The sequence below is a fragment of the Lissotriton vulgaris genome, chromosome 10 (genome assembly GCF_964263255.1).
Source record: "Lissotriton vulgaris chromosome 10, aLisVul1.2, whole genome shotgun sequence".
In the NCBI taxonomy this organism is placed as follows: domain Eukaryota; kingdom Metazoa; phylum Chordata; class Amphibia; order Caudata; family Salamandridae; genus Lissotriton; species Lissotriton vulgaris.
This window is the reverse complement of record NC_141698.1, coordinates 959,748,755-959,820,843: the sequence shown is the minus strand read 5'-3', so window position 1 is coordinate 959,820,843 and position 72,089 is coordinate 959,748,755.

The window sequence follows — 72,089 nt, the reverse complement described above, 5'->3', positions numbered from 1 at the left end:
TAATATCACTGATGACATCTCAAATATCAGTGAGCAACAATCCCCTAGTGGAAGGAGCCTGTCCTCCAAAATCAACCAAAATGCTTCATGATAAAATTATATAGTAGATCTCAGATCTACAAACCTTTGACCGACAGCATGAATCACTTTCTGTCTCACCAATGTTGTTGCTCTCTCCATAAGGCACTTTTCTTTCTTATCACTGTCACTATGGTGTCCTCCCTCTCCGCCTTCTTTCCACCTATCTCTTTCTCCTCACTAACTTTAGCTCTCTCTCTTTTACCTCTCCTATTTCTGTCTTCTCTAATCTCTCCACTTGTTTTTCTCTTCTTCTTCTCACAATAATATCCCTTACACTTTTTCTCCTTCTCCTCTAAACATCACAATCCAGCATCCTTTCTTCAGCACTCACGATACATCATATCCATCAAGACTTCCCATTCCCTCAATAAACACCTGTTGCAAACCAAGACAACAAAACCATTGCCAGACGATCATGTACAAGCACAAGACCATCCTGCCTAGAACACAAACACAGGGGCATATTACCAAGGGCATTATCGCCGCTTTAGCGGGAATTTTTCCCGCTAAAGCAGCGATAATTGTATCGCCCTATTACCTAGCTGTCGCTAACACCAGTTAGCGACAGCTAGTAGGAGATAGCGGGCATTTAGGTGCCCACTTTGCATGTCAGCGATAATTATCGCTAATGACATGCAAAGTGGGCGTGCCAAGATGTTAGCGACTGGAAACAGTCGCTAACATCTCTATCTCCTATTACCAACTTTTGGAAATAATCGCGCTGAGCGCGATTATCTCCAAAAGCTAACGCCTGCCCAGAGCTGTTCTTAGCCATGTAATCCAATGGTAGGTGGATTACATGGCTAAGAGCATTTGCTCGGTAATGCATGAATATCGCTGACTTTACAGCGATATTCATGCATTTCGGCCGATTTTTATCGCTTAGGAGATAAACCTTGTTAATAGCAAGGCTCCTAAGCGATAAAAATCGGCGGAGCTCGGCGATATTTATGTTGCCGCTAAACCAACATAGCGATAATTATCGCTAGTTGTTGGTAATATGCCCCTCAATATACTAAAATCTTTAACCCAATTCTTCCACCTCCGTCACTGCCCATTTTGTGTGTAGACTACTTATCACCAACTAATTAGCCCAATGTAATCTCAACAAAACAAGGACACTGTGTATCACTCAGGTATTTTTATGCACATGCTCTCAATACAACCCATTTACCCTCCAAAACAATTCCAATATCAAATGTCACGCAACCTGACATCTTAAAACACACAAAGAATCCTTCCCCATTGGACCATGTACTGACTACAAGTCATAGAATAATAGTTGTGTTACAGGTTTGGCAGTCCTCCAGCGGTGCCGCCACCATGATTAACACTGGAGGACCGCCAAAGCTGTGATGCACCCGCCCACTGGATTATGAGTTAAATCATGGTTAGGCGGGAGGGCGGTGCTGAGGCAGTTTCATAGGAGAGCCTAACATGCAGACTGCTGCTCTGACAGCACCTGCAGCACATTCCTGCACGGTGTGGCATGCACCATGTCGGGCATGCCACACGCTGCAGGAACAGGGGTGCAATTGCAGGGGGGGGTACAACATTCTCTATTCTGTGCCCAGTTCTCTAATTTCTATCCTTGCATAACAAAGCATCACATCTGCCCCTACTCAACCTCAATAGATCCCTCATCCAGCTCATGTTCGGGACCTCTAAGCCTCACTTTGCAACATTCCCTTGCAACACCTTCTTTATGTTCTCTCTATGCTCATTTCAACCTATCCCCTCTAATGTCGTAAAACTCTTCCCTTTATTCTCTTTTGATATCTCCCCTTCAATTCTTCTCTCTTCATCACTCTCTTTGGCTCTCCTGCTACCTTTCCTATCAACCACTTAATTTATCCTTTGTTACCCCATTACCATCTTTGTGTGTCCATGCAACTCCTACTTTACAAACTCATAGTTAATTTGACAGGGTCCACCACTCCAACAGTCCAAAAGTGTAAAGAACAACCAAAGCAATGTTGAATGAAGAAACACATGAAACTTAAAATCCCTGGGAATGAGGACCCTAGTTACCAAGAGAGAGACATTGGTTCAGTGATACAGTGAAAAGGGGGCTACTGCATGAGTGAGAGTACCTGGATAGCATGCCCTGAGTAACTCACTACTAAAGAAAGTATCCTTAAATTAAAATCAACACTCTCAACAATGCAATCACTCCCATACATACCACATGCTCACTCACACACTTACAAATCTCCGTGCAATTACAGTGGTATAGCGCACAGCTGGAGGTCTGCAAAAAACCCAAGCAAGTGGTTTAACTTATATATTTGACAAGGAGAAAGCGGCAAAAGGCAAACCTCCTGATCCACATACCACAAAGAGATAAACTTAAAACCCTTCACTGAAGCATGGATTTGTCCATCAGGTTGCAATGGACTTTCCTCTTGAATATAAGTGCAGCAGAAACCCAAAACTCACATTAGCACTACTCCTAACTCAATGGGCATGATTTGTTCACAGGACAAAATAGATACAATTCAACCTTTTTAGATTGAGCAATTGAGACCCCTTGTATATACTTTAGTATATACTTCTATGTGTATGTACTTTGTGGGCTCTGGAGATCAGCCCTAGGACTTGTCTGCTTCGGCTTAGGCACTTTGTTTCTGTTCAACTGGCTCTATTTAACTGTCTTGATAGGAAACGACCAGTAGAGGTCAGTAAAATATCAGAATCGCTTTCTGCTGAGGGACTTTTTTTTTTGACAACTGCCTCTGTTTAACTTTCTTGATACAATACGACCAGCAGAGGTCAGTAAAATACAAGAATGTTTTTACCAATCTCTAGATTCCAGTCCATAGAAATTGTCTTCCACGAGCACCAGTAGGCAATAATATTTTTTCAAATCTTCTATTTTCAGTGATATGACCACCAAAGGCCCTGATTTTATATTAAAAATGGAGCTTTGGACTATACCATTTCCCGGTGAAGGCAATATTTCTCTCCATGTGTTCCCATACTTGGTGTGTAAAAAACGAGTTCAACACCTTCCACTTGATCTATATCACTTTTTATGCAGACTCAATCAGCTCTATTGGGCAATTGGCATCAGAGGCTCAGAATCAAGCCATAATTTGTAGGTCCTTGGCCAAAATCATGAGGAAGTAATACTCTATTTATTACCAAATGGCTTTGTGGGTTAGCGTGTCCTTTCCGATTTTGAATAGACGCAAGGACTTTAATTCTGGCCATGTACCTACAAATGATGGCTTAGTTCTGAGCTACCAATATCACACCGGGACATTAGTTTGATGTATACACAGAATTTGTGCTCTTAGGTCATGGGGATATTGTAATATCACTCATCGTGAATTCATTTTGAACTCTTCAAAGCTCTAAACATATGAGGAAAGAAAAACATGGATATGCTGTTTATCCCCATATCAATAAGATTATAGGGTCAGTCCATATGTCATCATTCTGCATGAGGTCTTTGTAATTAGTGACGTAACCTTAACATCCTGGTGTGATTCATCTATCACTGATTGTAAATATGAATCACCTATTCAGATCATATACTCCAACCACTCGCCTAAAATTGTTCTTGTTGGCGGTCCTGAAGAAGGTGGTTATATTCTTTCTTAAGCCACCAAAACATGCGTTGACCAATTTATGTTATAACCGGCCCACAACATGGTCACCAAGACTAACAAACATCTGTCTCTTGTATGATCATCTAGTGTATGTGATCTCGGGGAGGGTAGGATATGTTGTGTAGTACGAATTTATTTTATTTTATTTTTAGTGTTTTGTAGCACAAACTTGACTCATTTCTGGGTGTCTTTACAATTCAGCACCAAACAGTTTTGATCACATTTTACAAATTTACTTTAATAACATATTCAGTCTTACTAGGCGGCCACTAGGGTTATAGTAATACATGTCATGACATACTTACATATAAAAGGTAATGTACCATGAATATCCTTTCTAAAGGAAAACCTGGATTCTGACTGGATGCACGGTTACCAGCACATATCAGTAACCAACTTGCACATTAGCTATCGCCCTTGACTCTATCGCGCTTATCTTCATTAGCTATCATCCTTGAATCTAGCGTATGTATTTGGGATTCCATGCTGGCCTGACTGAGGTCCGTGGGTGAGACTCGATGAAAACACACTGACTTGTGCAACCGGGAGCCATTACTTTGATATTCGCATTGCAGTCATCCTGCTTATCTCCACCTGTTCACGCATCTGACAAAAGTATATTCAGGGATGTTTAAAGGTCTCAAGAGAGTAACAAAAAGGGCCGTAGTTAGTTACGGGAGAAATTTACTCATGAGAAAGGACTTAGCCTCTTTTTTGAATTGCGAGACCGAGGTGATTCTTCTAATATTTGGTGAAAGCGCATTCCAAATTCTTGGTGCCGCTCCCGAGAATGCTCTAATATACGTTCTTTTCTTGCGGAAAATTACTGGTTTCAGTAGGAAATCTGCGGCCCCCCTTGATAATCTAAGGCCTCCAGAAATCTTGATTTTCTGTGCAAGATAAAGTGGTGTTTTGTAGTGTAAAGCTTTGTGTGTAATACACACCATCTTTAGCTAAATTCTTGCCCTGAATGGTAGCCATTTAAGCACTTTCAGATGTGGAGTGATGGTGTCAAATTTTCTTGTACCCGTTACGAGTCTCGCTGCAGGATTGAGGCAGGCTTTTAGTGGGGCTGTTGAGATCTTAGGGAGCCCAGCTACCATTGTGCAACCATATTCAATCCTCGAGATGAATAAAGCTTGGACAGCCGTTTTGAGGTCAGCAGCATCAATGAAAGGTTTCAATTTTCTGAGATAACAAATGGAATTGGGTGTTTTTTGCCATAATGTTGATGTGTGCTTGTATGTTTAAATCCTTATCCAGCGTGATTCCAAGAGACTTGGTAGAGTCAACTAGAATTGGAGTACCATTTAGAACTGTGGTCATTTTGGTCCATTCCTTGATCATCATGGAGGATTCAGGGGGGAAGATCAGAAGCAATTCTGCTTTCTTTACGTTGAGTTTAAGATGATTGAGAGAAAGCCAAGGGACAGTCTTTTGTGGTGCTTGGTTCATTATTTTGATCTCTTCAAGCGAGGTGATCTTCATATACAGCTGAGTGTCATCTGCGTACATGTGGAAGGAGATGTTCGCCTGCTGCAGTTTTTTTGTGAGTGGCTCAATGTACAGATTGAATAGGGATGGGGATAGAGTTGAGCCTTGAGGGACTCCAATATGACTCGGGAATGGAAGTGATAGTTTGTGGTTCACCAAGAACCTTTGCGATCTGTTCTCTAAGAAAGAGTGAAACCATTTTAGGACTGTCCCTGAAAAACCCATCCTATTCTCCAATCGGTCTTATAATTTGCCATAGTTTACGGTGTCAAATGATGAAGATCGGCTAAGGAGAACAAGTAGACAGGTTTCGTTATGGTCTAGAGCAAGTAAGGTGTCATCAGCTATGTGCATAATTGCTGTTTCCGTGCTGTGGTCTGGTGTGAACCCTCATTGGCAGTCATTTAATAGCTTATATTCCGAGATGTGACGGTTCAGTTGTAGTTGGGCACATTTTTCCAACACCTTAGCCAGTAAGGGAATGTTTGTTACTGGCCTTAAGTTGTAAGGGTCTGAAGGATTCTCAGTAGGATTTTTTAGTAGAGGGATGACCTGGCCTGTTTTTAGGCAGTCGGGAAAAGAACCTTGGGAAAGCGAAGCATTAATTATGTAAGTACAGCTAGGAATGACCAAGTGGTTGACCGTGGGCCAACATTTTGCGGGAAGAGGACCACAGTAGTGGTTGTTCAGTTTTAAGGCAATAAGGTTTTTGCAATGTCTTCCTGATCGTAGAATTTGAAGTCTAACCAATGGGCATTATTTTTGGGCATTGTTTGTGCAGGCTGGGTTGTCTACATCACTTGAGTACTCTTTTGAGTCACCAGATTTTCCGCAATAACCTTGAATTCATTCTCCATCGAACTAGCTTTGGTTGTAAAAAATGCTTAAAATTCTTCACTGCTAAGAGTTTATTGAGCTGTTAGTTGAGAGGTTTTAGCCAATTTGTTTGACTGATTCTTTAATAGATTGAAGAGTTTTCTTGGTCTGTTCTTAGCGTTATCACGTTCATTTCTAAAAAAGTCTTTTTTTGACTGAAGTATGCTTTTATTATAGGCTAATCCAATCTTTCTTAGCTGATTTAGATGAGGAGATGACGGGAGCTGTCTCCATTTCCTTTCTGTGATTCTGAGTGTCCGTCTTTTTTCATTCAGTGAGCCGTTGAACCCTGGGTTTTTATCTTTGACTTGGATTCTTTTGAGTTTTAAAGGGGCTATGTTATTGATTATTTTAGACATCGTACTTTTATAACGATCCATAAGCTTACGCACGTCCACCACCCCAGGAGGAAGTTGAAGTTTGTTTTCGCAACTTGTTGTTAGCAACTCCATGTTCGGGCCTTTCAAATCTCTGACCCATTGTTGGGCTTGACTGCTTGTGTGGCTCTTTTCTTCTTTAAGGATGTTATTTGGAAGGTGATGATGTGGTGATCCGACCAGTCACAGGGTACCATATCTACTGAGTCTACCAATATTCTTTGGAGATGATCCAGTCTAATGTCGCGCCCTTAGTGCGAGTTGGAAGACCACAAGCCTACACTAGAGACTAGTCTGCTAGGAAGTTTTTGAAAGTATTGATCTGATTATCTATGAGGTCATTCCAATGTAAATTGAAGTCCCCTAGAAAAATATTGTTGGAGTGAGCTTCAGAATTTGCTGTAATAATTTCCATTAGTTGGTCTATGAATATTTAATTTTCACCTGGGGGTGGTAGAAAGTGTGTAGTGTAAGGTGTTGGTTATCTGCGAGGCACAGAGCCAGCCCCAGGAATTCACAGGACTTAAGGGGGTCGGAGTGGGCTTTAGAGATTGAAATGCTTGATCTGTGTATACAGGCCATTCCTCCACCTGTTTTGTTAAGCCTGTCTAGTCTCACAATATTATAGCTTGGTGGAACCAATAGGTCTAGGAATGGAGATGATGCATTATCGAGCCATGTTTCTGTTAGAATAGCTACGTCAATATTCTGGTTCAGGATTAGGTCGGCAATGCCCGCTGCATGTTTCATAGCTGATCGCCGATACAGAACGAAGCACATAAGCGGTTTCCGAGGTGTAGTTAGATTTGAGTCTTGCTTGAAAGGTATTAATGTTATTTCTTTCAGGCTGTTAGCTTTTAGCTTTCTAGGATTCACTTGTGTTATTCTATTTCCATTGATTGGGGCTGCTTTTTAATTTGTTGATCATTTCTCTTAGGGGTGGGACTAGATGACAACCTGTATAATAGCATTAGGTATTGTGTTTCGGAGACCGTCAGATAACTGAGCATTCTGCGAGGACAAAGAATCCTATTTGAAAGAGCCATAGGAGTCGTGTTAGTCCTTTTAAGTATGTTGTGTAATGAGTGTACTGATTTTTTAACATGGATGATTTTAGAGAGTTAGCTTTCTGAGAAAAGTAAAATATTTTTCATGTTCTGAGGGCATTTTGCATGTCCCTTGCTAACCTATCGGTCTGGGCTATGAGTGATTCTAGTTCAGTATAGTGATCTAGCCTACTGCAGTTCTGATCGCCGAATTCTGCATCTGAGAAACTCTCGCTTTGCAGAGATTTAGATGTGTAGGCCTGTGGTGAGTGAGTATGTGTGTGATAGAGGATAACATATGTTGGTGGTTCTAAACATAGAGGTCATCAAAAAGTAATTCTCATGTGAATGAATTATTTTCCCCTTTTTTCCCAGATCTAAAAGTACAATTTGAGGGGGTCCCCATTTTATGTGTCCCATACCTAGTGTGTCACACACTTTGGTGCTTACTTTCCCTCCACGTCAAAGAACAGTAAATGTTTCAGCACCCAGGCTAATGGGCTACATAGCTAAATGCATATAAGGTCCCAAGGGCGAGACCTATTGCATTGTACACGCTTGTTAATGGTTCGACGGTGGACTGAAACGGTGCTAAAATATCACAATCTGCTGCTCATGTGAAGCAGAGATTCTAGTGGATTTCCCGTACAAACTGCCCTAAATTCTCAAGCTTCCTAAAACTGCCAAAATGCTTGAACTGACCTTTTGCCGTGGTCTGTGGACCACTGTGAAAGTACTTCCTGCACTTTGCACTGTAGTTGGATGCTAATCTGTCAAATGTAGGTATTTAGGGACTAATGTAGGAAGCCTAATACCGGTCGGTAACAGCCGAAATAACCGCATTTTGTCCGTTACCGTATTTGAGATGTAGGGACCTAATTTAAGGATTCGGTAATTTAATGAATCGGTTATTTAAGGAATCTGTAAATTACCAAATTCTTAAATACCGATTCGGTAAATTACCGAATCCTTAATGTAGGAAGCACTCAAGTGAGTGCTTTTCACTTGTAAGGATTCGTTATTTACCACCAACTACAAGTTGGTGGTAAATACCGAAAACCGTTAAAAAAGCTATTTTGTGCTTTTTTAACAGTTCCATGTGGCAGACATACAAGCCTTAGGGCATGTATGTGTGCCACATGTGCACCCATGCACTATTCAGGGGTGCAACAGGGTGTCAATGTGACACCCTGCCACCCTTGTAGGTATTCCCCCTCTTACCGATTCGGTATATACTGAATCGGTATTTATCGAATTTTACCGATTCGGTAATAATTACAGAATGAATACCTACATACCATTTACCCATTCTAAAATACCGAATCGGTAAAATTCGGTATTTTAGAATCGGTAAATGGTATTTACCTACATCTGGCCCTTAGTCTTTGACTTTGCTCCATCTGACTCCCAATTATTAAAACAGACACCTTGTATACTTTTGGTAAAATAACAAGTATGTCTATCTTTACATGCTAAAATGCATATAGTCATTTCACAAAAGTGAAAATGAAAACTTTGCAAGCAGTGAGAGAGCTGATGATTTTGGGATCCTCCCTAACCTAGGGAGAGGACCAAGCAGATACATTGAAAACAAAAGCACATTTTGCTGAACGATTTGGTAGTGGTCCCATCCTCTTAGGACCACCTAAAGCACAGTTATGGGCAAAAATACAATCCCAACCAAAGTTGCGAACTTTGCGCAACTTCGCACTATGCGAATTGCACGTAGCACAGTGCAGACACATGTAGCGTAGCAGTCATTTTTTGCTTGCTCGCGGTCCTCAACATCAAGTTGGCGACCCCAAGCGAGCAAAATGACATCCCGGTGAGACTTTTTCCTCATTTGCAATCAGCAACATCAAGTTGCTGATCGCGAGCGTGGAAAAATAAACCTCATGTCGAGATTCTCAACGCGGGGAGGTTATGTTTCTCAATGCGAGTGGTCATGTATGATCGCGACAGCTCGCAATGAGAAACTACCAGTCCGCGTTGAGAAAGCTGCCGCTCGCGTAGAAATCTACACGAGCGGCATAAAACGACCGCTTGCACTGTGCACGATGTGGTTTGCACTGATTGCACAGTGCGGCTAAGCATCTGGCACTGTGCAATCAGTGCGAACAGCATTTTGCACAGTGCACTACGCAGTCCGCATAGCTTGCGTAATGGAAAGTACACTTCGCGTGGCTACGTGTAGCGCTACTACTCAAACTACGCCCTGGGTTGGTTTTGCCGGAATTATGTGTTTTTAATGGAATGCATAGTTAAGAAATCTCCACAAACTCCGCTAGGAACAAATGACACCACCATGATGACTATCCCTGGGCAAACTCACAGCCGCAGTCACATGCATTTGGAAATAAAAGAGCCATGTAATTGCTGCATGTCGTACATTAAAACATGTTACATGTTGAAGTCTGGAACCACATAAGTTTACTAAGCACGGTGGCGTGTGTAGCCAAAATCAAAGACTTTTTCTTACCTTGAGGTCGTTTATGAATGGAATATGGTTTACACCTCTGCCTTTGTATGCCAGATTGCATTTACTTTAATGATTAAATGCACATAACATGTGTCTATGGGTGCGGCTAAGGTTAGCTTAGTTTGGAAACTTTAGTTGAATAACCACATTCCTTTATCACTACAATTAATGCAGTTCAATATATTGATTATGAATCCTAATGACAGTGAAAGGTTTCCAGTTTTTTGCATTTTAGATCGCTTTAATCTATGTGCCCCTTTTCATAGGCAAACTTTGCACTTGCACATAATGAAACTCAAATGGCAGGTGGGCAAACTATAAATCTTCAAGCAGCTTTATTGCAATGAAGGTTTTTATAATTGTCTAAATATTTCTATTCACATGATCACTAAAATTTTTGTTATATGCAAATTATTAAACAGTTTTGCTCATTAATCCTCCCATGCTATCCATTTCATTCTCGAATTAAGAGTAACATCTCATTTTTAACACCTTCTGAATGCACTTTTTTCAGGTCCCAGACGTCGCCCAAGAGTGTTCCATAAAGCAAAAAGGCACTATCGGTGTCATCACCTTTGAACTGATTCATTCTCACCTCTTACCCTTTTTCTAAAATTAAACCATGTATCTCAAAGAAATTAGGCAAGTAGCGAATCCAATAAAGCAGAGTTCGTTTTCACATGCAATGATTGTGTTAACACCCCCTACTAGTCAACGAAATACTCGGCCACTTGCTAGGCATTGAGTAGTTAGATGCTCACAGACAAGCCTCACAGCCCAGTAAATGCACACAATTACTCGTTGCTTAGTGGTTGTGTGGAAGGGGTCGCAAAATGTATTCAGCAAATCAGTGAATATGTGTTGTACATTTCTAAAAACAATCGTTTGCAGTTGCAAAGCCTGTGGTATTCCGAATTGTTTTGCGCACCCCTCTCCACCTTATTAGAAACTTGAAGAGAAACTAAACACTTTGCACCTTGTTTTCAAACTCAAATGGATACAAGGGGCCCGATTCACAGAACTAATTTAAGACAAAATCCTAAACTTACTACCATTTTGGTATTCAAAGAAAGCACTTACTCATTTTGGTATTCACAGAAAGCACTTCCTCATTTCGGTATTCACAGAAGTTAGGACTCCTAACTTTAGGACTCCTAAATGCCTTCTGTGAATACCGAAAATCTTAAAGTTAGGATTTTTCTCAGTTTAGGAGTCCTAAAGTTAGGAGTCCCAACTTTAGGACTCCTAAATGCCTTCTGTGAATACTGAACGTCTTAAAGTTAGGATTTTTCTCAGTTTAGAAGTCCTAAAGTTAGGAGTCCTAATTTTACTACTCCTAAACTGAGAAAAATCCTAACTTTAAGTCTTAAAGTTAGGATTTTCTCAGTTTAGGAGTCCTAAAGTTAGGAGTCCTAACTTTACTACTCCTAAACTGAGAAAAATCCTAACTTGAAGACTTTCGGCATTCAAAGAAGGCATTTAGGAGTCCTAAAGTTAGGGCTCCTAACTTCTGTGAATACCGAAATGAGTAAGTGCCTTCTGTGAATACCAAAATGAGTAAGTGCCTTCTGTGAATACCAAAATGGTAGTAAGTTTAGGATTTTGTCTTAAGTTAGTTCTGTGAATCGGGCCCAAACTAATTTGTTATGAATAAGCAATCCGTTGGTAAATCATACCTAAAGGCCAGAGCTGCCGACCTTGGAGCTGGATACAGTGGCGTAGCAAGGGGGCGAGTCCTCCCCAGGTGGCATGAGTTTTGGGGGAGGCGACCTCCTCCAGCTCTTACCTGCCCTTACTGCTCTACATTGGTGCTGACATGAGGCGGCAATTGCCGCCGGATCTCGCCAGCACCCTCCCCGCCGCTTTTTAATAGGACTACCGTGCGGCGGCAAAAGCAGGGTCCGCCACTAGCTAACTACACCACTGGCTGGGGAACCAGGTTTGAGCCTCAGCGTCACCTCAGCATCCTGTGATTCTGGGCAAATCTCTAAATCTTCCCGTGCCTTTAAAAAAAAAATAACTGAACGTATCCTTGGGTAATATAACTGTTGCTCATGTAAAGCGCTCCAATACCTTCGGGTCGAGTTCGCTCTTTATAAAACCACAAAAAAACTAACTAAAAACACTGTGAGGAATGCTCTTCTCTAATATATCATTTAATTTTATATGACACCTGAGGTGTCCATAAGAGAACTTACAAATATACACAGGGATAGATTTGTGCTTTTGAGTGAAGAAAATTAATTGTCACCTATTTGTTGGCTTGTAGACGGGGAGGTCCCGATCACTAGCCATCTTGATATGGTCAGACTGGCAATGAAGGAATACTGCAACTGCAGCAAAGGTCTGGACCAGTTGTATCTTGTAGATTTGAATGTTGTGGCGTGATGGGGCACATGATGTTGATAAACAGACGCTACCATTGACTGATTAGAATGTTTGCCCCCTCATGTATTACTCCTCTCCATTTGCAGTTATGTTTGTGTTATATGTCACAAGATGGCAAAAGGAAGGATAAGTGTTTTAGCGCTTGTCTATATATCTGCGACATGAACCAGGGCTCTGCATTACATGGGTGAAGTGGGTGCACGCATTCATATCATCCAAATTTGAGTATGACTATCTTCAGCTTACTAGACTTGCATTCATAGCAGCATTTTGATTTATAGTGGCATAACATACCTCACATTTTCAAAGGTAAATTGCTGCAGGGTTTGTCTGTGTAAAGTGTCCGTCCAGTCCTCTGCAACCTGTCCCTACACTGAATCTAGTATTTATGGATACTGCATAAACGTGTGGTGCTGTTTGTGCAAAGTGGAATGCATCAGGAGTGTGGGTGTCATGTATGACTGAGCACAGTGGAATCGATTTTGGATTTACATTGTAAGTATGGTGTGCAAAATGGGATTTGGTGGTAGTCTGCAGACAAGCAATGCTTGTTGCTGACATTCATGATGCTTGTGGAAGTCCCCAGACTATATGGGGTTGGGTCCTATATAGACAGTAGCCTCTTTAGGACTCCTGGCGAAGCCTTTGTCCGCCATGAACATCGAAGTGAGTTACTGTTGAACTGTTGTTCCTCACCCCCATGTTAGAGAAACACTAAGTTTGGCAACAAAAAAAATGTAAGGACAGCCCCTCTAGCCTTGGCCATGGGGGACAGCGGATCACTTGATCACTGTGATATATTGCCTATTAAATATCCCTGCAATGATTCAGATACTCCCTTACTGCTCATTCCACATTTGTGTAGAATTGTGTGAGGCATGGTATTAGTACTTTCTCCTACAACGACAAATCGATGGATAGATGATTTATCAGGCACTATTTTGTAAACCACTTGGTACTGAGTATTTAACCCCACACCAAGTTCTGAGTGCGTGGTAAGTCTTATACTCCTTACCTTTACCTTGAGAATCACGTGCTAAGGGGGCGTTTTGGTGCTTGTTTTTCAGGGTCCAGCACATCAGCACTGGGACATCAGAGGCAAACAACCCCATTACTTCATTTGAGGCCTACTAACCTCTGTGTAGCCTATGGCCTCCAAAAGGGTCCTTGCAGTAACAATTTAACAGTTATCATGATCTATGTTTAATCAACTTATCATTTCTCCTTGTTACTGACAAGCAGTGCTTTGTACACTTTGAGCTTCTCTTATATATATTTTTCTTTCTAAAAATTCAATTTACCAGGATCTTAACCCCTTGAATTTAGAATTATGTATGCACTCATCCAGGGTAGATGCCAATGACTACTTTGTTTTTCCCGGATCCACCACAGAGGGTTATTTATGTAAGGAGTGGCTCAGACAGATATTAATAATGCATCAACATTGATGTGGCAATAGACATGGTGTGAGAAAGACTTTTCATGCCCATAAAGGGGTCTCAGTCATTTGAAGTGCCATGGCCAACATACTCAATCTGAGCCAGCGTGGGGCTATGTGATTTGAAGGGGCAAACCACAGAAGACTGAACCCTGCAGAAACCTGGACTAGAAATACCTAGGGGCATATTATCAAGACAGGCGATAAAATTATCGCCATTTTAGCGGCAGAAAACTGCTGCTAAAACAGCAATAATGGGCTTGATAATATGCTCAATGGAATTCCAATTGAAGCCCATGTTAGATGACCTTCACATTTAACATGGGCTTCAATTGGAATTCCATAGAGCATATTATCAAGTCTATTATCGCTGTTTTAGCGGCAGTTTTCTGCGCTAAAACGGCGATAATGTTATCGCCTTTCTTGATAATATGCCCCCTAGTCTCTAGAATCCTGCCCTTTAGAGCTAGGGGCTGAAGGACCCACCCCATGGAACGTTCGCAGCAGCTGAAGAAAAGAGGGCCTTGGTTATTTTTTGCACTTTCAGAGGGCTTGACCAAGGTGCCTAGGGAGGATGCACCCAAGGCATGCAAGAACACCTGATTCACACCGCTGGGAGCTTCGTGCACTCTGAAAACAGGTTCAGCAGGACCTTGTAGTAAACGTATCAAGCCTTGTGAAGTCCTGCATGGCTACAGCTTCCAGACGTGCCCACTGGATCATTTTGAGACCTAAAAAAGTGACTAAGGCTTAAAGAAAAACCCTTTGACTGCAGTGAGGCAGTCTTCAGTTTGACTGGTGATGCATCCTCAGCTGCCAAAAAATCATTTTTGTCCCCTCTGGAGCTTTAAGCACCAAAACCTTTAGTTTTAGCTGGAATTCAACAATAACGTATCTGACTTAGAGGCAACCTTGTCAGTCATACCCATGCACCTAGCCCTACTGGTAGATTTTAACTTCCATTTGAGAAACCAAGAGCCTGATTTAGTTTGGAAGATGGGTTACTCAGCCACAAACGTGACATATATCCTATCTGCCTTGTTACAAGTGCATTATAGCTGAGGTTTCCAGTTAAAACCGACTATAACTGATAAAACATCACTCAAGGGAACATTTCCTTTTCAGTAGAAACTAGAATACACCAACGTTTGCTGCACGTATACTGTTTTAGTGTGCTGTGAAGTCAAATCAGTAACAGTGCAGCAGCTAAGCAATTTTCTCTGATGGATGCTCTTTCTCTCAACCACTTGGGTCATGGTATGCCACTTGATAGGCTCTTTTAACCATCCAAAAAGTATTTGGAGCCTGCTTCTTCTCGTACTTGGGAGCATATATTACTGCAGCTCACCGCTCCCTGCATGCTGCAATATAGTGGCCAGCAGTTATACAGCTGAAAGTGAGCAGAACGCTCTGAAAGGGCACACAAAGGCTCGTCTCACCTTATTTACTGACAGTGATACTAAGCTTTGCTTTATGTTATGTTATGTTATGTTATGTTATATTGAGCTTATAAAGCACGCAGCTACTCAAAGTGTCCCGGCGCTAGCTCCTGAGAGAAAGAATGTCTGTGTATCAAATTAAAACAGCAAAGTCTTGAGTTTCTTTTGAAAAATCCCTAGGTCTTGGGTGGTCCGCAAGGCCTAAGGGAAGCAAGTTCCAAGCCAGACCAGCCCGGCGCACAAAGGAGTTGCCACCAAGTCGCTGGCGCTTGAACTTCGGAATCTGCATCAGCCATTGAGCCGAGGACCGAAGCGTTCGCCCTGGCTCATAAAAGGCAAATCTCCTTTGCAAGTATAACGGACCGGTGTCAAAGAGGGCCCGGTGAGCCATAATCAACATTTTGAATTTCAGGCGAGACTCAACTGGCAGCCAGTGCAGGGCACGCAAGTGTGACCGTACACTATCTCTAGGAGAGAGCCCCATAAGGAGTCTGACTGCAGAGTTCTGCACGACCTGTAATTTTTTGACCAGGGACCCCGAGCAGCCTACCAGGAGAGCGATGGCATAGTCCAAACGAGAAAGAATCAAAGCGCAGACCACAGTTTCTCTGGAGGTACTCGGCAAGTGGGGAAGAAACTTCCTCAAGCTCTTGAGTATGCCGAAGCAAGTCCCGGCCAATTTCTTCACATGGGTCAGAAAGTGCAGATTTTGGTCGAACCAGACGCCAAGGTTTTTTACTGCACCGGTTCTTTCGGAGGACCGTGGAAAACCCGGAGGCCAGAGCCTCTATCTAAAATCTGAAGGAAAGGAGCCGAACAGAAGCACCTCCGACTTCTCTTCATTACATTTCAACTGAGCGTTGGATAGCCAGTGAAAAACAGAGGAAAGGCAGTTTTGGGCCAACCCTGAATCAGCTTCCTTGAGCCAGGTAAACAGCAGCAGGGTGTCATCAGCGTAGGCCATCACCTTAGCCCCCAGTGACTCCGCAAGATACACGAGTAGAGTCACATAGATGTTAAAAAGGAGGGGGCTAAGTGACGAGCCCTGTGGCACCCCTGTTGACACCGGCAGAGGTGCAGAGGCACTCGGGGGGGAGCTAAACTTGCTGCTGCCAGCCCTCAAGGAAGGAGCTAATCCAGTGCCAAGCCTTGCCGGCAATGCCAATTGCAGAGAGGCGGTCGAGTAGCATGGCGTGGGGGACAGTGTTGAATGCCGCCGAAAGATCCAGCATAACCAATGCTGCCCTCCCCCTGGCATCCAGACACTCCCGAATTGCCTCAGCAACCTCTAGCAGGGCCGATTCCGTGCTGTGAGCAGCACGGAAGCCCGACTGGGCCGGATGTAGCCCCTTCGACTCCTCGATGAAATTGGTGAGTTGGAAGGTGACGGCCTTCTCACAAACTTTCGCCAAACTAGGTAAGAGCGAAATGGGGCGATAGTTCTCAGGCACTAAGGGGTCCAAAGACGGCTTCTTGAGCAAAGGAAAAATCAAGGCATGCTTCCAGGCCGTAGGCACGGAGGCTGTACAGATTGACTTATTAATCAGGAAGTTCATCTCAGGATTAACGGTGTCAGCCAGGTCAGAGAGTAGCCTAGCAGCACAGGGATCATTGGGAGAACCAAATTTAAGAGCTTTCAAGATTTTAAGGAAGCTAGCCAAATCCAGAAGGCCAAAGTCCGAAAAGGTGACAAGGGGTCAGCCCTTTATGAAAAACTCAAATGGCAAGGGTGTGCCAACAAATATCACTGTGCTTTTTGACGCCTCTAGCATCGATGTCCTGTACCCAATACTCCTATTCTAAGCTTTTATAAGGTGATTGTTTAAAAAGCATGCCTTTAGGAGCCATTTATCCTTACACAAAAGGACATGGTCCATATCATAAACTTCTTTGGAAATGATGCTGATGTCCAGAAAAGACCTATGGTCTGATTTTAATGCAACCGAGCTGCCTACAGTGCTTTCAATAACACAGCACATCGACAAGTTAATATATGAACTATACACAGTACTGCTCAGAATAATTAAGAGCCAACCACAGGTCTACGTTTCCAAATAAGTACTGCAGAGAACACCATTCAAGGAAAAATACACACATGGACCAGTTCTGAGCTTACATGTTGAAGGAGATCATGTTCATCACACTGCCCCAGATTACCAAATTCTATTTTCATTCCTACTGCCTCAATCGCAAAGAGGCTTAGAACCTATGGTGGTGAAACAAGGCCTGTACAAATCACAGTGAGGTTTTTAATACAATTGTAGAGCTATTCTCATTTGTTTCACCAAAACGGAAATTGCACTAGCATAGTGAATGGTGAAGGGATCACACCCCTCACACTGTTTTAAATAAACAAAGACCCAAAACTGTGATAAAAAAAAATCCTAGTGATTCCTATACTGACACAAGCTGCCATACTCATGACCTAATAATGTAAGAGAAACTTGAGGGAACTGCAAAGGCAAGCGACTCAAGGCATCCTGTAGGTCAATACTTGTCTTTACTACATCAGCGGCTTCTTTGTACAGCAAGTTTGCTGTCACTAAAGAACCTGTAGCTAATAATATGCATATTAATTCCTCGGCGACTTCTCTCCTAGGACACAATGCCTAGAAGCATGTACTGAGGATCTGGGGACTACAGGAGTGACTTGGAGGAACTTCCCTATAAAAATGTCTCCATCTGGCGATCACCAGGATACTGTGAGGGGTACACCCTTGGGAGGCAAGATATCTAGACGTTTCCCACTCAAGGTTGTTTACAGTAGAGAAAAATGCTTTAGCAAGAAATCCCTGTGCAGCTATTCAGACACCCCGAACTCTGATTAGCAACCTTGCCCAATTTGGTGATTTTGAAAATCAAAAAGTGACTGAGGCCCTGTAACGACCGTATTTTCAGGCCAGATAGAATCCGGCTCACCAAGACACCACCAACCCGGCCGAAACGTAACCACCTCCCTCCTCAGGACCTACTTACCTCGGTACCTGGGTACCTACCTGGGGATGGGGAATTAGCAATATACAAGCTCATATCATCAAAAACACCACCAAATCCATAGGGATTACTAGAAACAATCACTAATTGCTACCGAATTCTATATTCTACACCACACTCATACCTTATAGTCTTGCGGCAATTCAGGCCCAGACTATGCTACCCTCCTCCTAATAGTGAAGGGGGCAGTTCTGATCACATACCAATACACACTGACCTCAATTAGTGCTCACGCAAGCCACAATCCTGTGGGTATACACACCGTATCCTCCCGGTGCTCTCTCAAGCCACAATCCTGCGGGTATACACACCGTATCCTCCCGGTGCTCACTCTGCCGCTACAATCAGGTGACGATACACACCGTATCCCCCCGGTGCTCTCAGTAATGCCGCAACACAACGGCGATCACTGTCCTATTGATACCTTCAACTCTCTCTCTCTCTGTTGGGAAGTTTCTCTATATGTATTAATATCTACTGGGAATGTCTCATGCACAATATCATACTTTATGTGATAGATAGACAGTTCAATCCTCTCACACAAGAATGGCCAAATCACGGTATGCAAAGGTTATTCTCTGATTTAGGCGCTCCCTGCTCCCTTGCTCAGTTACCACTTACCCGGACGGGGAACACATCCGTCCACATAACAGCATCTGACAAGAAAAAAGGTTAGTCTCATCGTAAAAACAACATTTGCACAGTGGTTCACTAAGAACTGGGGTCCCTTTATTACACAATAGCAAATTATAACAACAATATAATTCTGCAATATAACATACAGCCTGAAAAGCAAAGGAAAGAATTAAGATATGTGTGTGCGCGCTAATAAGAAAGGGTCAACGTCACCTTATGAGTACGAAGTCTGGACTCAGTTGTCATCTGGGTTGCCTTCTCGTCTGTGCCTTGGCTCATCTTAGGATCACCCCTGCAGTCACGGACACACGTCTGCACCGCTATGCTCTGTCTCCTCTGCTCCCCTCCAAGTCACTGGAACCTCTCTCTTGTTCTCTGTTTCGTCTGTCTCACTCTCGTCATTCTGCACTAATCCTCTCTCCTCTCGATCACGGACTATCTTCACCTTCCGACTTCGATCTTATAAATCAGTTTCTGCCGCTCTAGTATTCATCCGCTCCGCTAACTTCTTCACTCTGCATGCTCTGATCTCAGTATCAAAGCTCACTAAGTGCTCCAATTAAAATAACTTCAATCTTTCTGAGAGATTATCAGCCTTCGGTCTTTTCAGACTTCAAAATGGCGACTGTCTGCTCCAAGTTGATTAACTGCAAAAATGCTAACGACTAGCTGCTATCTACTAACTGACTGAATACATTTTCCTCCTCTATGTACTTTCGCTAATATAGAACCCTGTTCATGCATGGAAATTTCCAGCCAGTAACCTGCCACCCACCAAATTCTTGTACCACCCCGTGCCAAGGACACGTTCTCAGCCGGCCGGCCTGATGTTGCGTCTTCGACACGAAGAAAAATACAGTCATTCGATAAGGGCCAGCTCGAGCTCGTTCTCTCCAAGCGAACAACACCTTATAACTAAAACATCACATTTGACCTAAAAGCATCTCAAGCAGCCAAGGCAGAAAGAAAGATGGAGTCTCTCCCGTTCGAGGCCTACAAGGCCCGAAGTAAGCAGAAAGATGAATAACTCTATCAGGAATATACTAATAACCTTACAAATAATACCAATACTAAGGAATCTATCCCCTAACATAATCTTATAGGCCCTAAAATAGAGAAAAGAATTGGGAATTATGTCAAGCATCTTGTAAATAGGCCAAATCAAAGGCTCTAATCCCTCTGTTAAAATGATAGTAGGCTAAAGTCACCTTCACTCAAAAATAGAACAAAAACCCGGTCAGAACAGGCCCTTATTTAGGCTTTTGCAGGTGTCCCACTGTCTACTAGGGCAACACGAGTAGTGACCTCTGCTGTCCAGGTGGACTACTGCCCACTGTATTTAGGGATATCACATTTCTGGAAAAGATCTCTATGCCTTTAGAGTTGCCACTTTGTTAACTCCTCTAAAGGCATTCATATTTTTCTGAGTGGCCGCTATGTTTTGTGAAGCAGCTCAACAAATGTTTTTCCTTTACAAAATTAAACTCACCAAGCAAGTTTGTTTTTGTGAAACAAAAAAAATGACCCAGATGTCATGGCAGTTCTCTAAGGGCAATTCTTCTTGTTTTTAGCTTTGGGACAGGCACGTTTTTCCTGGCGCTCATGAAGAGAAAACAAGCATTTGCAATGCAATCATTCTCGCCTTTAGGAGCTTATATGTATTTAGCTACGCAGCACATTAACCTGGGAGCTGAAACATCTACTGTTCTTTAACGTGGAGGGAAAGTAAGCACCAGACTGCATGACACGGCAGGTATGGGAACACATGGAGAAATATTGCCTTTCAGCTGGAAATGGTATAGTCCAAATCTCTGTTTTTAATATAAAATCAGGGCCTTTGGTACTCATATCACTGAAAATACAACATTTGAAAAAAATATTATTGTCTACAGGTGCTTGTGGAAGACAATTTCTATGGACTGGAATCTAGAGAATGCTAAAGTGATTCTGGTATTTTACTGACCTCTGCTGGTCGTTTTCTATCAAGAAAATTAAATTGAGGCAATTGCCAGTTAAATAAAAAAAAGAAAGTTCCTCAGCAGAAAGCAATTCTGGTATTTTACTGACCTCCGGTGGTCGTTTTCCATCAGGACAGTTAAATAGAGGAAGTTGAACAGAAAAAAAGTCCCTAAGCGGAAGCAGACAAGTGCTAGTGCTGATCTCCAGAGCCCACAAAGTATATACACATATAAATATATAATAAGTATATACCAAAGTATATACAGGAGGTCTCTAATGCTTGACCTAAAAAGCACATTGATTTTCTGTAGTAAAGAGAGTAAATAGTCTGGTGTACTTACACTGATGAGTCTATCAACCATTGGTGTTAAGTTTCTGGTGACGGAGCCATCAAGGGCAACCCTGGCAGAAACATGACTCTAACTAGAGTGGGAAGATTGTCAGTTTGACGGGCAGGGTGCATCTACCAAACTCGTAACAAGGGTTTAATTTTGAAACTAAACCATGAAAGCAGACAAGGTGACAAATCTACATCAGTGGGGAAGTTTGTTAGGTGCTATGAAATCCAGCTTTCTTTTATTCAGAGGTTTTGAAACCAAAATTGAAGGCTTTAGTGGGAGCTCGATGATGACATAGTCAACTATGAAGGACCCTCACTGACTTTAGCGTCCAACCTTGTCCAGGTGAAGAACTTCGAGAAACAAAAGTCTTCTAAGTCCCAAATGAAAACCTTTACTTTGTGCAATGCTCTTGGCTTCCCTGACCACTCCTCCATCACAGTCAGCCAGAAATAGCACTTTGATCCAGGTGAAACTGTGACTTTCAATTTACACTTCATATTTTCTTTGTTCTTTTTTACCTAAAATTTAAAAATCAAGATCTCAGGTTTCCTATGTCCGATTTTTATCATTTAATTGTCCCTTAACTCATTAGCTTGGTATTAATATTTCTAAATTGCTTGAGACTTTTATTTTGTTGTGTTTTTTATTTTGTTTGGTGCTGCTTGAAATGAATATGTATTTGTTTGAGGAATTACGTGCAGCTTGTGCCACTGGGTTAAGCAGAGATTCGCTTTGAGCTGTGTGGTGACCTATCCAGATACCACGTCTTAAGTTCCTAGTGGTAACCCCTCCAAACTTAATACTTCATTTTTAACTCAGCACTATTGTGTTGTCCGAGTTCTGGTGGCATGGGAGAAATTTAACTAACAATGGCAAATTCCCTCTCAAGACTGTGAGCAATTGGGTATGTTAGATTCTGTTTCATTCCTTATAGCTAGTATTGTCAACTGTTTTCTCTTTTCCATTAAGAATTTTTGGAATGCATCCTATAGCCCTTATTTTCGGCAGCCATATACACTTTTTGATGATTTAGAAGTAAGCAGGGATCCTTTGGTCTGAAGGCTTTTAAGAGCATACATTGTCCTATCGTACTTAAATAAACTATGCAGGATGCTAACCGACTGCGCATTCCGAACTGATGGGAAAGGAGCCCCTCTATTTAAAGCTCTTCACCATTAAGGGGCAGATCACGAAGCTGTAATAAAGGCTCTGTCCCTCGGTCAGACCCATTTCTATGATGCCATAATCAGCTGTTCGGATTCATTTCCCGACTGACCCATTTGAATGTAGTCGGTTGGAAAGGAATCCAATCTGGATTTCTGAATGGCTTACAACAGGCCCGGAATACCCGTCTGCCATTCGGAAAGCCTCCAGTAATCCCAAGGCGGTTATTTCTGCCTGAGGGATTACAATGTTGGATTCTGACAGCCTTTCTGTGCCGGCCTTTCTGACACAGAAAGACTGTCGGAAGTTGACTTTAGGGGCCCCCAGCAGGGCCCCCATGGGTGCACAGCCTCTGTTTAGAGCCTTGCACCCGTGGCAGGCACCTCAAGGTGCCTGCCACGGGGTGCAGGGATGACCTGTACCTCTTCTGTTTACAAGGAGACCATGCATTCCAGTCGGATGCATGCTCCCATTGTAAAGAATAGGCGTGCAACTGAACAGTGTTTGGTTGCATACAAATTACTGGGTTGGGACCGCCGACAGGAGGTCGGTTGGTCCCAGTACCGAATTGATGTAGGGTGGACTTAGGTCAGTCCGACATTGAAATTTGGCTCTAAGTATATCATTTTTAACAAAAGTCTCAGATATTTGTCACTGGGATTTTTCGCCTGAAAGTTTTCTTTTCCTTGCTAGCAGGTACAATACTTTCTACACTCCTGTTAACCGAAGGGTTAGTTTCGTACTCCCTTTACAGCTGTGTAAGTTGCTTCATTACTTCAATGGTTGGCAATGCTATGTTAGATGGTAGGTAATAAATGTAGTTTTCAAGCACACTTTCTCATTCTCCCATTCTAGGAAGTGGTTTACAAGACATGCTCAAGCCAGCTGACTTGTTGCATGCTCAACTTTTAAAATTATCTGCTTAGATAATTAGAACCTTCAGGTTTGAAAGACTGTACAAGGCTTGGAATCTGCATTATGTTGGCCACCATGAGCTTCTTTAAAAATGTAGATATCCCTATGTTGGCTAAAGATCTGTATTTATCCACGAGCAGGCAGAATTTTAATATATCAGCATTTCAAATAGCCTTCTGTTTTGTCTTTTTTACTCGTCAATTTAAGAAAATCTGAATGCCATGGCTTTTTCTGTCTTTGGATTTGAGGTTACTTCAGATCAATCTATTTATTCCTATTGTTTGTCTTACAGTCTAAAGAGGAGATTTGCCTGGGATGCAAAGGCTCTTAATATAGGCATTTACTCTTTGACATCACTTTGTGTTTGGGAGGTTCTGTTTCTGTGTTTAGTAGCTTTAGAGCTGCTTATGCATATTAGAAAAGTCTGTTCCTTTAACAAAATCATTATTTCAGACTTACGAATGGAACATCAGCATTTATATGTTTTACTTTGAACCACTATACAGTACCTATAAGATGGTGACATTCTTTAATTGAATCTGTATTTGAGAGATTACATTTTATTTCGAATGGTCATTTAACGAACTATTTCAGCCTTACAAAAAAAGTTACATTTTAAGCATGTGTTAGAATTGGGGTTGGCAGAGGAAGGTACTTGTGACAAATAGGGACCCTCTCCTCTAGTCAGGATAAGGGGATTACACTCCTAAAATAACCCCTGCTCACCCACTTGGTAGCTTGGCATGAGCAGCAAGGCTTTATTTCAAAGGCGTTGTAAGTTAAGCATTTGTGACCACACACAGTAACCCAGTGACAACACTGAAAATGGACACCACACAAGGTTGTATATAAAAAATTAGTATATTTTATATAGAGTTACCACAAGGCCAATAAAAGACAAAAATAATCCACAGTACTATTAGATTTCAAGAGTTCTGGTTAAAAAGGCTTAGATCAAGGTTCTGTGCGAGTCGGTAGCCCTGTCTGGCTACAGCGTTGTTGAAATAACACAGAGTCTAGCAAATCCAGCGGACCGCGTCTGTACGGGCCCACTCAAATGTCGACAGACTCAGTCACCGTACCTTTTATTTGAGGGGGCCGGCACGGATGTGCGAGCCGGTTCCGGTGATCGTCGCGGTACAGAAAGGAAGCGTTGCAGGACGCGTTGTCCCTCGATGCGGTGCAGGCAGCGACCCGTTGAAAGAGTCGGTAGATCCAAGGCTTGCATTGCAGGGCGAGATGGTGCTTCGATGCAGTGCTTGCTGCTTGCGGTGCGGCGACAGAGAGGGAGTTCGGGAGCTGGCGTCGATCAGTCTGGACAGCGGTGCGAGTTGGGCAGTGCGCCGCGAAGCGTGCGAGGCGGGGCCCAACTCTGGTGCGATCACAGGACTCGGAGTCAGCAGCAGGGACCTCTTCGGTCAGACCAGTGCGAGTCGGTATAGTGAGGTGTTGCACGTCGCTTTGTCCACCATTCTCGGTGCAGTTAATGGCTCGGTGACGGCGTCAGGACGGAGTCGGTGAGCGCAGAGCTTGCATTGTTCGAGGGGGACGTTGCTTGATGAGGTGCCTACAGGACACCGGGCTGGTCATGAGAGTCAGTCACAGCTCCCTGCCTCGGGAGCGACTGAAACAGCGTTTCCAGCAGCAATTCAAAAAGGCTGGTGAAGTCCACTGGTCCTGGGACTTCGGTCATGGGGCAAGCTCTCTTCTAAGCCCTTGGAGATCTTTGCACAAGTTGAAAGAAAAGTCCACAAAGTTCTTTCTCCTCTCTTTGGCAGTCAGGCAACCACTGCAGGCCAATCCCCCAAGCAGCACTTCAGCTTGGGAATAGTCTCTCCTTAGTTTCTTCAGGTTCCTTCTCCTCAGCAGAGGTTTCGTCTTGTAAGTCCAGAAGTGATCTAATTTCTTAGGATCAGAGTCTTAATATTTATACCCAAAAATACTTTGTTCTCTGAGGGGAGAGGGGTCTGTGCCCAGTCCAAACCATTTCTGAAGCACTCTGTTTACCAGACTTCTCCTTTCCTTTCACAGTGCTGGGCAGGAACATAAGAACCCCCACAGGAGGTAGAGCCAGCATTGTGGAAGGCAAGTACAGCCCTGGAGCACTTTGTTGACAGTCCTCCTTCTCTTCTTTCCGTGTGCAGGGCAGAGACATCAGAAGCACCACAGGGGGTGGAGCCAGCACTGTGGGGGGCGGGCACAGTCCCATTCAGGTCCCAGGTGCAACTCCTCCCTCCCATCTAGATGCAGATCTCTCTTTTCACCACTGGGCTGACTCATTCTGTCTCCAGGAATACCCCAGCCCTGTCACTGAAACTCCAGACAAGGAATACACAACCTAGCAGAGGCAGGCTTGCAAGGTTTAGGCAAGCAAATACCTACTTTCTTAAAGTGGTATTTGCGAACACAGAATATTAAAATAAACTTAACTAAAAGATGTGTTTTATTATTCTGTGTCCAGGCATACTAAACTCAAATTTCTACCATGTTCTCTGAGCCTGTTAGGATTATAAACATGTAATAATCTAGCTGCCCATTCTGGCCTATGGAGAACAGGTAGCCTTGCAATAGTGAAAAACGAAAATGGCTGTAATTCACTATTAGGACATGCCACACACATCAGGGCTTGTCCTACCTTATACTTACAATGCACCCTGCCCATGGACCCACCATAGGGGTGACTAATATGAAGTCAAGGGAAGGTTTAGGGACTGTCAATTGGGTGCACTTGCCCAGTCAGCATGACAGTACCAGACTGCACGCAGGCTCTGCAATGGCAGACCTTAGACACATTTTACAAGGCCGCTTCTGTGCGTGGCACAACCAGTGCTGCAAGTCCACTAGCAGTATTTGGATTTACACACCCTGTGCACACTCAGTGCACTAGGGTCTGACAGATAAACCAAATATTCAATCGTGGAACCACCAATCAATACATCAATTTACAGTAGGGAGCACTCGCACTGTGGCACTGGACAGCAGAGGCACCGTGCCCAAAGCATGTAACACCAGCAAAAACACATGAGGCAACAGCACAAATGGAAGGAGGACCCACGCCAATGGTGCCAGGTCTAACAGCATGTAATAAAAATCATCTTGTCATGTTTCTACAATTCTTCTTAAGAATTACAACCTGTCCTTCTTATTAGTACATGCTCAATGTTTGGTTAATCCATTACATGTTTAAAATTTAGGCAATAAGGAAGGATTACATCTGATGACATAAACTGAGCATATTTGATATTTGCAGTGTTAGCATCAGCTCTTGTAGCAGGGACACGCAAAGTGTAAGCATGGAGAGTGCCAATTAATTTTGGGAAGATACATTTTCAGCTTGTGCAACAGTAACAGTGATTTTCACAAAGCAGTAGAAAGTTGGCAGTGGACCTCTGGGTCCTCTGAACGTATTAGCACATAGTTCCTTTAACAAGAACAGTATTTAACACATAAGGAGCCAGCCTGGTTTGGTTCATGCCAAATCAGCTCATTGCTGTGGCTGCCTTGGCTTGGTGCACCATGAAAGATCAAGGAAGCTGGACCACCCAGTTGTAATATTACATTTGAAAACATGATGCTTTCTTTCAGAATTTCTCCTCATGCTATGTCAGCCTCAGAATGCTTTAGAAAGTCAGAAACAAGAAAAGTGGAATTTGAATATTTACATAGAATCTAAATCTTAATCACTAGAGCAGGAGGAGTCTGGATACGTTTTTCATGTATGCACAAGTGACTGGAGGTGTTTTTTTCATATTGTATTTTTAGGCTGTGCACAATAATTTTAAAAAGTTTGCAGCTGCTGTTTATATTAAAAATACTTATTAAACAATTGGAAATAAATTACGTTTTGTGTTTTGCTTTCTTGAAAGTTCAAACTGGCATTATCTACTCAGCATGTTTATCTTGAACCATTTGCCCTATGATGTATAAGTCTTACAGCTGATATAATTTCTGTTGTATACATTGCCCCTTTCCTATTACTTTGAATACATTTCAATCCCCTAACACAACTTAGCATCATTGAAGCCTGCACCACAGAGATTCAGATGTGGTGCTGTACGCATAGTGTTATCATAAACTCTCTATATCCATTGCTAGAACGGGCAGCAGCACCAGGGCCTTAGGAGGACAAAGGACGCCAGGCCTGGGGCCCGAGCATGAGACGACCCCTTGTCTTCGTCGTCTTTTGTATAACTATTGCTACTTATTTAGTGCAACCTTCATTAAAACCTTATTCTCGCTCTATCTGCTACAGCTCGCGCCTTAACAATGGCGCTGCATGAATCCTGATCGGCATATGCCTGAATTAAATGCCCAGCCTTTCCATTTGAAGTTTATTATAGCATCAATTCCAGAATGCAGCCCTTTACAAAGTTTAGAGCTCGTTTTTTGTGCACCTCATTTTAATTCAGACCAAACCGCGATTTCTCACCTTTTCTTGTGAAAGGTCGTGGCTTTCATGCCCTTCTGTTCTCCCATTGAAAGAGGCGAACCGTGATTTTACAAATTCTGTTTTTCAGATGTTCACAGCCTTCTCTGTAACCTCATTTTGTACTTTCGCGTCGAAGCTTCGTTAAAAAGACCGGGCCAAACGCGGAGCACAAGTGCAGAGAGTCGCGCTGACAGACAGATGGCTGGTTTCATGATGTCAGGAAGTGTCAAATATTATGGTTGGCTGCAGAATGATGGCGACTCTCCAAACAGATTGAGGAGCAGACAGAAAGAGCAAGAGCGCCATTTGTTGTATTTAGAGACACTGGGAACAGAAGGAAGCAGCGCGCGGCATACTTTTGCACATCTTTTTCCCACCCCTTGTGAAAACAATGTATGGTCTGTTATTTTTTTCGTTAGCTCCTGCATTATGCATAGCCATTTGCACGTGGGAGAGGCAGACAGAGATGGCTTTCATTGTCATTTACTGGTATACCTTGATTCATTGCAAAATCTTCTCCTTTAAGTTTCTCACGCATGAATTTACAAGGACAACAGTGCTAAAATGTGATTATCAAGATGCAGTGCCCTCCGATCGCCCTCGCCTAGGTAGCTTCTGGCCACAAATCCAACAATGGTAAAGAAAAGAAAATTACCTGTCGGGAAAGCAGAGGTAACAAAGGACCCGCATTGCGGAGGGTGGAGGGCAGTGGCCCGAACTCCAGGGGCTTTTTCAGAACAGTACCCTGGTCTGAGAGCCTCTGAGTGTGGGTGGAGCCCCCAACCACCCCCCCCCCCCCATGTACTTTCATGGGGGGCTCCTGCAGTTTCCTTACGCTACCGAGGGAAAACTAGTCACAGCTGCCATCCCTGGTTTGCTCGTTGTTAACCAAGACGCCGGAAGATTGCACCCGGAAGTCAACATGGCACGAAAGAGAGGGCTTATGTCTAGAATTTCCAAACCATGCCCTTTGGTAGCCAACACAATGCTGAAAGGATGGGTCAAGGCCAGAGGTCAATTCTGCAATGAAGTCAAGGGTCAAAGGTTTTGCGATATCACTTCCGCTGCCGCTTGTATATTGGTGAATTGATATCTCTGATAATAGCCACTCCCGACGGCCGATTCCACAGGCCTCCTACTTCGAAATAATGAAAAAAAATGTTCTAGATCTAAGTAGAGAGAGCAGGATGCGCGCAGGTTGTTTTTTCCACCTATTCAATGGATAATTTGAATTATTATAGTGCCATGCAGTGTACACCGTATGCAGGTCTCATTTAACAATTCGCTTGCCTCAAGGTAACATGACATCCATTAATCAACGTTCCATTATCTCTTATAGGATAACATATCGTATACTTAACTCACAGAACAGCAGTTCGACCTTACACGGTCATATATATTCTATTATCTTCACCCCAGGTCCTTTTACCGTCTTCCACAGATATGAACTCACCCTTTTCATTTGCACTAGACTAGGCCATTACCGTGGCCTAATGTATTACATACACTTATCCACAACGATAAATTATCAATGCATGTTTCCTTGAAGGGGTTCTTCTGGGAAGAATGCTAAAAGCAATGCTTGCTCGGCTCCTAGAAAATACAGTTTCACAGTCTAGACTTTGCCAAGTATCGAGAGATTTTTGTTTTCTGTCGTTCTTCACAATTTTTTTTTTAATTAGTACAATACTTAAGAAGATTAAGTGTGACAAGTAGAAGAGCTATATGTTGACCTGATCAGTGCATAACCAGTGCCCAACCAGTCAACAGGCAGAAATAGCTTCTGTATTTGCAAGTCCCTTGAATTTACTGCAGTAACAGACATATGGCCTATCATCCTACCACTCGCCCCACCTATATCGGACACCATCAACCAATCCATGGCAGCGGGACAGTAATATGACCATACCTTTAAATTGACATAAAACCCCAAAATAATAACTTGGTTGTATATACAACTTAATGCACAGCAGTTTCTAATTGTTGTAAACACAGGTTTAGGCACGAAAGCACACAGTACTCTGTGGAGCTGGGCAATCCACACCATTTTTAATTTGTACCACAAGTTAGTTTGTCTTTTTTGGCAACTGTTTGGAGACATGATTGCTAAGGGTCCTTCAGACTTGAGATTGGTGCTCATTTTAGTCAGATATGACAGCACAGATTTAAAATTGATATTCCCACCATGAACCTCAGCTTGACACCCGCAGCAGCCCCCTCCCCGCCCTCCTCTGCAAAAACCCTGGCTGCTGGCAACGTATTTTGTGGGGAGCCTAGTTACATCAGGGAGTTGCTTATAGCTTCTGATCACTCGTACTTGGTCTGCTAGCACTAGACCTCAAAGTTGCAGGGCTTTAATGTGTCTTCTAAATCCAGACCTCTGACCGAACATCACTTACCTGCTAACTTGCTTGTAGAATTATTTGACTCGAAGTTTCACAGAAATTAAATAACAGGATGTGGGTAGGTGTTAGAAATGGAGGTCTCTAGTTGGCAGAGGTAGGTGCCTTAGCCCAAGTATGGACCATTCTTCCTAGTCCGGGTGAAGGAAATGCACTTCTAAAATAACCCCTGCTCACTCCCTTGCTAGCTTAGTACGAGCAGACAGGCTTATCTCAGAAGCAGCGTGTAAAGCATTTGTGAACAAATACAGTAATACAGTGAACACACTACAAATGGACATCACATCAGCTTAGAAAAATAAGTAATCTTTATTGAAACCAAACAAGACCAAAACGACAAAAATCCACAATACAGTAATAAAAATAGGACTTTCAAAAGGTAGAAACAGTTCTTGTTCATTTTCAAATTGCAGATGCAACACTTTTCACACAAAGTACCTTGGATGCATCAAAAGCAAAAACAGCTGCAGGTAAGGTGATGAGTCGGTTCTTTATGCACAGGGAAGGTGATGCGTCAGTTCCTTACTCCAGGGGAGGGGATGAATTGCTTCCTTACGGCCACGCAAGGGAGGTGATGCATCTATTTCTTACTATGCGGGAAGGTGATGCATAGATTTCTCACTGTGAGGGGAGGTGATGCGTCGGTTTCTTACTGTGGCCTCAGTGTCCTTGTAGACTTGGCATCCCAGAGCAATGCATGAGGATTAGGGATGCATCGGTTCTCGATGCGGCAGCGGCTCTCTATTGATTTTTTCAGCTGCGGTCCATTAATGTGTTGGTTCTTGCAGATGCACAGCAGGGCCTGCATCGGGATTAGTGCAGTGATCTCGTCCTTTGTAGAACGGTGCACTAAATGCAGCATGCAGAGATTTCTAGTGCTGCGAGTAGGCGCGGCTTTGGTTTATTTAGCGATGCATCGGAAAAAGGTATGGATCTATAGCGTTTCTCTTCGTTGTGTTACTTTTCCAGCTTCCAACTGCGGGAACAACCTCCAGAGGCCCTGACTAGCCACAGGCACCTCTTGGCAGGTCAGAACTCTCAGCAAGGGAGTTCATGGGAGCTGGGGGTGAAGTCTTTGTATCCCTCAGACTTCAAAAACAGGAGGCAAGCTCTACTTCAAGCCCTTGGAGATCTTCCTCAAGCAGGGGACTCGGCACACAGCAAAGGCCTTGTCTTTTCCTTGGCAGAAACAGCCACTGCAGGCCAACCCCAGACAGCACACAGCAACGGGACAGTACTTCTCCTCAGCTTCTCCAGCTCTTCTCCTTGGCAAAGGTTCCTCTTGAATTCCAGAAAGGATCTAAAGTTCAGGGGTATTAGTCCCACTCTTTATAGCACAAAATCCTGTTTTTCTCTGGAGGCAGAGAGTGTCTTTGCCCAGCCAGAACCAGTTCTGTCCTCTATGGTGCAACTTCATGGCAGGAGGTGGAGACAGCATTGCCAGACAAGGCCCATTCATGTGTGAAAGAAATCGCCTCCCCCTACTCTGAATGCAGCCCAGGTCTATTCAGCCCAGCCCTGGAAAGGCAGGACACACCCAACCCCTCGAGTGGCTGTCTGAACAGAATGCACATCCCCAGCCCCTGTCACTTCAAAGTCAGACAGTGAATACACAAACCTAGCAGAGGCACAGTGGATGGCTAAGCAAGAACATACCTACTTTCTAAAAATGTTATTTTCAAACACAGAATGTAAAAATCATCCTCACTAAACAATGCATCTTTAAATTCTGAATTCAGGCATACTTATCTCCATTTTCCTATCTTGTTCCCATGGGCAGTTATGCTTATAAGATATAATAAACCAGATCCCCATTTTATCCTATGGGACAGATAGCCCTACAATAGTGAAAAACAAAATTGGCAGTATTTCACTATCAGAACATGATAAACACATCAGTGAATGTCCTACCTTTCACATACACTGCACCCTGCCCACAGGGGTACATTGGGCCTACCTTAGGGGTGACTCATATGTAAGAAAAAAGGAAGGTTAGGGACCAGCAAGTTGGTGCACTTGCCAAGTCGACATGGGAGTCACAACTGCGCACAGACAGTGCGGTGGCAGCTCTGAGATACATATACATTTGCTTATGTGGGTAGCACAATCAGTGCTGCAGGCCCACTAGCAACATTTGATTTACAGGCCCTGGGTACACACAGTGCACTGTCGTAGGGACTGATTAGTAAATCAAATATGCCAATCATGGTATCTCCAATCCATAACAACAATTTACAGGGAGGGCTTGCTCTTTGGCACTGAACAGCAGTGACAAACTGCCAAAGCATCAAGACCAGCTAAAACAACGTCTAAACACAGAAAAATAACAGGAGGCAAAGGCAAAAATACAGAGGAAACTCACACCAATAATGCCAGGTCTAACAGTGGAATGACTTCCTTTTTGTACATTGAAGGGGGAAAAGGGAGTCAACCATCTTGGAGGGATTGGAACCTAGTACACACAATTTTGGCTTTGGAGTTAGGGAGGCTAATGCTCCTTACGTAAATTCTGGGGCTAGTAAGAAGGATACAGAGGTAATGTCTAGAAGCTGGCCCAACGCCACACCACAAGCCTTGTTGAAGTTTCGAACTTGACAGCTGTCAGTAGTTGAGCTATTTGTTGTGCTGTTGAACTGCTCACAAGAGGTGGAAGCAGGCTTCTGAGAGAATGAATCCTACGATGCATAAACAAGACAGGTATGAACTCTACCTGATAGGACACCATACTGTGCACTTACTTTTTATTTTCTTTGTTGCTAACTGACTCTGTCAAATTCAAATTCAAATTAAGCTTTATTCGGTTTTTAAGTTTAAAACCATAAAAGCAGCAGAGAAAAAAAAATAAAATACATGCATATATAAAAGGCACAATAATTAATTGCAGGTTTAAAAAAGGGAAAATAAATTAGACCATTTAAAACAAACTAGAATCAGTCTTGTGCAGAATAAAAGCGCATGGTACACAGGAACCCCCTTTCAACGGATTTTATAGTTCAATACTCTGGGGCCAGGATAAAAGTCAAACAAGTCACAGATACAAATAGGGCCATCTCCAGTTTTGGGCTGAGAGGATCTTAGGTAGGGGACAATGTTCCTGTGTTTGAATTTAATTAAAATCAGATCTCCTGGACAGTTTTTGGGCAACATACCCAACCATCCTACCCTCCTGACGCTTACAATTCCGCCATCTAGGTCAGGTGGCAGCGGTCTATTGTTATTGAGCCAGAAGATGGCTTTGTTCAGCAGGTCCTGGTTTGTTTCAAATTTACCCTGTCTAAGCTCTGGCACCCCAGAGAGAACAGTAACATAGGGGGCGGCTTCAGGGGGTAGGTTGATTCGATGCCTTCTTTCATGAGGAATCCTAGGTGCTATTAAAGAGTTAGAAGTAATGTTACATCTTTTTGGGATGGGTTTGCTGGTAGAGGGATCAATTGGTGGTGCTTTTCTGTGTTCTGTAGACTTAGGTTTCTCATGGTTGGTGGAGAGCGTATAACATAAAGGAGAAGCAGTGTTTACATTTGTTGGATTAATCCTTTGTACTATTTTTTCCACGCTGGACAACCTTTCTCCCAGGTCCTGAATTTTTGTGACCAGGGGTGATAGGGCCGCGTTCAGCAATCGTTCACTGTGGGCCAGTAGGGTGGATTGGAAGGGGGAAACAGAATCATTAGATGTGGCCCCCACCTTCTGTGGCGTTGAAACAGTTGAAATAGCCGGGGGTGATGAGGGGCTACAGGACATTTGATCAACATTAGCTGGAATCTCCTCAATGTTCATTTTGGTGATTAGGGCCTGGGGCAGCGTGTTAGCTTGAGTGGGAATCATTACAGGCAATAAAGGTAGTTCCTGGGGAGTGTGGTTTATAAGGTCAGTATTTCTGCCAGATGTGGGTGGAGTTGGTATGTTAGGGGCGTAGTTTGTGCCACACAAGGCATTCAGGTCCTCCCAGAAAGACATATTTTTAGGACTGCAAGAGCTCCAAAGTAGACACTGGACGGGCCAGGGACAAATGACAATTGGAAGCAAAAGGGTTAGTTGTTTTCTGTACCTGCTTCTATGATGGGGCCAAGTGGGGTGGCCCGTCCCGTCCTCCTCGGGTCCTCTGAGGGCCACAGAGGGCCCGCCCTTTGCCCGGGCTTAGCCCGGCGCCCGCCCGCGTCCCGCGGGGCCGGAGGTGAGTGCTGACTTACATAGGCTCCGGTAGCAAGGGGGTGTGGCCGCCGCCTCCCGAGTCCTCCCGCTGGCTGCAGGTGCGTCCTTGCACTTCTGTGTGCTCACGCTGCGCCTCCCGCGAAGCGGGAGACGAGAGGTCTGCTTTGTTTTCCCCCGGTAGCAAGGGGGTGTGGCCGCCGCCTCCCGAGTCCTCCCGCTGGCTGCAGGTGCGTCCTTGCACTTCTGTGTGCTCACGCTGCGCCTCCCGCGAAGCGGGAGACGCGAGGTCTGCTTTGTTTTCCCCCGGTAGCAAGGGGGTGTGGCCGCCGCCTCCCGAGTCCTCCCGCTGGCTGCAGGTGCGTCCTTGCACTTCTGTGTGCTCACGCTGCGACTCTGTCAATTGCAGGGGTTCAGATCCCACTCTATGATTCCTTATTTTCTGCGGCAAAACTTAGGTACTTGTGGGTTTAAGTCCTCTGTTGGAGGCCAAGCTTTTCCTGCTTGTATATAAAGAAAACACACAGATTTCAAGACAGCGCCCCTTTCTCTACAGGTTTCCTCAATACTGTTTTCTAATCGTCTCGATTTATGTTTTGTTCTGTATTAATTTAGGTATTTTCAAACCTGTATTTATTTTACATATAAAAATGGGCATTGTGATACAAAATTTCCCATTTTAGGTGGGCAAACATTGATCATCCATTAAGATACAGTATCTCGTTTGAACATAAAACCTTTTCAGTTCACCTGGGTTCTGAGCTTCATCATTTTTAGAGCATTGGCAATATTATGTAGACTTTGATGAAAGGTGCCCTGTAATCATTGCTTTGTAATCTTTTTACCGTCTGTTTTATCCAGCTGCCAGTTTCAGCTTTAGACTATCTTCCTAACTGTAAGATTACCAGTTACACTGTTTGAGTGACACAACAAATTTGCACCGATTTTTTGGGCATATGCCCTATTTGGAGGATTGTTTTTAATGTAACAATATTTAACATATTATGAGCGAATAATAAAAGTATTGGGTAATAAGCAAACTTAGCAGGACATTCATGATTTATCACCATGGCGATAACAGTTGCATTGCACTTAAAGTCACCTAAACCCTCTTTGAGGTAAACTTTGGGTGTTTTCTCACATCTACCCAGGGACACAATGTTGTTTAGGGGATACAAATTTCTAGTGCAGACTTCGTATCTTGAGAACTAGCTTCCACGGTCCCTCATCTTTTTCCTTCTAGGACAGTTCAATGGCACCTGTTACTGCATATTCCACAAAACATCACTGACAGCAAGCCAAGCATTGGTAATGCTTAACTTAATGGTACTCCACTTACTGAACTCAGTGGCGTAACGAAACTTGAGTGGGCCCCCCTGCAAAGCACAATGAGGGCCCCCCCAGCAGCCCGGCCCACCACCTACCACTTTGCCCCACCGAAAAAAATAAACAGTCACCTAAAGCTGTATTTTCAGCACTTATTTGTGCATACTTCGAACAGCAAATATAAATAGAATGCACTTTAATTGTTTTTTAGGATTGCATGAACGATGAGATCCATGACTGATAATTAAAGGGAACAAAGACAGAAAAGTCACATTATAAATGAATACATACTTTTTTATTTATAACCCTATTTAGTGCCAAGATGAGGTCGTTCCAGGCTCTTTAAACACATGGCTGCATTTTTCTTTTTGCAACCCTACTTTATGTTCCTTTTCATGAAATGGATTCTCACACTACAGCAGTAAATGTAAATTTCAAATACAAGGAATAGGCAGAGTGGGGGCCCAGGGTGTACTGGAACCAGAAAAAAACGAAGCCTTGGTAAACAGTTTACAAAGGTATGTTGACTGTGCACCTCAGATAGAGCTGACTGTTGTGGTGCAGTGTAGCACCCAACAACACTTTTCAATAATGTACATCATACGCCGACATTTAATAGCGCTCACTGGGTAGAGCTTATATAGCACATAGATCAGAAATACCATATAGATGGATGGCATGCAGCTTCCAAGAGCATTGTAAGTAGTTTAAACAAACACAATTGTCAAACAGAACGCTCTGGACAGACCTTGCATTCACCCCACATAGCGCATATATACTTTACAGCTGGCTGCAATGTGGCCCCGAAGAGCACTTTTCAATAGCACGGAACACACACAAGCTTCCAATACAACACATTAAATAGAACATTTTGCTTACATCTAACTAAGCACAGACATGGCATTCGGGCCGTGGGCCATATTTTCCATAGAATGCATTATAAAAACATAAATAACGTACCATAACACGTAATTGCTGCCCCTATAGTTGGGTAGCTCTATCTATAACTTGGTCATCAGAATGTGCTAAAACAAAGACGATGATGCTGGACTGGTGTACAGTTGAGAGGGCCAACCCATCTTCACTATTGAGAGGCTCTGAAGCGCATCATTCAATTTATGAGGCAGGCCGCCTGGCCTCAGTACTGATATGAGCAACTGGTGCACCCATGCTGCAGCTGCATGCTACAACTACTGCACTGATGGTCCGAACTCTACGCTACTCTACTCTATGCCACTGCACTTTTGGGAAGAGGTGCATCAGTGCATCAGTGAGTGAGGTGCCCCAGTACTGGGCTAGAAGTACCAGGTGCAGATGAGAAATGATTGGGCACATGTGCAACTCTGAGTGTATCTCTGTACTGGAATTGCGGAAGGGGGCTGTCCTACAGGCTAGGGAGTGGCCAACTAGACGCTGAGCACAGGAGTCATCCCCAGAGTGCAAGTGTCACAGCACACTCTAAACATATTCCAGAGTACTCTGCAAAGCTGAGACTCCCCCACCATTCCCTGGGTGCCTGCCCTCTGCTGGCCCCCAGCTTGCGTCAGGGGTCAGGCACACTAGGGCTCCTCCACAAAACAAGACCCAAGGGAATTCTGGCAATGAGCTCAAACTAACAAAGACGTCCGTGCAAGTCTTCCTCAGTCGGAGGCTGTGCACATATTTCACAGCATCAATTCACAGGCCTCAAAGCACACTGAGTAAACAACTGGCAGGATCCATTTACAGCCGCAGAGAAGGCTATGCACACAACCGACTGCATCCATTTACAGGCCTCACAGAAGGCTGAGCAAACAACTGGCAGGCTCCATCTACAGTCTCAGAGGAGGCTTTGCACACATCCGACTGCATCCATTTACAAGCCTCAAAGCAAGCTGCATAAACAGCTGGCAGGATCCATTTACAGTCTTAGAGGAGGCTGTGCACATATCTGGCAGAATACATTTACAAGCCTCAAATGAGGCTGCTTAAACACCTGGCAGGATCCATTTACTCCCTTAGAGGAATCTGTGCACACATCTGGCAGCATTCATGTAAAGGCATGAAAGGAAGCTGGGTACTTAGCTGGTAGGGCCCATTAGGAACTACAAGGAGGGTGTGCACACAGCCGTCAGCATCAATTTCCTGGTCTCAGAAGAGGCTGCCTTCAGCTAGCAGGATCAATTTACATGCTTCTGATGAAACTGTGCACAGCTAGCTGGCAGGATCAACTGTGACCTCTGAACAGCCAGTGTACACAGCTGGCAGGATCCATTTACATGCCTCAGAGTAGATTGTGCACAGCTGGTTGGAAGGACCCACTATGACCTCTGAACAGCTGGTGTACACAGCTGGCAGGATCAATTTGCAGCCCTCAGAGGACACTTTGTACAGCTGGCAAGGCCTTTTAAGACCTTAGAGGAGGCTGTGAACACATCTAGCAGGGACCACTCCAGGTCTCAGAGGAGGCTGAAAGCAGAGCTGGCAGAATCCATGTTCATGCATCAGTGGATGATATGCACAGCTGGCTGGACCTCTTTACAGGCTACAGAGGAGGCGCCATGTTGGCACCTGTATAAGTGACCATAAAAAAACACACTGTCTGCTGTAGGTATTTACCATGGGGTGTGGTTAAGATTTTGAAACAGATCAAAAAGGGGTCCATTCACAAACTGCATTTTGTAGTACATAAAGTAGTACTATGTAGTACTTCTCATGTACTATAAAATGCAATTCACAAACCTACAAGGAGAGCCCTTCATACCTCCTATCTTTTCTCTGTCGAGATTTCTGTAAAAATGTTGAAGGTCGTTGCACACATAAACCTACGTTTTAGCTGCAAATGTCAGAGGGACAATGGAAATCTGCTTGGAAATGAGCAATAGTTACTATTAAATAGGAGGTGTTCAATGCACAATGTTTTGACTTTGTTCCTCACAGTGCTGGATTGTGGCCTGAGTTGACAATATATCAGTGGCCTTCAACAATAGGTCCTCATACCAGTAAAAACAGTTTTTAGTGTTTAAAAGTGCTGTTTTTTTCCAAATGTTTTAGTCCAAAAATATGCACTTTGGCCAAATGCATGACATTCATGACTTCTCAAGTAGACTAGCAGCCTGGAACAGAAAATACACAATTGATAGAAGCCATATAACGAAAGAGAGGAGTTAGAGGCAAAGGAACTGAGAGTGGTGAAGGGAACCCCTGGGTGCAGAGGGAGTGAAGTGTGGAATCACCTGGATGTTACAAAGCTGTGGGATCCCAGGGTAGTCAAAAGATACTGTGGGGCCCGGGTAAAAAAACAAAACTAGATATAGGGCCCTCGTTCCTTCATTTATGCCAGGTGGCATAGGAATCAGATTCAAAGTATTGAAAAAAAAGGTACTCGACAGAAATAGAACAGGTATTGCTGGTAATTATACATGATCTGATACCATCTGTTGCCAATTTGATGTAAGCTGTCTGATCATTAATAATAAAAGAAATGTCAGGCTTGCTTTATTAATCTATAAATCAAGAGAGTGTGGCACTGCAATAATGCAGGACCTGGACATAATGGGGCAGTGAAATGCATGGCCCCCAAGAATATGGAAGTGTGGGGTCACTGTGGGAGGTAGACCGTGAATGCTGTGATAGCTGCATGATGGGGCAGAAGAGTGTGAAATCATAGAAGCATGGGGGTGATGTGGAGTCTGGGCTCACTGAAGGGGGCAGTACATTTAAGGAGACTAGTGGGATCGATGGTACAGTTGAGCACTGGGTGCCTTTGGGGCAAAATCCCTGTGGCCAGTGGTGAATAGAACGCTAGATCGCCATGCATAGGGCTGCGAAGCATATAGAATTCAATGTGGCACTATACTCATGGATAACTTGTCTTCAGTCCTAAGCATGCATATACTCCATTAGTGGATTCTGGGAATTGCAGTCATGAGGACAGTGCATTTTTAAGGGAAAGCTCATGCTGGAAAAGAGGTATTCTCGTGACATTGGGTCACATAACAGAACCTGGAAGATGAGCAGTGGCATTTAGGATCCCTGGGGTATAGGAGCGATCAGTGGAGTGGAGGCCACTGGAGTCAGGGGGAGGAACTGGTGAGTAGCACATGAAAGAAGTCAAGGGTTTGTGGGGGGAGGAGGTGATATCTCACTTGATGGTAGAGGAATGGCTGCTGGCACCCAGAGAAAGTGGAAGATTTACCCACAGGCTGTGCCTCTGGAAAGGAAGCGCTAGATGCTGTGTTCCCCTTGTGAATGACATCTCAGCACTACAGCCATTTCAAATGCACCAGACTGTCAGGAAATGCCACAATTTCACATGGGACAGGCAGAGAGACTGTTGAGAATCCTAAAAAAAGCAAGGCGGCCAGAAGTAACCGAAGATGCCAGTTAAGCACACACCCTGCTCACAAGCGATTTCCTGAAGCTAACAAGGGATTGCCTTTGGAGCCTGACCCATGCCTCCCCTGGCAGCAGGCACCTGACTCTCATCTGGTTGCATACAAATACACACACATTCCATTGAAGACATGGAGGTTGAAATTGATGCAGTGTGAGACAACTTTTTAAACTTGAGAATGTGTAGGCGACAGACTGGCTCACCTCAGGCCTGGCCTGCAGCTATAGTGGCAGGCACGAACGGGCAGCAGAAGACCAGGCAAGATTAGCATTGGCAATAATTAAATTAAGGCTGTAGCAGTCCGTCCTGGGCTGCACGGTCCCTCTCAGCCGCCTCACCTCACATGCACTTTAAATTGCACAAAGTGGCATGAGAATGTCCAGCCCAACCATGGTATGCTCCACCCTAGGGGTAAAGACCGCGCAGATGTGGCCGCGCACTATTTAATTGATGATGAGGAGGCCGCGCTTGCAAGTACGGCGAGCATAACGGAAGTTACGTAACTCCCAGTGTGGTATTGGGTTCTCCAGGCCTACATACTCCGCAGAATACCCTCTACACCATAAAAGATGTTGGCACGGAACTAGAAAATTCAAAAGACAAGTTTATTGAGACCCCATGGGGTGGTGGTACATTCCTACAGCACCCTTCGGTAATGCAAGAAGTATCACACCGAACATCGGTGCAAATCCTTCTTTTATACAGTTTTACAGTAATAAAAACATAGGCGGTACACAGTTACAGAGTTTTAGGTACATATATGGTCATTTTTGGAACACAGCCAACTCATGGGAGGAGCTAGAACACCACTGGTCAAATTGGCGAAACATTCCTAAGTGATGACTGGTCAACCTAAACTGCGCATGTGTGAGCTTGACCAATACTAAAAATAGCCTGTTGCTGGGCAAACTCGAGTGGTCAGTGGTACAGAGGAAGGACAAAAGGGCATGCTGACCACGAGGCAGCGCATTCAGCTAAAATGGCCGCCGATACATACAAAATGGCGTCCGACTACTATAGTCAAGATAAGGGAAAAGTACGTGTAGCAAAGCTTAACGCTAACCCGATCACTGTCAAATTACGACAGACGACCCTTTTAGCGTTTAGCTGAAGCTACCTCATAGTGGACATAATCAGGGTACTCATCTTCAATATCGATAGGCATGATTTGTGCTACTTCTTTATGAATCATTTGTTCATGTTTAGCAAATGATCGTTTGGATGGAATACAAGCAGAAAGGCACATGGAGCATAATACAGGGCCACACTGGATACAGAGGCATAAAAAGAATAATATCCCAATTATTACACATAGAATCGTCAGCAACTTCCAACCCCAGGTACTAAGTATTGACCAAAACCACCCGAAAATGTCCATGTACCATTATCAGGATGTATCTCCGCAGCAATTTTATGTAATTTGGATATTGCATCATACACAGAAGGTGAATTATCTGGCACGTATACACAACAACTACTTCCGATAATACGGCATGCTCCTCCACGATCAGCTAATACTACGTCTAATACCATTCTGTTTTGGAGCGTTACAATTCTGGTAATCTGAAGTTCCTCTGTTAAGTTTCCTAAAGCAAAAGCTGTCTCATTAGCAACAGCCTCTACAACACGAGTTAACCGTCATATTTTTCGACTGTTTAAAGCAGCTCCAACAAATGAAAAGAGGCCCAAATTAAAATCAACACATTGTTGTAACGCAGTGTCAGTCTGATCAATATCTTCAAGAACTAATGCTCTCGTCACTCTATTCAATATGAAGTCATGGTACAGAATGTAGTTATTATCATACATAGGTGGGGCAATAAACACAGGGGGTAATACAAAAGATACATATAGCATGTTCCTAACCATCCTATAGGGAGACGGTGATAGCCTTTATTTCCACATATAAAATACGTATTTCGGGATGCCACAAATGAAATGCCATTTGGAGTGTCAAAGGTAAGAGTGGTGTGCCCCCTTTCTTTTGATGTCCAAGCAACATCCCACATACCCAGCAGTTCGAAGTGTTAGTCATATTGTGGGTGTGATGCAGAATCTGAATAAAACTGTTGTTCAAATAAGTCTGTCGGTGCCGTTCTTCATGATAGGGCAGAGTAAAATGGAAATGTTCAGATAGAATCGGGGTAGTTGGCAGTAAATGTTCTTGTACCGGCACCACAAGTTCTACTACCCAAGCTATCACAGCTATCACAACAATTGTCAAAACAAATAATACTGCACCAAGAATTCTCTTGTCTCGCACTGCAGAGGATGTCATAGTTTAAAGTTCAAAATGTCTCAAAAACAACTAAAAATAAAAATATGAGTGGTGAGCTCCGAGGTAACCGTTGGTTTCTTCTCCGAGATTCAAGACGGGTGTCGCTACACTTGACAGAACAGATCCCCCCCCTTGATATTCCCGGCTTCCGTTTCACAAACCCCAGAGTGGTAACTCAACCAGTCTTGCACAAAAAAAAAAAATGCTTATCGTGGTCGTAGGTTATATCTCTCTCCCCCAGAAACAGTGTGGTCCGGGAAGGCTCCCTCCGATTCAGCAGACGTTACAGCTGGGCTCTTCTCCTCGTCCAAGATGTCTCGATAATCAGACAACGCAGTTGGGCTCACCAGATCCGGAGAGACACGGCGGCAGTGAGTGGAGCCACCCACCGCTTCCTGTTGGTGACTCGCACAGCCGTACGAGTTGCAAGCAGTACCTGCTCGGGGCCACGCCACCTCGGTTCCAAACTGCTTGTTCTCTCAAATGACCAGATCATGACATGGTCCCCAGGACGAAGATTGTGAGCCTCTCCAATGGAATTGTCGGGGAGCGCTTCTCGAACCTGTTGATGAATAGAAAGTAAATCATTTGTTAATCGTGCCAAATAATCGTTCATCATTATACAGGGCACATCATGTAACAATCGAGGCTTAGGAACTCCCCATATATTCATAGGCCTTCCGAACACCACTTCATAAGGTGTGAGGCCAGTTCGGGAATGGGGCACTGATCTGATAGATAGTAATGCCAATGGCAGGGCATCCGGCCATTTCAAAGACGTGGATGCCACGATCTTTGCTAGCTTTAATGTGAGAGTAGCGTTATACCGTTCAACAAGACCTGCTGACTGAGGATGGAGCACAGCATGAAACTTCTGCTGAATTCCCAATCCCTTTATCACGTATTCCACAATTTTCCCAACAAAGTGAGGACCATTATCGCTCCACAAAAATTTACAAACGCCGTATCGAGGGAAGTACTCTTTGAGCAAAACCTTAGCTGTTGTCAGCGCTGTATTATCCTTCGTGGGGAAGGCCTCAATCCATTTACTGAAAGCACACACCACCACTAAGACATACTTAAGGTTATTACAACGCTCAAGCTGGATGAAATCCAGTTGCAGTACTTCAAACGGTGTAGTAGGTGGACCAAACCCTCCTTTCGGAGTATGCGTCCCTTTTGCAGGATTGTGCTGTAAACATATCAGACAGGTCTGCACTACTCTTTTGGCTGTATTGGCAATCTCAGGATGCTCCCAAACTCGCGTTAGCAATCGAGTAATTGCAAGAGCTCCAACATGTGCCAATCCATGTGTCATTTGAACCATCGCTTGCAAGTAAGCTGCAGGCAATTTCCATCTTTCCATATCTTTGCTTCGCCAGCAACCCTCATCATCCAGCACTTCCTCTGCTGCCCAGGTTGCGAGTTCTGCTTCAGACGCTGATTTCTGGATATCTAGTATCTCCTCTCTAGCATCGTGCCATCGCTCAGCCTGTGATTTCACTACATACATTGGCGAGGCAGTTCGTAACATAGCCGTTTCTCTTGCTATGCTATCAGCAAAAGCGTTACCTTGTCCCACTTTGTCAGTGACTTTTTTATGTGCACTGCATTTGATTATCGCCACTTTCTTTGGACAAAGTAACACATTCAAAAGATCACGCACTAGTTCTCCGTGCATGATATGTACTCCATGCGAAGTCAAAAACCCACGCTCTCGCCAGAGTAGGCCAAAGTCATGCGCTACTCCGAAGGCGTACCGGCTGTCTGTGTAGATGTTCACACATAAGCCAGCACTCAATTCACAGGCTCTTGTCAAGGCTATTAACTCCGCTGCTTGGGCCGATTTCTGTGGTATTCGTGCTGCTTCTACCACTGTCTTAAGTGTCGTGATCGCGTATGCTGCAGAAGTTGTGCCATCTGGCAGCCTTAAACACGATCCATCAACCCACAGTTCCCCATCCACATCTGGAAGTGGTGTATCCTGTAAGTCGACACAACCCTTTGTTTGTTCTTCGGTCAGGAAAACACAATCATGGTGTTCTTCCTCTTGGCCCTTAGCAACCGGATACGGCAATAAAGTGGCAGGGTTCAGGGTAGCACATCTCTTTAGTGTGATGTGTGGCGCCAACAGTGTAAGCTCATATCCTGTTAAATGTGCACTCGTGAGATACTGGGTCTTTGTTTGGTTTAACAGGGCATCTACCGCATGGGGAACTAACACCAGCAATTTGTGTGACAAAACTATTCCCTAACTGCTCGAAAACACCCAGGTAATCCTCGTGCTACAGGGTCAAGTATTGCCGAAAAGTATGCGCAGGGCCTCTGCTTATCCCTGTGTGTCTGCACTAACACTGACATTGCACACCCATCTTTCTCATGTACGTACAACGTGAAAATCTTCGTGTAATCTGGTGTACCTAACACTGGTGCAGAACAAAGGGCTTGTCTCAATTGTTCAAAAGCAGTCTGACATTCATCTGTCCATTCGAGGGGCATTGGTGTAGTTTTGGACAGTAATGCTAACAAAGGTTTTATAATGTACGAAAAACCCCATTATCCACTGTCTACAAAAAGACGTTAAACCTATGAAGGCACGCACATCTCTCTGAGTACGGGGAACCGGTGTATCTAAAATTGCTTGAATTCGATCAGATGTTAATGCACGTCCCTCCTTAGACAAAAGATGACCGAGGTAGGTCACCTTTGGTCTACAATATTGTAATTTTTTTCTAGACACTTTGTGATTATTCTGAGCAAGAAAAGAGAGCAAAGCAAGAGTACTCTCCTCACACTGTGCATATGTGTCTGCAGCTAGTAAAATATCGTCAACATACTGGATGAGATTTACTCCAGACTGCAAATCAAAGGAATCAAGCTGTCTTTTTAAAGCCTGGCTATAGATGCTAGGACTCTCTGTATAACCTTGAGGAACTCGACAAAATCTATACGATTTATTATTTAACGTGAAACCAAATAGATATCTGCTGTCGGGATGGATGGGAATGGAAAAGAAAGCGTTTTTAAGATCAATTACAGAAAACGTGGTAGCAGTGGGTGGAACCAAAGTAAGTAAGGTGGTGATATCAGACTAGTGCTAATGCTTCAATTTCTTGCATAGTACATAGTCTTCCTACATCCGGATAATTGTCATTCAAAATAACCCACACTCCTTCAGGAGCGCAGCGTATTGTTGCTCTAAAATATTTAAGCAAATCTATGCCCATAATATTGTCTGGGGTATTCGGCGACAATAAGAATGGGCACGGGCCAAAGAATCTGTCAATGTAAAACGTAAGAGGTTGTGACAGTGGGCTAAGAGAGGGTGTTCCATCGAACCCTATGGATGTAATCGTTTCGCCAGACAGGGGAGCCCATGGAACCAAGTTTTTAGACAGAGCACTGCGAGTAGCTCCTGTATCAACCAAAAACTGATCAGTAGAATCCAAAACGCCCGCTGATACATATGGACCTCTTTTATCTACTGGCACTTCAACCGATTCCACACCCCATCCTACGCAATCCTATGCGTGCACATAGTCCTGAGACTCCACGTTCTTACCCTCCAATATCTGGTACTGATTCCGTCGATCAAAAGTATTATGATCATCCTGACCACGACTCCTCGCCTCAAACCTACCACGATCACTTGCTCCACCTCTCGCTCCCGAATAACTATTCCGTGTCCTTCCACCTCCTCGACCACGCTGATTACGTTGTTCACGAATCACCGGACAATCTGAAGCCCAATGTCCAAACTCTTTACAGTATGCACATTGATCCTCAGCAATGTCGGTACGACCATAAGACGTACCATACCCTCCTCGCCTGCCTCTATCGTTCCCTCTCGGCTGCGTAGCACGAACCTGAGCCAACATCACCTTCGTCTTTAACTCCTTCACTTTCTTATCAGTACTTTCTTTAGCCTCTAATTCCTGTCGCTCATAATACAGAGCCATAGTTAACAAGGACGCAGGGGTCGCCGTGGTCCAGGAACTTTCACTAGTTTTCAATCGTTTTGCAATCTCCGGCAGGAGATTAGCCACATACTTTTCAACAAACAAATGCCTACCCGTATCATCCGTTAATAATTGCCCACTGTAATCCTGAAACGCTTCTTCAAAACGTGAAAAGAAGTCAGACACCGACTCATCCTGTTTCTGTTTGCAGGAAGCTAACATAGTCCAATCAATCTTTTAAGGGGGAACAAGCGTTTTTAATTTATTCAAAATAGCTGTCGGGAGATCTAGAATTAATTGGCAAGGCTTACATGCAGGCTCCCTATCTAAATCAGCTTGGGCTATAACTTTCCAATCCGCTCCCAAAATCGCTTGGTCATCAAACTTACGAATCGCTCTCCACATATCGGGGGGCAGTATTAACCCAAAGAAAAGATCGATATCAACTAACGTCATAACACATGAAGAAATAGCCCCCTCCACTCCTTCATAGAAAGCTGCCGGATTCTTACGGGGATCGGGTAAAGCATTTTTCAATGCCATAACATCTGCCCTATTCCAAGGCGTATACACCCAATTATATATGAAATACCCTTTTGCATCCCCGGACGATTTATCATCACTTGTACCTTGCCCTTTGGGGGGAACATACAAAGGTGCGGCTTCACGCATAGGCATAACATGAACTGTAGAACGCTTATCTGTTCCAAACATAGAACACTGTTTGGATGACTCCGTCGACCCCGGCGCAGGCACGTCTGCTGCTTTTTGTGCTTCCCGTAATCTGGACCCCTCATCCCGTAGCTGGACCAACCGTCGGAACAATTCATCCGCATCTGCAATAACAAATAAACCTTTACTCATATTCTCACGATGAACTGATATATCCTTAGGCTCTAATTCAGTTGAATATTTCCTAAATCGTTTTACAACTTCATCTCCGAGAGCACTTAAAAAATACAACTGTTCTCGCTCTGACCACTTACTCATTTCATTTTTAATCTCTGACATAGTTATTTTATTCAAATTAAGTTTGCGAGCGAAACTGCGCAACTCCGCAGTTACACTAGCACTTAACCTCATACTCTTACTCCCGTACTCCTCATTGTCCGAGTCCTCGTCCGGGGCCGTAGGTGAAACGTACGGAGGCGGGCACCGATCTAGTAATGAAAAATCATCAACTTCATTAGTAAGGACAGGATAAAGCGGACGCCGAATAGGAAATTGACCACTCATTTGCAAATTGCGTTCCCGTGCCTCCCTCTCTTTCTTCTCCTGCAACTCCTTCTCCTCCAGCTGTAAAGCCTTATCTCGAGCAGCCTTACGCTGCTCTTTTTCCGCCAAGGCTATTTCACACTTCATTCGTTCACGCACTGCTTTCTCCCACATTCGTACACAATCAAACATATCTTGTCTAGACCTGCGCTGAAACAAACATTGCTCCACAAACTGAACCTTTCGTAAATCAAACGACCCATGTAGTGGCCATTGCAACTCGGGATCAGATCTGGTGTACTTATTCCATAATTTACTGTATAATATAGGGGGAAGGCCGAATTTTACATACATCTCCCGATTGGGAGTCCCCTCTGGGGGAGCCGGCTGAGATTCATTTAATTGATAAGTGGTACCATTTTCCAAGACAGCACATTCCTCGGAGTGTGCTTAAAACAGGCATGTTCGAAAAGTATCACGGAAAACGTGATACCACAAAAATGGCACTTAATATACACCACACAAATGTGCCGTTCAAACACAAACAAATTCAGAGAAATATCTCTACATGCCTGCCTATGTGAAGTGCACTGCACATATAGTTCAAATCATAGTATCAAATGTTAGCTAACTCAAAACATATTCATAGAACCACAGTAAGCGTCCGCAGACTATCTTACCAATCACAAGCTTACCAAAATCTCAGATATCCAGGTTCCAACTGCCAAGGTCTTTGATCAAATCAGCCAAATCGGCACTGTACGACAACTCGAACGAGCAGGATCTCAGTTGAGGACCGGCGCCACCTGGAAGGTCAGATCAGAAGGAAAGGAAGAAAACACAGTGGGTGCCAAGACTCGGGTCACTCAGTGGCAGCGTACGCGTCCATGGCGTGTTTCCAATCCTTCGTCACGACCTCTCCTTCGGGCATCCGAGTCGCCGATGAGTCCCTTTGTGGTCGCCAATTTGTGGTATTGGGTTCTCCAGGCCTACATACTCCGCAGAATACCCTCTACACCATAAAAGATGTTGGCACGGAAACTAGAAAATGCAAAAGACAAGTTTATTAAGACCCCATGGGGTGGTGGTACATTCCTACAGCACCCTTCGGTAATGCAAGAAGTATCACACCGAACATCGGTGCAAATCCTTCTTTTATACAGTTTTACAGTAATAAAAACATAGGCGGTACACAGTTACAGAGTTTTAGGTACATATATGGTCATTTTTGGAACACAGCCAACTCATGGGAGGAGCTATAACACCACTGGTCAATTTGGCGAAACATTCCTAAGTGATGACTGGTCAATCTAAACTGCGCATGTGTGAGCTTGACCAATACTAAAAATAGCCTGTTGCTGGGCAAACTCGAGTGGTCAGTGGTACAGAGGAAGGACAAAAGGGCATGCTGACCACGAGGCAGCGCATTCAGCTAAAATGGCCGCCGATACATACAAAATGGCGTCCGACTACTATAGTCAAGATAAGGGAAAAGTACGTGTAGCAAAGCTTAATGCTAACCCGATCACTGTCAAATTACGACACCAGCATCCGAGAAAGATCTGATGTGTGGAGTTCTAACTGGTTGCTGATTGCACAGCTGGCCGTGGAGGGGGCATAGCTGTCACGGTTTTGGATAACTATGTATGACATTTCCATAATTTCAGTGTAACTAGGAGTGACATTTCAAAGACTATGAGTGACATTTGATCAAGAGCAAAATCAAGCAATGACGATGAAGGGAACAGTCTCTCTCCACCCAGCTCTCTCCCATCACCCTTTATCTTTTGTATTACTCCTTTCTCTCTACTCATTTCACCATTTTCCTTTTGTCCATACTTACTCCTGTAGCACCACTTTTACACTTGTCCTGTTCATATTTAGCACTACTGCCTATTTTAGTCCGAAGGACTCTTATTTAATTTTTACTTCCAAAATTGCTCTTTATCCTGTGTAACACTTATTATAGTTCTAAGTTCTTAACCTATGTCATGTTACATTTTGGGACTATTGATACTACTATCTAAAAGTATGAAAAGAAGATACAGCCACTTGGAAAATATGACAACTGAAGTAGCTTAGCTGGTTTCTGAGAGGTTGGCTGAGCTCTTTCCTGTAAGGTGAATCTGTGGCAAAACATTTCTCTCATGAGCGCACAGAAGTCTGTTCCCTCTACTTAGGAAAGAATGGTTTACAGTCCAGCTTTGCTAAGCTTTTCGCGACCCGTGTATGACTGCTGAATACGCTTCCAATCACTAATAGTTTACTTAACATGAGTTCTGTGCTTCAGTGATGGGTATTGTACCACAGAACACTCCCATACTCTCATTTATGTTACACTGTCTACGTATCACTGGGCGACTGAGCTCAGGACCTCGAGTGGTGCAAATGAAAGCCCCTCTTACCTTTCTATCACCATGACCCTGCCCTTTTAGCTATTCTGACCGGTAGCCAGAGACTGCTGCGGTGCTGACCTGGGCCTGACACTCTGACCCGGTGCACTGACCTGCCCGAAGGAGGCATTCTGGGGTGGCAGTGCAAGCAACATTAGCATACAAAAGACACAGAACAGAGAGCGCAGGTAAAGTGGCGGAGGCGAGTAAACCTCATTCACACAATCCCACAAAGTGGAGCAGAATTAACAGCGGCAGTGAAATGTTCACAGAAGCCCAGCAAAACAAATGGCATTGCAAGCCTCATTTTCATACAGAGCTACTGAGCAATTAGCAGTCCAAGTGTCTCAAGAATTTAGAGAAATTATAAGTCATAAAAACGTCCGAAAAGACTCTGCTATCCTGGCACCATCGAGCCTCGGAAAAATCCCAACCTGTTGCTGTTCGCGATATCAGCGTCTTGTGGCCAGAACACCCTTGCTAGAATTATCGTGCTGTTTTGTCTCACGCTGTATACCCAACCCATTGGGCCAAACTTCCCTTGTCAGTACACACTCTTCTGGCGGCACAGCAGCAAATCTCGTGGTGCAGGATAGGCTGCACAAAGCACGCACATGCGTAATGATAGTAACCAATCAATGCGCTAACAAATAAAATTCAGTCCAATCAAAGTGAAAAAAACAGCCTCATCATAACTTGCAAGAACATCAATTGGCTGCTGAGTTCCTTTGAACCATGTGTGTATAGATAGCCTCACAAAAAAATATGGAGCTGATACTGTAGATTTCAAAAGAGGTAACATGCTCAACTTTAATAATAAGCTGATGTGCGTGACAATATTTTTGCTAGCTTGGAGTAATGCAGTATTTTGATGTAAAATGCATTAGTAGTAGAGCGCGAGATGTATGACACTTGGCAGGGCTGAGGGGCCCCCTAGAGTGATGCGGGGGCCTGTGTTACACCCCTGACTTAACTCTGAAAAGGTGGAAGGACAGTTGATCGTATTGTGATTCAAAAAATGCAGATCACGCAGGTATCAGTCATGAGCCCCTAATTCAATCTAATGAATATCAGTCACTTTAAAGACATTGAAGATGCTATTGGCTGGAATTCAGTTAAAAAATAGGAATTGATTGTGATTTAAATAAGTTTTCTATCATCCAGCTACATCTGATCTTAGCCAGGGGGTCATGTTTTGAAACTATTAATCTAGGTTTATGTATACTTATTGTCTGGATCCTTGAACTCCATATCAGACAATAGAAGCATACAGAAAAACATTTCCCAAGAGCGAGGGGAAATACTGAGTTAAAAGAAAATAATAGTCCCGCAAGCAGAGCACCTGGAAGGTAATATACTGTTCACAAACAATAGGCAAATGATAACAGAATACAACATAGTTTGATAAATCATATGCCATCTCTTACCCCCTCTAGACCACCACAGAAGTGCTGTGCAGACGGATATATATCTGCTTTTCAATAGGAATATAATAACATCTCCCTCTGATCAAAAGAAGACCTCTATAAATCTGTGCAAAGGTCAGTATTGCACTGAAGCTAGGATCATTGTGGGCATGAATGGTGTATCTAACATACTCGACCACTAAAATGTAACGGAGGCATGGATAGGCTTAAAGTTACCATCAGAAGTCCAGTAGCAATCAGGAGATAAGACATTAGAACCTCCTAGGATATACAAGAGATTATGTATTGATTTGACAATGTATTAATGAAATCTAGTACAGTTTAGGGCAACAATCCAAGACAACCACAGGGTAAAATCCATGTGCATCTAATGTGAAATGCAAGGTAGAAAGTGAATGAAGATATGATTATCTATGTTGAAAGGTAATTTCCATCAACATGCAATAATGTGAAGGTGAAACATAGCCATAAGCCTATATTGATCCCTATCTTTCTATATCTACAGAAGGATACGAGAAACTGAAAACGGTGACCCCATATGAACTGTTTTTGTCCTGAAGAAGGTGTTCCCAAATCCACGGCTTTTAAACACCGAAACGCGTCGACGCACTACTATATATAGAATCCAAGTGGAGACTAGGAAACCCCAGATACACAGGAATTTTGGGCACTGGAGGTTCATAGTAATTGTTAAAAGGCGATTGGATCTGGCTAAACTACAGTAATACCATCTGAGTTACTGAGTATAGGGGGTTTATTTTTAAAACATTTATTGTGTTATGATATTTGATGGCTAGATTACTGTATATGTTTTCACTTTTGAAATTGTTTATACTTGACGAAGTACTGTGAATATTGTGTCCTAATGCTACCTAATGTATTGTATAATGTGCTCTTATTGTAAATGTTTTCAGGATTTTTTTCTGAAATTTTAAGATCAAATGTAAAGTGTGAAGGGGAAAACTCCACTGATTTAAGAAAATAAAAGACTAAAAACGTTACATTTTAGTGTGGAAACTACATTGAATGAGTACCTTAATCTAGTATGCTGAGTGAATGAGATGAAAATATAAGGCAGTAAAGTGAATATAGTTGTTCAGTTGTACCTCCAGGCATATTCCCTTGACTTCCATTGTCCATAGTACCCTGTTCCCTGGAACACGTGGGGTCTTCTCTCTTTCCTTTACTTAACTACATCTGATCTTAGCCAGGGGCTCATGTTTTGAAACCATTAGTCTAGGTTTATGTGTAATTCTTGTCTGGATCCTTCAGGATTCTTGAAACTCTCTTAGAAAACCCCAGGTACCTCAATAAGCAGGAAATTCATTCTATAGGGCTATATCTCCAACTTTATTGTTTGACCTCTGGAGATCCTAGTAAGATTGAGAGAGTGGGGATTTACTACCTTAACTGTTGTTGCCAGAGAAGACATTGTGGCCTGAAGCATGTGGCGCAATGCACAAGTTGAGTTAAGTTGTGCCCAGGATGGTGTCAATCAGTGAGAGACAACAGTTTGTATTTCCCCTGCTGGGCTTTTAAAGATATGGCCAAAGTCTTGCTAGATTTGTGGGCCCACAAGACTTGGTGCTATATTGAGTGGAGCTCTCCTGTGTACGGAGGCTCCACCCACTGATAACTACTGGTCAATGTGGTTCAGTGTTGGAGAAAGAGGCAGCATTCAAGCACTTGCAACGTTGGGGAAAACCACGGCTGTGAATACTTGAGAAGATTTCAAGAAGAGGTCTTGAGTGTATTGTTTGTGATCTGATTTGTGGAAGGAGCTTCTCCAGAGACAGCTCAAAGGCTAGTTTTGGCACCCTTTGATTTTTGGCAAGGAAGTTAATAGAGAGAAAGTGTGCACATTTGGAAAACTTGCACCCACAACTTCTGCCACAAGTTGATCTCAATCAAGCTTCAGTCCTAAATAATTGCTAGGCAGTTATGTCAATATTGAAGACATGATAAACGACATAGAAACATTTGCATTCAATTGTACTCTGTGGAGGTGAAGAAGGAATCATGATGTTGCTTTGTTAATGTGGAAGATAAACATTGAACTTCAGCTTTAGAGACTGAACATCACACACAATGCACAAACAAAGCCTCTGATTAAATGTTACCTGCCAGAATATTGTGATAAAAATATTGGGTTAATACTGGTTAATCAAAAAAAATTGTCAATAAGCGTTCCCCATTGTTTTTTATTTCCTGCTTCTATGAAATATATGAAGGTCAATTCAAAATAGCGGTTAACAAGTATTCCCCATCACCTCAAAAAAAGAGTAGCTATTGAAACATGGGCTCAAACCTTGTTAATTAAGAACATTCGCCAAATGACAGGACAGGAATAGATATCTCCATTATCATTTGTATATATGTCTTTGTAAGATATACGATGTATTGGTGCACTAATGTATATATGTAATTTTGTTTTTAAATATTTGTGTATGTGTGTTCAGTAGCGGTCTGTGGTGGAAGTAGCTGCCGGGTGGTAATGTGGGGAGGGGGAGGGGCAGGGTGGGGGTAGTAATCTATGGATTACAGACGATTACAGGTAAGTAAACATATAAATAAATAAAACGAATTTCGTTACATGCACTGCATCCCCAAATATGATGCAGTGCTCGCAACAAAATTCGTTTTATTTATTTAAATGTTTATTTACCTGTAATCCTCCATAATCCATAGATTACTACCCCCACCCTGCCCCTCCCCACGTCATTACCCGGCAGCTACTCCCACCACCAACCGCTACTGTATGTGTTTTCTTATAGCCCAGAAGAAGTCCCTTTTGGATGAAATGTGTCGGCTATGGCTATCAAATTTTAACAAAAAATCTAATAAAGAACCTTTTGGAACATAAAGACATGATCGTGAATTGGAAGTTTCTTAATGAGCACACAAAGACTGTCTTGACTGCTTTGTTACGTTGCTTAGTGCTGATAAAAATATTGTGCAGACAAAAATATTGAGGACAAGAATATTGAGAAGTTAAGTGCAAACATGTAAGTATTGATTTATTATTCTTAACTCTACAACTGAAATTGAAGACATTTACATATCGGGAGTTTAGCCTTCAAACTTTTCTTGTTCTCGTTATTCTTACCACAATATTTTGGCCACACAATACCTTATCGTGGATACTTTGGTCAATCATCAATAAAAAACTATAACAAGTAGTTATAAGAATTCACATACAGTTGTGAACAGTCTCCCAAGTTCTGGCAAATTTGGCTGGACAATTGATTAAATGCTGCCACTGCTGGGATGAAAGGCATAAATGTTGAGACATAAAAAGAGTTGTACAACATGATTGTGAAATGTGTTAGCTGCTTGAGCCAGGTTTCTGGTGGTGCCTTGTATTTTATGATCCCAGCAAAAGCATCTCTATGTGGAGGGATGGTAAGTACTAGTTATGCAAGTTTAGTGTACCCATTAATTAGCAGGTGCATTAAAGTCTGGACACTTATCACATTTTGACTGATAAAATACCAGGACAAATGGATGTTGTTCAGGTAAGCATTTTCTGGGAAAAACAATGAATAGGTTTTATTTATCACACTTGATGAATTCCAAAACCACAATGTTAGGGGTGGTTCCTCTGCTATCTTTGCTATTATCATTTTATTTTTGATAGCTACAGGTTGAGTTGGGGCAGGGTGGGGTTGTGGGCACAGGAGGAGGTATGGTAGCACAACTGTTTGGCCAGCCGTCTTGGGCCTGCCAAACAGTCATGCACACTTACATGTTCCCCACCAGGCTGCATTACACAGCCTGGTAAGGAGCATGTCCAGGCTCCAACTCCCCGTCTGAGCTCTGAACTACGGCACTCAGACCAATCACAATGCTTCCAGTCACTCATTCCGTTCTGTGACGTCGGCAGGGAATCAGAGGAGAGACGCGGCCAGCTGAAGTGATAAGTGGTTTGTTACATGTTTGTTTTTTTGTTTTTTAGCTGTGAGGTATTGTGATGACAGTAGCTGGCATTAGCTAGATGGTTTTATTTCTCACCTGCCCGTGAGGTATTCTTTTATGTAATTTCTGGCACTAGTTATTTTTATTTACTTCATTGTTTTAGATGGTGGCAGTACATAGGAAAACAAACAGTACATGTTAGATTTCTATCCTTTTTGAGTTGTCGTCACCATTTTTTAAGAAGTTGCTATGGAAATAATTAGAAGGAACTGTTCTTGACATGAAGGTTGAGATACATGAGGAAATAAAAGAATCCCTTCTTGGAAAACGTCCTTCAGTATTTCGAGATCGATCCCAGATCCTTATGGTATGAGGGGGTTCCAGGGAACCGCAATGGTGGATATTATCTCCAAGTGGGTGAAGTAATACTAAGTAATTAACCATATGTACTTTTGTAGAATGTACTATGAAGGCAAAAACAACTTGAAGACCCTTTTCCCCATTCCCTGCTCCATCTGATACTCACCAGCTGAATATAGTGCAGAACTGGGACTCAGATGACAAAGGTTCAGGTGGAGTTCAAGAGCCTCTACAATGATTAGGATTCCAGGTTAGTCCCTAAATTTTGACAGTAAGGCAAGCCCACAAAGTTTTCTTTGCCCGGGTATTATGAATCCACGGAGAGCTACCATGTGGGACATTGCTAAAATGCTAGACAATTTGCAGAAAGATAGTCAGGAGCTAATATATAAAAGATTTAACCCAGTTTAAAATAGAGCCAAATGAGCTAACACAATGTCTAGACCATTTACAGAATCAAATTGTTCAGGGAAGTTTTCCTGCCACAGCAGGGGCACGGCCTACATCAGTTTTGTGTCGGCAGACCTTCTTGTTCTCTGCAAGGGCAAGAAGAACCACTTCATCAGGGAATTGTGCTCCTATGTGTCAGGCATCATCACAAGTTATGCCTGTCTACGTGGAAAGACCTTCTACTATTCCATTGGCACTGCCTGAGCACTTTTTATGGGGATGTAGAAAAGTGTGCTGTGTTCATTAACCAATTGCGGTTACATTTTAAGGTAGATCCTCTGTTTTCCCTGATGAACAATCGAAGGTTACATTTGTACTTTTGTATTTTTGATGTCTGGATGCCTTATGGTCTATTTCATAAGTTGAATGAGATGACCTTTCATTGTTTAATATTGGTGATTTTAAAGATCAACTACGAAAGTTGTTCTCAAAGTACACATTTACAAGGTCAGTAGACAATGATTTACTGAATTTGAAGTTAAAAAAACCTGAATACAAATTTAGGTGTTATATATCACCGCTGATAAATATATTATTTATCAGGTGCAATAAATAACACCTATTGTTAGTTATTGAGGAATAACATACAGATTATGGTGTTTAACGCACTACAATCAGCATATCACCAGATTTGAGCTGCCAAAATTTGTCAAATGTTCAGTAATTTAATACATCCGAAAATTAGCGGATGTGGTAATACCTTCCAACTCATAATTCCGACCCTTGTTTAGACATAGGTTTACACATGTATTAGAAAATAAAAAGCTATCCATATTCAGTCTTATTAAGTATCCATCTTCTTTTCACCTCTTGGATGCTGAACGACCAATAAATAAATTGCAAGATTTTGCTTAAAAAAGGAACATGTCCAAATTTACTACAGCGCCCATATCATTAAAATGCAGTTGGACAGTGTCAAAATCTCATAGCTGTTCATTTTATGGCAACTCTTATTCTGAGTGATGGCACTCATTGCCTCTACAAGTGTGTTCTTATCTAGAACTAACAGCAAACCTGATCAGTGGCTATATCATAAACATGTACGTTTAATGACGGCCACTGATTTTATGCAATTGTTCTCTCTAAAGTGTGTTAATTTAAATCAGAATTTCTGAGTTGGAACATGAGCAGCAGACAGTATAGCTCAGATGTAGACAGGGTTGACCATTGTTCACTGTTTCACAGTCACGGCTGCTACCTTCAACCTGCAGTTGGGCGGGTGGGGTGAAGGGTAGGGTTAAAAAAAAAGAAAAATCCTGTGGCCTGCCGGCAGGCTGTCTGCGGCCGCCTCTCCTGCATCCTTTTTCCTTCTTTGGAGAAGCAGGAAACAGGAAGCGCCAAGGCTTTCATGCTCCCTGTAGCCAATCACAACGCTGCAATGCACAGCGCTCAGCCAGGGGCTGGAGGGGTGGGAATGTTCTCCATGCAGGCTGTAATGCAGCTTGCACGGAGAACAGGGAAAGTGCGCATGACTGTTTTGAGCGGCCCGAGAGAGCCAACCAAACAGTCACTGCGCACTTAGGAGGGTTGTAAACCTCCCCCCCTGCTCTTCAGCCCACCTGCCCCCTCACGCCAGCTGCTGCAGCAGGAGGACAAAATAAAATGATAACAACATTACATTATTATAATTCTATTTTTTACTTCCTTTAGCTGCATCAAGCTTAGAGGAGAAGCCGCCACTGCTGTTTCTGAGCTGTGGTGTCATCCGTTCATGCACTATCTTGGAGAAATTCTGAGTTAATTGTATGCTCTCTAGAAAGTTCGACCACATAAATACAGGGACAAGCTGCGTCATAGGCGAGCACAGGCATTCATGATAGGGTCCCAGATCACTCTTAAAATTAACGGTATTAGTATTCCGAAATGACGACAAATTATGCTTTTTTAACTTTCCAGATATTTTCCCTAGTAGAACATGTATATCAATAGGTAAATATTATACTCAACGACTATCTGAAAATCATCTTAAACCACATCTTAAATCTCAGAATGTATTTTCGTTCACATTTTTAAGTTACAAAAAGACAATGCCTTGGATATGATTCGTATATATCATCTACATTAACAGAGAATAATTCTTCTAATTTATGAATCCTTGTTAAAATACATATGGTTCACAAGGGTATTTGCCTGTAGTGAGAAAGAACATACAACAGCAGGTATTTCTGTGGCATCTTCGATTACGGATGTCATAAATCAAACACTTCAGTTCTTTTCTCAGCATGAAATATTGCCAGTGTCAATCTGCATGTCTGTCTTGTAAATTTCAGAAAGCTTCATGGTGGGAAATTGAAACGAGGTGAGATTATAACTGACATGTTCCAGAAGTACAGAGTTCAGGAGTGCACTGACAAAAATACTTTACTGTAAATTAAGTTTCCAAAAATCTGGCAAGTATAATATTGCCTGTGCGAAAAATCAACAAGACACTGAATACTTCTCTCTACGAATGAATGTCCGATTACACTGTTTTACTTCAAACCGCGAGGGCATCTATTTATAAACCTTGTTTTTTTGTTTCGCCTGTCATCACCAGCCGAATGTTTTAAATCAGACAGCAGGCATAGGATGTTGGCAGGCACACTAGTGTCCTTCAGGAGCGCTGAAGTATAATGTATACAAACAAATATTTATGGTTGAAGGTGGTATTTATTTTGCAGCTTATTAAAAATGTCTGCCAAAAAAGCATCCCATTAGTGCAGGGACCTCATAACGCCAAATAAAACTATCTAGGGGGGAGTAATACACAAGGAAAACACAACAGATGATCTTTGCCTTAGATAATGTGCAGCTATCGAAAGACCAAGTGGTTTTTTTTGCTTAAGTCGCAAACATCTTTGCCTCTGTCTGGTGCCTGTGGACACATATTTATGTCATGAATGACAAATATTATTTAGAAGAATTCATGGAAGTTTTACTAAATGCTCACTGCAATCAGTGCTGTTCCATGGCCAATGGTGTGAATCAGCAGCATCTTATACATACAGCCTACCAGCGCCAATTCCATAGTGTCCACTCACCAACACGGTACAAGCCAGGAGCTCAAACTTTATCTTGTATGCTAATGACACCAAGCTCATTCTCTCCCTCTTTTATTACACCACCAACAGCCAGGCGAAGTTCATCAACCCGAAGCTGCCAATTGGATGAAGATCTACTGCTTGAAGCTCAACTTCAACAAGATGGTTGTGGTACTCAGAAAAGTCACCTCTTTTGTGTCCTCCATCTTGTGGCCCGCAGAGTTAGGGCCTACATCCATTGCGTGGAACCAAGCCAGTAACCAAGGGATCAAGGTCAACAATCAAATCTCCATGTCCAGCCTGGTTAACATAGTAGTTTCTTCCTGCTTCCACACCCTCAAGCTCCTCAGGAAAATATTCAGATGACTGCTGTTCAGCGCCTGCATAGCCATCACCCAAGAACAGATCAGCAGCAAGCTCGACTACGGAAATGCACAATATGTCAGCATCACGGCACAGCTCACCTAGAGACTCCGGGTTACCCAGGTTCAAACAGCCTGACTCACGCTCAAATTTCCACCCACACTCACATAGCCACACACCACTAGACCTCTATTGGCTCCCCATTCACAAACGAGGCCTCTTCAAATTCCTCACACACACATACTAAGCACTGCACAAACTGGGGCCCGTCATGCATATATATAAAGAACTGCACAAACAATGTCATGCATACTTGAACAGCTGCATCAGTTTATAAACACTGACTAGAAACCTACACTCAGCCACTCTTTTTCATGCCCATGTCCCCTGAATCCACAAAAGCCAGAGTCAGTGGTCGTGCCTTCTCATTCATGGCTCCACATACCTTGAACAACCCCTTACTGCATATCAGAGCCATGAGCTCAGTCTCAGAATCTCACAAAACATAATATAACATAACAAAATGTAACATAACATAATATATTTTAACATAACAACATAACATAACATAACATAGCATAGCATAGCATAGCAAAGCACAGCACAACACAACATAACCTAACCTAGCGTAGCGTAACGTAACGTAACATAACAAAACATAAAATAACAATATAAATAACAAAACATAACATACTATATCTTAAAATAACATAACTGATGGGTCAGTTCCCAAAATACAGATTGAAAGTGAGTCCCTATTCGACCTAACTCTTCAATATTTATAAGGTAGCTCACAAATTGCAATCCACTCCGCTTGGTCAGAATCCCAGGGATGGTGGTCTGCTGAGGTCCGCAAGCACCATGTCTGTGACTGCTTTTAAATAAAATGAAAAGTTGTACAAACCTCTTTTAGGAGTAGGTAGTGGTCCCAAAACCTACTCCTTAAAAATGGTTTTGTCAACATTAATACAAGGGAAAGCGGTGCTTTGGGGTCCCCTTCCTGCTTGCAAATGTGTTAACACATCCTTTGTGCTGGTGGTAAAACCTTAATGATTTGAGACCAGATTGCAATCTCAAAACACTACTACATACCATAAGGAATTGGTATTTGGAAGAAATGCCCTAAACACATCCCTTCCAAATACTGATTCCTTATTATTTCCCAAATCCATTTAATGTTTCAGAAAACCTTTTCTGAATTGTTAATTGGGGTTAGTTCATTTCGAAAGGTATCTTAGCGGATTTAGCGCATCTGAGTGTTTGTGACCAATGCAGCACTTTGCATATGAGGCCCCAAGCGATCGGCACCTGCTCTCTGACTGATGTACAAATCACTCACTGCACAAAACCAAAGTGTGCAAGGAGTTGGAGAATAGCCTACTTCATTAATGTGCATTGCAAATTTGCTTTTTGTGGCTCCTTGCATTTGACTGGAAATATAAACGGAAGCCTCTGAGACACAGCAGACCTCCAATCATGCAGGAACAATTGTTGAACACCTTCTTTTTTATTCCAATCCATGTAACAAATAAAAGACTTCCTGAAAATAGAATTGAGGAGAGCATACCGTAGTCTTCTGTACTACTGTCTTCTGTTGCGGCAGAAGCCCCAGCTACAATTAACATAACAAAAGCTTCCCATCACACTTTGCAGATCATTACCATCTTCTTTTACAGGTTGGTGGACTGTCAATGGTTTACAATTGCAATTATGGCAATAAATCAATGATACACTGCATTGCAAATTGGAAGAACGGGCTCGTCTCCTCCACGCCCTCCTCCATGCCCTCTTCACCTTCTCATTTGTAATGAACCACAAACAATGGATAGTGAGTCAGAAAGAGTACCTTTTCTACTTGGCATTGTGGCGTTCTGTGGTCAGAAAGCATCAAAGTATGCAAATCACAGGCTTTGTGATGGCACGAATGTTTTGGACATTTGAACCTAAGGGGAAGATTTACTAAAAATGCACGCAATGGAGCAGGGAAAACATAGCTGCTGCACTGCGGAGCGTGAGAGAGAGAGAGTGAGGAAAGGCCATTTCTATTAACATGTGGCACTGTCCTATCTCTCTCTAGCCCAGGCACACAATCAGGCTGTGTAGTGCCACACACACACACCTCTGCACCATAGTACAGGGGTGTTTATGTCATGTCTTGCATAGAGTTTTCTCTCGAAAGGTTGCCTTAAAATACAAAATACTATGCCTATACAAACTTTCAAACTCGCCCCACTTTAGATGTGTGCCGTACAGTGCAGCACACATACAAACTCAGAAAAGGTTGGAGAAATAAAAGCTTTCCATTAATTTCAAAAAGACATTCGTTTTTGGTGCAAAACCCTGAAGTTGAAGTTGAAGTTGAGGAAGTTTATAAAGCGCACGTATACCAAAAAGTTTTCATGGCGCTGGCCTTGTAAACCCTGTTTACTATTGTTTGTAGATAAGTCTTTGCATCATACCCCATGGGTGGTTGAATGGGAATAAGAATGCCCATGTACCACCCATTGAATAGAAGTATAAAGCAGAGAAAAATGCTTAATTTCAGGCAACCTTACAGTCAAAAATATGTTTTGTGACACAAACCCAGTGCAAACTGTTTTTAAATCATCTGCTTATAACTTTGAAAAATGTAGTAGCCCATTACAAAAAATATTCCCTCACACCGTGTGTGTTAATGAATTATCCATTTTTCATAGAGTTTGTGCCATCAACTTTGTAGGGTCTTTCAATCTCAGATATATTCCTGTTGGTCCTTGCTTATTAGTACTGTTTATTCTGAGGCTTTTGAAGGGTTTTACTTAAAAAGTGACTGGGAGGATGAGCCCTTTCAGTTGACACTGCACTACCATGAAAACCTTAGAGAATGCCATTAAGACTGTGGTTTGTAACAGCAGGTATCTTGCAGGTCTATGATTCCCCCGGGTCCACAAAGAAACCACTCCAGCTAAGGCTTATAAAAATGTTTCATCATGATTCAAACACACATCAATTCTTTTGGTAAAACCTAATGTGTAAAAACTAGGCATGATGAAAAGCAATACACTTTTGAAATGTGCCTAGGAATCTGAGTTTAGGAGTAGGGCGTGTTCTCCCCACTAAGAATTTGGGATTACCCGTAAAGTCAAATGACTCTTAGTGTAAATTGCAAAATGTTTTATTTTGTGCATTTTGGCCTACATTTGGAAGCCAAAAATGTAATGAAATTCAAGAGATCATAATAGATGCCATACTAATCTAAAAATAAATGTTATTACACTTGTGTGGATGAGCCTATCATCTACAACAGAAAGCCCCCAATACGCAACATTGAAACACCTGTATTTTCCCTTTGAATTCTGGGATAATCTGCCCATCCCCACACATATTCGAAACTAGACACAGGATAGGTCTAGTGTGGAAAATATTGCATTGATCCCACAAATGATTCCGTTCAGACTGCCTTTCAAATTTCAAATGTTTGGCTTAATCACCGAATTTTCACAGTTTTTTGTGGTTGAATCTACGAAAATTGACAAAAAGCCTAACATACTGTGCTCCCAAATTTCCCTCAAAACAAACAGTATCCCATTTGTATGGGTGGGCTACCAACCAGGAGATGAATGTTCCATAAGATGCAAGGTAGACACAGCAACCTTGTTCCTTTGAATTTCAATCATTATGGGATCGGGGTAGCTGAGGTATTTGGGCCAGGTCGGCCAGCACTCAGGGAAACTACCAACCCAGATATTTTGAGCATTTTGTGTGCCCAGGATGGTGTGGCCTGCATAGAGCCATCTACCATTTTCTACCTAGAAGGCCCTGCAAATGTCACACCTTGGCTAAAATCACAGATCTTACTCATCTTTCAATGAGGAAGAGTTTGAGAACCACTGGTAATTGATAAATATCCTACCACCAGCCTTCCCACACTTCTCCTGAATAAAAACATTTTAGGAAGGGATATTGATTCTGAAAGGAGAGTTTCCAAGATGCAAAGTGGAAACATCAAGATGTTTCCATTGCAGGCACTCATGGACTTTAGATCTAGAGTTGGCTGATACCCAGAGAAACCCAGAAAACCCATATTTTTAAACACTGGATACACAGATGAGTCCATGATAGCTCAAATAAATTTCTAAAGGTTCTTAGTTGGAACGTAGCGAAGAGGAGATGTAAGATGGGTTAGTATGTTAAGGGAACATAATGTGGAGGATCTGCAAGAAACTTGGAAGACCGATAACACTTTTTGGGTGGATGGTCATTCGAGCTACTTTGAACCTGCACAGCCTTCCTCTGCAGGTAGAGATAAGGGTGGTTTACTGACCAAAGGCTCCGAAATTACTGATTATGAATTTCTACAATTCTTTTCAGAGAAACTCTGCAAATGAACATTTGCATAGTTTAACATGTTCTAGAGTTATATAAAGATAAGCAAAATACTCTTCATTCTGTGATAATTTTAGGGGAGTTTAAAATACATTTGTACCCGAAGGATTGCTATGTCGTTGATAGTCCTGCCCGATATTTGCTCAAATTTGCACTTTAAGGTACCCAGCAAGGAGGGTTGCTAGAGGTGATTCTGGCTGATCTTGATTGTTCATACCGAGTACTAATAAAGCCAATGTTTGTATCCCCACTATTAGGGGAAGAAGTGTAAACTCCACAATTGATTATATTTTTATTACAACAAGCTTGTAACCCAGGTCACATCATACACAGTTAAATGGTCTCCTTTTAGCGATCACAAGCCTATTCAGCTAAGGCTGGGCTGGGGTACTGAGGAAATCATACTGCTAGGGATGGGTGCCACGAGAGATAATGTAAGTTAAAAGACCATGGTCCTAGGCTCAAGTGGTGCAAGGTAGTCCTGGAACAGTTCATCAATGATTTATTAGAAATTTCCATGGACAATATTAGTTGTTGCCCAGATAGTACGAACAAGGAGGAAGAAATCCTACTAGCCTATAAACTGATCTGTCAACGAGTGGATAGCTTTCTTACAAAGCCCGCCAGGAAAGACAATGAGGGGGGCGAGTGGTGGTTAGATGATAACTGCACAGATTCCCACCGCAAGTTGCTTTATGCATTGAAGCAAGTTCCCCAAGATAAGGCCCAAATAGTCATACCAAGGAAAGAAAATATAAGCACATGTTAAAAACTCATGAAACAGAAATTAAAAACGAAGCCTGGAATGACCTGCAGTTTGTAGATGTTATCAAAACTAGTGCTAGGTTTTGGGAGATTGTCAACAAGCCATTTGGTTCGGGCGATAGCATGTGCCCATTGGATTGCACTATACCTGAAAATCAGCGGTTCAGCCATTTTAAACATATATATGGTGACCAGGTCGATACAGGCACCTCATCCACTTGCCTTTGGATGAGGGAAAATATGCCTTGGTTTTGAATGAAGATGAAGTAAGTGAGGCTATGATAAAAATGACAAGTAATAAAGCCTCCGGACCTGATGGTGTTCCGGACGATCTTTATAAGTTAAATGTGACACTATGGTCCAAATTATTGACACATATTTTTAATGTTGCCTGTTTACATGATCTGATGAGTTCTTGGTCACAATCTATTATTATACCAGATTTTAGGAAGGGCAGACAGAGGATCCACTATGTTGTAGGCCCATTTTGATGATTGATTCAGCAATAAAAGTAATGGGAAGAGTGATCCTTAACAAACTGATTGGATGAGCACACTGTAGTGTAAAATTTACAGAATGGGTTCTGGAAAGTCAGGGGTACAACAGATCAGTGTCTAAATTTACATTTGATAGCGGGGAAATATAATACTGCTAAGAAGGGGAGACTACATGTGACCTTTATGGATCTGTTCTCAGCTTTTGACTGAGTAAACAGATTCAAACTTGGGGTATTATTAACAAAACATAGGAATTGACTGGACTATTATTAACTTTCTGTCTGACCTGCATAGGGACCTTTCTGACATGGTGAGATATGAGAAAAGGGGCAATTCTATACAGTATATTTGTATAACAAGAGGAGTTAGACAAGGATGTATCTTAGCTCCCCTATGATTTACTTTATACATTAACAATCCAGACTTGTCCCTGTCTACAGCCTGCAAAGATATTCCCTGTGCAGTCAATTCCCGCGCTTTTATACACGGCTGATGCTGTCGTACTGACACGGATAGAGATTGGGCTTCAGCGTCTCCTAGACTCTTTTTCTGATTTCATGAGGTCACTAGAACTAAGTGTCAATTTCTCTAAATCACACACAATGGCTATGGGCCCAAGATCAAAAAGAACTAAAACTAATTTTGGTGAAGGAAATGAAATTACAACGGTAACTCCTTTTTCCTATCTAGGGTACTGATCGAATAAAGGGGTACTTGGGCACGGCAAAAAAAAGCACAAAGAAATGCCATGGTGAGAGCAACAGTAATGGTCCATGATTTCACATGTAGTCTAGGGGCCAAACGCATTCAAGCAATGTGAAACATATATAGAGCCAAGTGTACCACTATTGAGAAATATGGGTCTGATATTTGGGGCTATAAGGAGGCTGAAGATCTCCAAATATTGAAGAATACATTTTGTAGACACTTACTTTTGGTCCTGCAATCAACGCCTTCTTATATCATTCATCAGGAATTGGGTGTTGGTTTTGTATCAGATCTGACTGGTATGGCCCCGCTTTTGTGGTGGATTACGATTTGGACCAACCTAGAGCTGGCTTGAATCGTAGGATCGCTCGGGATTGCTTATCTTTAGATAAAGCAAGTAGCATCCCCTGGCTAGGATATATTAAGAGCTTGACAGTGAAATTGGAGTGGCCTGCATTATTTGACTCCGAAGACAGGCCAGTGAGAGTGGACCTGTTGTTGGTGAAAAAGCATTTTATATGTATGATGCAAGTAGTGAGAGAGGTTAGAGAGCTCCTAAAACACACAGTATGAGCACATACTCTATTGAAAAAATCTCCATCATTAGAATCGTATCTACATGACAGAACAAAGCCCTAACCCTGTTTCCTTTTAACAAGATTTAGATTTAACCTTTTGCACATTGTTTTGGCAGAACCCCAGGGGTGGTGTTAGATGGAATATTTGGTGGGCCCTTGCTCTTGTGATAATTTCTCCACCCAGAACACTTTGCACTTTATAATATTTTGCGACCATTATTATCATATTCGAAAACATTTTTTAATACCAATATTGTAAAAATAAAGGAATATATTTATAGATGCTAAAAACCCCTTAGGAATGTTTTAATATTGCCAGCTTTTTAGATGCTGCGGCTAGGGAAAGGTAAAAAATGGTGTTTCTGAAATGATTTTTAGTTGGTTCTTATACGTTTTAAAAGAAATATGTAAACACACGATCCTTTGTAATGATGGCAAATTATTTTTATTCTGATGTTTTTGGTGCTTAAGATTATGTTCCTAATGAAATATGTATATGTATATCAAAACCACCAAAATGTATGGCAATATTCTCTAATTTAGAATAGGGATTCCTTCATTATTTGAACTCGGAGCCCCAGAGGGCAGATAGTCTGCTTGGGCTCCACTACCTGCAGAGGTAGGTTCTAATCCCAGGACAGCCAGTCTGCCATTCTTTAAATAAAAGGAAAATCCTGTTGTCTAGGGCACATTCTGTCCTCCTGGAGAGGCCAGATTTTTATAAGACCCAAAATTATGCCACACAATACCAAGGGGAAGCACTCCTCTGCTAGTATACCATATGCTACTTAGTGATGGACAATTGGGTGTACACTTTCCATTCTTCCTCCTAGGGAAAGAAAATCTGTTTTGGTTCCAGGGGTGAGGTGTGAACAAAATCCAGAATGGGCTGGCCTACACCTCTCTTGTAGTGTTATAGTTGTATTGGTCATAAAGCGGGTTGTAGATGTTGTAGAAGAAAAAGGTGGGCAGTGTTTTACATGTAATATTATTTAGTAATTCAGTTTATAATATTTGGAAAATTAATATTTTATTTAATAATCTCATAAAATATGTTAAATTGATATTAATATATATGATTATATAATTTAATTTATGTTTAGTTGTAAATATTAAATACCAATGTTTTACAATAAGTGATTGGTGTGTTCTAATATTACATATTTTAAATGAATGTTTTTACTTTTTTTGTGATTTGAATATAAAATATAATTTAGGCTTTTGTATGTTTTTTATCTATTTTCAAAAAACATTTACATTATTATTCGTTAACTATTACAATATGTTCTCCGATCCTCTTTGCCCTCTATATTACTCCCCTTATTTTAAAACTGCTAAATGCTGAGGCAATTAGACCAATTACTTTGGGCCCCTTTGACACTAAAATATTAGCCTACGCCGATGATGTGGTGGTAGTAACATCACACCCCACGGACGCAATAATTTAAATTGAACAGATCACTCAAAGATTTGGCCAAGTCTCGGGTTATTCCTTAAATAGGGATAAAACGATGGTTATCTGCACCCAAAATACTCAATTTATAGACTCCAGGAGAGTAGAAAGTGCTGTTTATCTGGGAGTCCGTATATCCCCCAAAATTGACGAGATCGTCACAATAAATTATGACCCTCTTCTACAAAAAATTAAAACAGATCTTAAACGGATAGATGGCATACATCTCTTGATTATTGGAAGAGGCAATTTTCTTACGATTAATATTCTACCCCCGGTCCTTTATTTGTTCCGGGCGATCCTGTTATTGGTGGATGATAAAACCATCAAGGCCCTCGAATCCCAGATGAGTAAGTTCATATGGGGATATGGGAAGATAAGGAGATCTATCCGCTTTCTATCTCTCCCAGTTATAAGAGGGGGGCTAGCAATTCCTAATTTGGGATGCTATATGTTGGCAGCTCTGCTCCAGCAGATGTTGTCAATATTCCGTGCAAAATCTTTGGAAAGTGAAGCAGGGGAGAATTATATACCATCAATATTCGAACTGGTTATCGGGGATAAGGCTAATGGCCTCCAAGTAAAACAAATTGAAACTTCATATTTCAAGAAAGTGAAATTTAAGATTATATTGAGTGCCTGAGGTATTTGGAAGAAAACTCGAAGGCATTTGAGTATTCCTAAGTATAATAAGTACACCTCGCTATGGCACTCTACCTTACTACCACCACTAATATATGATGTGATTGCTAGGAAATGGGAAACTCTAGGAGTTTTAACCCTTGGTGATTTCTTATTGCTTCCTGTCGGTCAAAGATTTCAACAGCTGCAACTTAAATTCTCTATCCCCAGCAATAGTGTATTCAAATTTATTCAGATTTTAGACCTAAAAAGTGCTGATATCATATTAGAGAATATCCCTTTATTTGATTGTTTATTTAGACCTCTAACTATGATTGACATGATCTATGATATCTTAATTGACAGTCAGCGGGATGCTGTTGCTTCTATCGAGCAGGGCTGGTCAAGGAAATTAAACAACCCTAATGTTGACATTGATGTGTCACTAACATTGTTAACAAAATTGTTTGTGTCTTCCAACTTGAAAGCACAGTTGTACAAGACTCTTTATGATTTATATTTTACCCCTGCTAAACTCTTCTCTTGGGGGAAAAGAGCTACCTCAGAATGCCCTAGGTGTGGAAAAACTGTGGCACACCTGCTTCATATGCTCTATGAATGTGAACAATTAGTAGTTTTGAAAAATATGATGACAGGATTTTGGCAGGAAGTGTTTGGACATCCAGTGGCCGAATCCCCTACCCTTTACATCTTGGGTTATGATAATACACTGTCACATACCATCGAGGAAGAAACATCTCTCTTTTTGGGGACAGCTGTGTATCGTATAATATTAACAGCACGTTGGAAAGATACAGATCCCCCTAATTTCCAGATTTGGTTATCTCGACTCTTAGGTATGTTTAATCAAGAGAAGGCGATCTTTGCCTGTAAAGGTGTAAGGGCGAATGCCCGGGGCATTAAGATTTGGAAACCAATCGAGAACTGGAGTAATAATATCAGAGTGGTTAACTCCTTCCATGCTGATGACGGAACCGCTGCGTCATCAGCTACGGTTGGGCTGTGCTGATGACGGAGCGGTTCCGTCATGGCCCGGCCGCCGGGCCTGCGCAGCGCGTTCTATTGAGCGGGGCGGGCCATGACGGAACCGCTCCATCACCAGCACAGCTCAACCGCGGCTGGTGACAGAGCGGTTCTGTCACCAGCATGCGGCCGCCCCGCCCTGATAGCGCTGCGGCAGAATAGCCGCCGCAGCGAAAGGGTTAACTAGACTTTACCCACTATTGTAAACAATGTTGTGGCCTTTTTCTTTTTATTCCTGATATCTGCTTTATACTCTAATTGCTGTTTTATTTTTGTTTTTGCAAAATATGATTGAAGATTAAAATGTTGTTTTTTATGTCTGTATCCGCAATTATGAGATGCCAAATAAATACATTAAAAAATATATATTACAATATATTTTCATATCAATGTTCTTCAATGTTGCTTGAATTGAAGTGGGAGTAGTAAATCTATATTGCTAAAAGTCCAATTCTTTCCTCAATGTCGTTTAGATTGGAGTGGGAATAGCAGATGGACATCCCTCAATGTCCAACACTTACCTCAAAGTTGCTTATTTTGGCATGAGAATAGATAATCAACAGCCCTCAAAGTTCAACATTTTGCCTAATGTAAATTAGACTGCAATGGAAATAGTAAATCTACATCCCCCATTGTTTTCCCAATGTGGTTTAGGGATCTAAGTTGGAGTGGGAATAGTAAATATCAAATGTGCTTCCCTCAAATACCACCCCTTTCCCCAGTGTGGCTTAGTTGGGGGAGGCAATTGGTACTTTATTTGATTACAAAAATAATCATAAAAGTAAAACATACATACAATACATATACAAAACTGGGCGGTTAAGATGACCAAAATGTAGTAAGACTACAAAATGTAAGAACCACATTGTCTTTCAGCATGTCAAGGAAGATTTTAAAAGCGCAAAACAAACAACATCCCCCTTTAGTAAAGTTAAAAAGCAAAGAACTGTTCTATGCTGAACAAAGTTGTATCTTTTCCATGCGGGAATTGAAAAGCCTTTTGAATAAATACAGTACAATTAGCTGAGAGATTCAAAATATAAAAATGCCTGTTCGGAGGCCCCATCACAGTGACAGACACACAGAGTGGTGATACCAACCCAATGGAAATCAGATTTAGAAATGAGTAATACCGGTCCGACAAGAAGTAGGGAGTGTCCTTGATAGCAGGTTGATTGAAAGTAATAAAAAAATTGGATCAAACTGGGATTGATTGAAGGTAACAAAAAGATTGGACCGAACTGAGAGCCTGGGTGATAATAGGCTTATCTAATGAAATCTTTGATTAAGGAAAACCAAGCTCCTCATGGCATATAGAAGTGGAAGGCACAACACAAACATTGGTTATCTTCGAGATGTATTGTGTTTAATGTGTAGTTTCTTCTAATGCAAAATAACCATCACTTATGAAAGACCACATGGCAGCATAAAGTCATTAAAAAAACAGTTAATAATATAAAAAGAAAATAAAGTTACTGCTAAAAACTTCAGATAAGACTCTAAGTTGTAAAGTGTCCCAAAGAATAGGTACAGGTTGGTGTGGCAGCTGTCAATTGTCGATGGTTGGTGTCGGGTCATCAGGATCGCGATCCATATTATTGCAGGGGCAGAGTACACGAGTTTTGCTGGAATAGTGTTTCATGGATGTGGCGTTGTTTTAGTCACCTTTGCACGCTCCTCGAGGTTGGTACAGGGCCTGGAATTTGCTAGTTGAGCTTGCGATATGCTTGGTGAATAAAGATTGTGAAGCTTATGTTTAAAGTAGTTTTTTCTGGGTTCAATGCCGCGATGATTGCCTGCCTACAGGACCGAACTCCCAATCTGTTCCACTCTGGCCTCAGTTTTAGTCTGCGCTGGGCCGGCAATGCTGGGCAAAGGCATACAACGTACAGCAATAGTTAATCTTCACCCTTCGAAGTGCAACTTCCACTTTCACTAAAGTGGGTTGTTTTGGTGTCGTAATATGTAAAGTGTACGTTTTATAACAGTTTTTATCTTGTAGTTTCCAGTTGTCTTGGTATTAAAGTGCATGTTAATAAAGATACAATATTTTAGTAATTTATGATATTTATTTATTTAAAACTAAATTAAAGTTTATATCATGACACATTGGTTTGGTAAAATTATATTTTGTTTTTTAAAGTATTCATTTTTTGTATACGTTTTTAAAGCTATATTTTGTGTGTGTTTTTATTTTTAAATATTTGTATTATATTTTTTGAAAATCATTCATTAATACAAACAAACATTTTTAACATGTCATTTTACATTTTTGACACTTATTTGTACATGTATGTCGAAATGACCATCTGTGGCATGGTGTACCCTCAGAAATGTTGCCTTGACTGTATTTGCTGGCTGAACAACTAAGTGCACTGTACACCTGCAAAACAGATGTAATGTTCCTGTGGGTCCCTTTCAACATGATGGCATTTGCATACACCACCTAATTTGTATATTTAACTTATCTATAAGTCTCTCATATATCATACAAAGTGCGCCAAGGGCCTTTATGTTAAATGCCACTAGTGGGCTGCAGCACCCATTGTGCCACCTACTGCAGTGACAGTGCAGGTTTACATTTTTTAGCCTGGCTGTGCAGTTGTAAACTTCAAATTTGACCTGCCAAATTAATCTCTTTTGGCTGGTTGAAAAGGTCCTTTAAAATACTAATAGGTCTCCTCTAAGTAGGCCCTATTGCCTGTAAGAGAGGGTCCATGGTAATTAAAAGTAAGGCATGTAAAATTTTAATGTTG